The 60,948-nt window shown below is 33.7% G+C and overlaps 4 protein-coding genes across 7 annotated transcripts in view; 2 read left to right on the top strand and 2 right to left on the bottom strand.

Moving 5' to 3' along the window:
• Positions 1-14,563: 14,563 nt before the first annotated feature.
• Positions 14,564-17,613, bottom strand: LOC11412566 (cold-regulated protein 27). The gene is made up of 5 exons (XM_003589132.4): positions 17,453-17,613; positions 16,309-16,461; positions 15,275-15,548; positions 15,075-15,185; positions 14,564-14,886 (listed from the first exon to the last, which is right to left on the bottom strand). Exons 1-4 carry the CDS (start codon positions 17,456-17,458, stop codon positions 15,094-15,096), a joined length of 525 nt encoding a protein of 174 aa, XP_003589180.1. The 5' UTR covers positions 17,459-17,613; the 3' UTR covers positions 14,564-14,886; positions 15,075-15,093.
• Positions 17,614-20,600: 2,987 nt separating this feature from the next.
• On the bottom strand, positions 20,601-27,922 carry LOC11414236 (serine/threonine-protein kinase tricornered). 2 transcript variants are annotated; one of them, XM_003589130.4, is made up of 12 exons: positions 27,566-27,921; positions 26,841-27,015; positions 26,609-26,692; positions 25,671-25,912; positions 24,949-25,171; positions 24,474-24,638; positions 24,252-24,383; positions 23,749-23,862; positions 22,585-22,629; positions 21,948-22,026; positions 21,307-21,363; positions 20,601-21,104 (listed from the first exon to the last, which is right to left on the bottom strand). In XM_003589130.4, exons 1-12 carry the CDS (start codon positions 27,751-27,753, stop codon positions 21,046-21,048), a joined length of 1,563 nt encoding a protein of 520 aa, XP_003589178.1. In that variant the 5' UTR covers positions 27,754-27,921; the 3' UTR covers positions 20,601-21,045. The 2 variants fall into 2 exon arrangements, with proteins under 2 accessions (XP_003589178.1, XP_024631120.1); XM_024775352.2 differs by lacking the exons at positions 20,601-21,104; positions 21,307-21,363; positions 21,948-22,026; positions 22,585-22,629 and adding an exon at positions 23,165-23,639 and having other exon boundaries at positions 27,566-27,922.
• A 13,444-nt stretch (positions 27,923-41,366) lies between these two features.
• Positions 41,367-49,974, top strand: LOC11428036 (trimethylguanosine synthase). 3 transcript variants are annotated; one of them, XM_024775349.2, is made up of 11 exons: positions 41,367-41,543; positions 41,635-41,708; positions 41,801-41,901; positions 42,876-43,903; positions 44,407-44,440; positions 44,522-44,576; positions 44,917-45,148; positions 46,050-46,185; positions 47,513-47,607; positions 48,278-48,401; positions 49,238-49,974. In XM_024775349.2, the coding sequence occupies exons 1-11, from the start codon at positions 41,461-41,463 to the stop codon at positions 49,298-49,300; spliced, it is 2,025 nt and encodes a 674-aa protein (XP_024631117.2). In that variant the 5' UTR covers positions 41,367-41,460; the 3' UTR covers positions 49,301-49,974. The 3 variants fall into 3 exon arrangements, with proteins under 3 accessions (XP_024631117.2, XP_003589174.2, XP_024631119.2); XM_003589126.3 differs by having other exon boundaries at positions 41,368-41,543; positions 44,407-44,576; XM_024775351.2 differs by lacking the exons at positions 41,367-41,543; positions 41,635-41,708 and having other exon boundaries at positions 41,851-41,901; positions 42,876-42,965; positions 43,078-43,903; positions 44,407-44,576.
• An 8,170-nt stretch (positions 49,975-58,144) lies between these two features.
• The window catches only part of LOC11428035 (uncharacterized), a 4,733-nt gene continuing 1,929 nt past the window's right edge, over positions 58,145-60,948 (top strand). Inside the window, exons 1-5 of the mRNA XM_003589125.4 lie at positions 58,145-58,627; positions 58,742-58,913; positions 59,023-59,115; positions 59,214-59,921; positions 60,417-60,780. Of these exons, the coding sequence (XP_003589173.1) occupies positions 58,391-58,627; positions 58,742-58,913; positions 59,023-59,115; positions 59,214-59,921; positions 60,417-60,780 (1,574 nt within the window). The 5' untranslated portion in view covers positions 58,145-58,390. The remainder of the gene's footprint in view (positions 58,628-58,741; positions 58,914-59,022; positions 59,116-59,213; positions 59,922-60,416; positions 60,781-60,948) is intronic.

Here is a 60,948-nt window from a genome sequence, read left to right as displayed (position 1 = left end):
TAAGGACATTATATCAACCTCCAGACCCTTAGAATTACTCCATATTGATCTTTTTGGTCCAGTTAACACTGCATCTTTATATGGAAGTAAATACGGATTAGTCATTGTTGATGATTACAGCAGATGGACTTGGGTAAAATTCATTAAAAGTAAAGACTATGCATGTGAAGTGTTTAGCAGCTTCTGCACTCAAATACAATCTGAAAAAGAATTGAAAATTTTGAAAGTCAGAAGTGATCATGGTGGAGAATTTGAAAATGAGCCATTTGAACTTTTTTGTGAAAAACATGGGATTCTCCATGAGTTTTCTTCTCCTAGAACTCCACAACAAAATGGGGTTGTAGAAAGAAAGAACAGAACCTTACAAGAAATGGCCAGAACCATGATCCATGAAAACAATTTAGCTAAACATTTTTGGGCAGAAGCAGTCAATACTTCATGTTATATTCAAAATAGGATCTATATCAGACCTATGTTGGAGAAAACAGCATATGAACTCTTTAAAGGAAGAAGACCCAATATCTCTTACTTTCATCAGTTTGGATGTACTTGTTACATCTTAAACACTAAAGACTATCTGAAGAAATTTGATGCCAAGGCTCAAAGAGGAATCTTTTTAGGTTACTCTGAAAGGTCAAAGGCATACAGAGTGTATAATTCAGAAACACAATGTGTTGAAGAATCTATGCATGTAAAATTTGATGATAGAGAGCCTGGAAGTAAAACTTCAGAGCAAAGTGAAAGTAATGCAGGTACAACTGATTCTGAAGATGCATCAGAATCTGATCAACCTTCTGATTCTGAAAAGTATACAGAAGTTGAATCTAGTCCAGAAGCTGAAATCACTCCAGAAGCTGAGTCTAATTCAGAAGCAGAACCTAGCCCAATAGCACAGAATGAAATTGCTTCTGAGGACTTTCAAGATAACACTCAGCAGGTTATTCAACCTAAATTCAAGCACAAATCTTCACATCCTGAGGAGTTAATCATTGGAAGCAAAGATAGTCCTAGAAGAACAAGATCACATTTTAGACAAGAAGAGTCTTTAATAGGACTGCTTTCAATAATTGAGCCTAAAACCGTTGAAGAAGCTCTCTCAGATGATGGATGGATATTAGCTATGCAAGAAGAGCTAAATCAATTCCAAAGGAATGATGTGTGGGATCTGGTACCCAAACCTTCTCAGAAGAACATTATTGGAACAAAATGGGTATTCAGAAACAAGCTGAATGAACAAGGAGAAGTAACCAGAAACAAAGCCAGACTTGTTGCTCAAGGCTACAGTCAACAAGAAGGCATTGATTACACTGAAACATTTGCTCCAGTTGCAAGATTGGAAGCAATCAGGTTACTTCTATCCTACGCAATTAATCATGGCATAATATTATATCAAATGGATGTCAAAAGTGCCTTTCTTAATGGAGTCATTGAAGAAGAAGTGTATGTTAAACAACCTCCTGGGTTTGAGGATCTTAAACATCCTGACCATGTTTATAAACTTAAGAAATCACTATATGGCTTGAAACAAGCTCCCAGAGCTTGGTATGATAGACTAAGTAATTTCTTAATTAAAAATGATTTTGAAAGAGGGCAAGTTGACACAACACTCTTCAGAAAGACTCTTAAGAAAGATATTTTGATTGTGCAAATATATGTTGATGATATAATATTTGGTTCTACTAATGCATCTCTTTGCAAAGAATTTTCTAAGTTAATGCAGGATGAATTTGAAATGAGTATGATGGGAGAATTGAAATTCTTTCTGGGAATTCAAATCAACCAAAGTAAAGAAGGAGTATATGTTCATCAAACAAAATATACAAAGGAGCTTCTGAAGAAGTTCAAGCTAGAAGATTGTAAAGTGATGAACACTCCAATGCATCCAACCTGCACCTTAAGCAAAGAAGATACTGGAACAGTAGTAGACCAGAAGCTTTACAGAGGTATGATTGGTTCTCTGTTATACCTCACTGCATCTAGACCTGATATTTTATTCAGTGTATGCTTGTGTGCAAGATTTCAATCAGATCCTAGAGAATCTCATTTAACTGCAGTTAAGAGAATCTTCAGGTATCTGAAAGGAACAACTAATCTTGGACTCCTTTATAGGAAATCCCTAGATTATAAGTTGATTGGATTCTGTGATGCTGATTATGCTGGTGATAGGATTGAAAGAAAATCAACCAGTGGAAATTGCCAATTCCTGGGAGAGAATCTGATATCCTGGGCAAGCAAAAGACAAGCAACTATTGCTATGTCTACAGCAGAAGCAGAGTACATTTCAGCTGCAAGTTGTTGCACACAACTGCTTTGGATGAAACATCAGTTGGAAGACTATCAGATCAATGCTAACAGTATTCCCATTTATTGTGATAATACTGCTGCTATTTGTTTGTCAAAGAATCCAATTCTACATTCAAGAGCCAAGCATATTGAAATCAAACACCATTTTATCAGAGACTATGTTCAAAAAGGAATTTTAGATATACAATTCATTGATACTGAACATCAATGGGCTGATATATTTACAAAACCTTTGTCTGTTGAAAGATTTGATTTTATTAAGAAAAATTTGAACATGCATTTTGTGTCTGATTGAAAAATTGCTTGCCTCTAAATAAGAAGTTTGGTTCTGAAGTTTATTCAGGAGCATTTTGGTTCATCAGAAGCTCTTAACTGAGGTTCTGAGGAAAATGTGCTTCTGAAGATGACGTCAGCACTAAAACTTCAGAAGTGTTATTCTTTGCTTCTGAATAGCTTGGTTAGTGGGAACGGTGGAAGTTACTTTATGTAACAGCTGTCTCATTACCCAAAAGGTAGTTTTCTGAAGAGTCTCTGACGTGGTTTATTTGTATTGGAGTATAACAAAAAGGGCAATGATGTTTTTATTCGCTTTTTGACGTACTTACACGCGCCCCCAATTTGTCATTAATGCTGTGTTTGTTTGTCCCCTCTGAATTACAAACGTTTTAATAAAAACACTAAGTCATTTCACACACTTCTCACTTCACAACAAACACTTTCTATTTTTCTTCTCAACCCTCTGCGAACGTAAGCGCATTCTCTCATCCTCTCAAAAACTCTTTAGAACCCTAAAACCACTTCATATCAATGGCTTCTTCAAGTTCTGCAACTGGTTCATCATCAAACAAACAACAAGGAGAAGCTCCTGCATATGAGATAAAGGGAAGAACCATGTCAATCGAAGAATGGGAATTAATTATTCAAGCGGAAAATCCAGTGGATTTCGCTTCTCTAACTCACCATGGATGCGACTTGGTAAAATTTTACAAGAAGCAAAAATTGATGGGTTATTTCAGTCTTCTCAATGGTCCCATTTATGAAGTGCTGGTAAGACAATTCTGGGTTAGAGCTTCAGTGTATGACAAAGTTGCTGCAAAACAGGAAGAAGCTCAGATGATCCTGGTTAATCCTACCATGGAGGGAAAGACCAGAGAAGAGATGGGTCTACTTCCCTTCACAGGGACTGAGATTAGATCATCTGTCATGGGCATTCCAGTCACCATCAATGAGCACGTGATTGCTCAAGCCATGAGAAGGGATGCTTCTGGAACGTATGATGGAGAAGAAATTCCCAATCCAAGAACAAGCCCCTGGAAAGAAATTGTTAACAACACCATTTACGGATCAAAGGATGCTAAGTCTTACAGCACCTTAAGCATGGAAAAGAAAATGCTGCTGAAGATCCAGAATAAAAACATTTTTCCCAAAGGTGGAGGAAATGATCAACCCTCTCTTGGTCATAAGGTCTTTCTGCATCACACCATCACTCAAGAAACAACAATGAATGTTCCCAAGTACATGTTTAAGTACATGATCAAGGAACTCAAGAAGAGCCAGATGGAGAACAGAAAGTTCGTTCCTTATGGAAGGCTGCTCTCCATAATTTTCCAGGAAGGAGGAATCTTAAGTGTCCTAAAGGATGTGGGCATTTATGACAATCAGAAGCTGGGAGCAGTCACAGGAAAGATAATAAATGGGGCAACCTTGGTCAAAATGAAGCTGGTCTCAACTTGCCAGAAACTAGATTCAGATATGCATGAATCTGATGTCATATCTGATCTAGTCTCTAATGAGATACACATATGCAAGAAGGATCCTCTGGATGTTCAAAGGGCATACATTTTGGACTTCTACACAACCTACAACAAGAAAATCAGCTTAAAGGATGTCCCTGATGAAATGTATGGTGGTGCTCTGCCTGTGGCCAAAAGCAGAAAGTCCAAGAAGAAGCAGATCACCAAGGAAGAGTATCTAGCTGATGATGCTACTGAGAAGGGTGCTCAGAAGCATCAGAAAGCTATGAAAGAAAAAACTGCTATGTCCACCATTCAGGAAGAAGTGGAGGATTTGGATGATGTCCCTCTTATCAAGAAAAGGACAAGGAGCACTCAAGAAACAGCAGAACAGCCTGCTTCTGAACAAGCTGCTTCTGAAAAGCCTCCAAGTCCCAAAAGGAAAAGAGAAGCTGCTCTTCAGACCATCAAAAGGAAGAGGTCTAATTTAACAAGAAATCTGAAGACAGCTGAAGGAAGAAGGGAACAAATGATGGAAGAACTGGAAGAGAACTGGGATGAAGACTCAAGCCCTAAGAAAGCAAAAAGGACTGCAACTTCTGAGCCCATAGTCATGCCCAGCTTCGAAATGACTGAAGAAATGAAGCAGTATACTAGGGAGGTTGCTGCATCCAAGATAGCCGAGAAGAAAAGGATGAAGATGTTGTTTGAGAAAGAAAGGGATGAACGTCTCAAGGCTGCAGGGTATGTGCCTACTCCTGACATTGCTGCTTTATCATCAGAGTTAGAAACTGTTAAGTATGGAGCAACTCTGCTTTCTCAAGCCTTGAAGAATAAGCAAGCTTCAGGAGCAACTTCATCAGAACCAACTTCAGAAGCTCCAGAAGCAGTTCATCCAGAAGCTCAGTCTTCAGGTAATCCATCTAATGCTCCAACTAATACTCAGATTCCATCTCTACCCTCTTCACCCTCTTCATCATCAACAGAATCAGATGACAAACCCCTTAGCCAACACATAGACAAGCTTCTAAAAACCAAACCTACCAAACTAACAGATTTAGGAACACTTGACTGGGAGCAAACTCAAATAGAATTTTCTAAGAATAGAATTAAACTTTGTGAGAAATTCAATTTGCCTCCTACTCATCCTCTCTATCCAGATAATCCTGAACCTGTTAGTGTACAACAACCTCAACCAAACCCAGAACCTACAACAAACTCACCACATAACTCAACCACACAAAAAGCCTCTGAAGTAGCTTCAGATGCAACTACTTCAGAAACCCCCCAACACCAAGAATCCTCAACCCTTCACAACTTAGAAAAACATCTAGGTGGTGAAATGCAACCAACACCCACTAAAGCCTCTAAGACAGTTCCTGAAAAGACTGTTTTGGAAACCCAAACAGAAACCCAAACCATCCCTGAGCAAACTGTTCAGGAGCAAACTGCCTCTGAACAAGTTGCTTCTGACCAAACAGCTCCTGACCATCAAACAATACCCTCTGACCATCAAACAACAGACCAACAACAACCAAACTCACCCACAATAATAGACTTAACCTCTGACCAACCAACCACATCAAATACAACTCAAACTGAACCTTCACCCATCCCTGACCATATCCTAGAGTCTGAGTATATAGAGGAACAGCTGATCAGACTTAGTGATGAGATTCAGGCACTGATTCTTCGCAGAACAGTTCCTGCACCTCCTATTCACTATTATGATCAGTGGATGGATCTTCAGAAGAGCTTTGATGAGTTGCTGGATCAACTCAGAACCAAATGTGTGTCATCTCACTCTGCAATGCTGAAGAAGCTTTTGGATGATATGCATGAAGCAGCTAAGGACAAAGAGCTGAATTATGTACCTCTTCTGGACATCACTCCTTTCTATCCTGAAGAAGAGTATATCACAAGAGCTGCAAGGATTCATGCTGGGCATGTAAGAAGAATGAGGGAAAAGGATGAGCTACTTAAGAAGAAAGATGAACAGATCAAGTATCTCTTAGAACAGCTGTATAAGCAAGCCCAACCTTAGTTGCACACCCAACTCTAGCTTGTTTTTACTTTTGTTCTGTGTAGTCTTATCTTTGTACCTTAACCTTCATTTATAAATATTATGTTCTATTTTTTAACTCTAATGATATTTATTGATTTTAATGTCATATGCTCTGATACTTCTTGCTCTGATACTTATTATGTTTTTATTTTGTTTTGCTCTGATACTCTTTCTTTTGTTTCTATTCTTTTTGTTGATGACAAAAGGGGGAGTAAATGTATAGTATTTTTAAGGCACTGAGCCCTACTATAACAACTTCTACATTTCTTTTAAATACCTCTGATTTGATTTTTTATGAGTATTTTATTGAAATTTAATTAATAAGAATAGAACTTAGGGGGAGCTTACAAACCTCACCTTAAAGATCTATTAGACTCAGGGGGAGCTTACAAACCTCTGTCCCAGTAGTCAACTTATTAATTAGATCAACAACAATTGAACATTTTAAATACTATTGTTTGTCATCATCAAAAAGGGGGAGATTGTTGGAACAAAATGTGTTTCACAATGAACCTTATTAAGTTTTGATGATAACAAGGTATTAAAAATTGTCAATTGGTTATTACTAATAATTGTTCAAGTGTACAGGACCAAAGGCTACTCAAGTTATTTCAATAGGTCTTGGAAGAACAATGGAAAGAAAAAGAAATTCTGAGCATCTGAAGAAAACTGCTCCTGAAGCTAAACTGCTCCTGAAGCTAAACTGCTCCTGAAGAGATGACGTCATCAGAAGCAGAAAGTCATCAGAAGCAGAAAGTCATCAGAAGCAAAAGTTTTCATCAGAAGCAATATTTTCACCAGAAGCTACATTTGATCCTTTAATCAAACTGAAGATTCAAAGTTGCTGATTCTCAATTCAGTCTTATCAAAGAAGAACGAAGAACTGAAAGGGAGGTATCAACGGATATATGGAAAGCACTGAGCACTTGTCTCTCATTAATAGAGTTGACAAAGTACAAGTGTACAACCACTACCTCCACTACTCTGTTTTCTGTCTACGCTACAAGACAAAACAACAGCCATGCCTGCAGAATTTGTACAACTCAAGATGGGAATGAATTTGAAGTTTATCCTTCAAAGGACTACACCCAAATCAGGCAAAGGATCACTGGTGGATAATCAAAGGATTTCAAACGACTCTTTAGACGTGCTGATTATCTCAACGTCTCTTTCACGCCTCTATATAAAGGAGTGAAGACTTGAAGATAAGATAGAGATATACATAAGTTCAAAAGCGCCAAAACTCTGTCAATTTGATACTACAAAGCACACTGAATTTCTGCACTGATTTGATACATCTTAGAAATTCAAAGTCTAGAGTCTTTTCTGTATTGTATTGTGAACACCACTGATTGTATATCAAGTGTTCAATTCAAACTCAATTCTCTGTATTTTTGTTTGATTAGAAGTCTCTTGCCTGCGTGCTTGAGCATTAGAAGTCTCTTGCTTAGTGCTTGAGCATTGGAAGACTCTTGCGTGTGTGCTTGAGCATTGTTTTGTGAAGTCTCATACTTTGAAAGTATTGAGCAGTTGTAATCTTGTGATTATAGTGAAATCTCCTTGGAAGTGCAAGGGGGACTGGACTACTTCCGTGTTGTGGAAGGAACCAGGATAACTGCTTGTGTCTTTGTCTTTCTTTTCTCTGCTCTGTTCTTTTCCGCTGCAATCTGACTCTGATCACTTCATCAGGAGCAATCAAACTGCTTCTGAAGTTTTATCAGAAGAAGAATTTTTAGACAGAAAAAGAAAACACAATTCAACCCCCCCTTCTTGTGTTTTTCTAACCTTCACAAATGCCTACACATATGACTATATTTAAATCTCCGGAATAATCATGTCTCCAGATCTGCAACGTGGATGACGTCAAAGTCATTGATTAGATCTGCACTGGATCGAAGCTGGTCTGACAATCTGAACCGATCAAATACCTGAGAGAAACAAGAAAGACAAACAACGTCGCACAAATACGACGAACAAACCAACGTCGCAAGAAGACGACGAAATCACAAAATAAAAAAACGAAATAGATGTGAAAATCACTTATTTCAATAAAAGGGAAATAGAAAAACGAGTTAGAGGGGTGATTTAGGGTCAAAAATTGACCCTAAATCACCCCTCTTACAAAAAGAAGAAGAAGAAAGGAGTGACGGCTAGGGTTTAAGAAGGAGAGAAGAGAGTTTTGCTTAGGTCATCAGCGGTTGAATTAGGAAAATCTCAATCTCACATAGAATACAGATAAAAAAAGAAAAAAAATATTTAACCCTTAAATTCAATATATAAGTTTTTCAAAAATGCCTAAAAATATTCTTTATGTTTAACTTTTTCGTGGAAATTACTCTAACTTCGCTTGTGAATATAATAATATTGGAGTTTATCAATTTATGTACATATCAAATTTAATAGTATTTTTCGGACGAACTCTAATTAATAGGATTTTTATCTCCTAAGAACCGGTGGGTTAAAACAAAATTGCTCTATTAAAAATGAGAAAAACCCAAAACCTAATATGAAGGTGAGGTAATCAAGGGTGGTGTACTCAACTTAGAATGAGATCAATTGGGAAATTATGGTTGGCTTCTTCGATACATAATGAGCAATGACAGGGAGACACCTTTAACGTGTACACCCCTTTGTATCACTCTGAAAAATTTCAATTAACCAAATATATGGTCTGTGTGACCATATTTTTTTAGTTGCGTGACCACTAATTTTCCAGAATTTATTTGGTTAACTAAGTGGAAAAATTGTGGTAATACGCATTTTAGTTACGGGACCATATTTTTTAACTTCTAAATAGTGGTCATGCAACAAACAAAATATGATCACACATACCATATCTTTAGTTAACTAAAATTTTTCAGAATGTTACAAAAGGGTGTACTCATTAAAGTGTCTACCAATCTTTATTCATACATAATGGGCCAATGAAAATCAATTACCTATATCAATGAACCATGCATGCGTGAATAAGATAAGAAGTCTTAGGATGACATAAGAAGAGTGTATGTATTTTGGACAAGGAACACGATGAAGGAATAGACATGCGAATTTTTTAGACGGTCCCAATTTGAGTATACCAAGATATTTAAAATGAAAGAATGGAAAAGGGCGATGGCTCTAATATGAGGACGTGAATCTTTTAATTACGTCCACTCTCGTACACTATTTTTTCATCTTGAAGTTTTTTTGCGACGAAGAGAATGATAAAAGACATGCTAATATATATACCCTTAAAAAAGAAAGGACGTGCTATATATATATTTGCTTTCCAGCTTCATCCAAAAAAGACAGCAAAATTCCAAACCAGTGGCCAATCTGCCTAAGGATTCAGTTTTATTCGTCAAAGGTGTATTTTTCTATTAATTTGACATGTTGGACTCGAAGGTAAGGCTACTAAAACACTAGTTTTAGGTCCACCAACACATAATTATTTATTAAGTTTTTTTTTTTTTACAAAAATTATTTGTTAAGTTTTATAAATAAAAAGATCACATATATACACTAAAAAAGATTTCATATATGAACTTGTTTTAGGTTTCCCGTACTATTAAAAATTATTATATCGACCATGTCATTTGACACCAATCTCCACTTAAATTATTTTGAAAATAAAAAGGGTTAAGTTTGGTGTACACCATTTTTCCCACACCTCTTTTGTACCACCCTTAGGTGGCATTTAATTTCTTTTTTATTTATTTTATTAATACAACAAAAACCAATTAACACTCCTCTTTTCTCAAAAAAAAAAGAAAAGAAAAGAAAAAAAAAAACAAGAAGAAGAAGAAAACACAGCAACGTAACCCCTCTCTCTCACTCTCAACCACTTCCTCTTTTCCTCTCCACTTTCTCGGTCATGCCTCCGCCGGCCACCGACTGCTATTTTCGTCCCTCTCTCACCCCATCCACCACCAACCGACATCTTTCTCTCTATCTCACGGACACCGGTTCTCTTCCCCCTCCGTATTTTCTCTGCGCTCCTCCTTGTATTTTCCGTTTCAACCTCCAATGGCCACGACGATACTGTTTCATGTCGCCAAAACTCGCTGTTGTCGTCGCCGTTCTGTGTTTCGGTGGTGAGTCGGAGATGTGGTAGTGGTCAGATATGAGGATGAAACGGTGGTTGTGAGATCTAATGGTTGTGGTGGTAAGATCTGAGGCTAATATGGCTTACGAGGGTGGTGGTAGCGACAACCGGTGGTGGAAGACGGTGGTCAATAAGAGAAAGGAGGAGGAGGTGGTGTGGAAAGGGAGAGAAGAGAGAGGGAAAATGGTTGGAAGAAAGGAAAGAAAGAAACACGTGAGAGAGAGGGTGAAGGAAGAGAGTTGGAATAGACAGAATTACCCTTAATGAAATTAATAAAAAATGCCACATATGAGTGGTACAAGAATGGTTTGCCACCTATGGTGGTTCTTGTATCATTGCTCAAATAAAAAAGAGCACAAATATTTCTTGTTTGCTATTTTTCCCATTGACAAGCATGTAGGTACGTACTCTGAACATGTGATCCTCTGAGTCTCTTTATTTGAAGATTTATTTTGCATTATACCCAAAAAAAATACAATACTAAAAAGACTTCTAACCTTTGGCTTTTAACAATAATTTAGAAATTCCTCTAATAATACTTTAGAAATTGATCTTCACCTATTAGAATAGGAAAAATTTTGGGTTGCCTATTAAAAATTGATCCACATATTTTATCGTGATTAACTTGATCCATTTTTATGGATTAGACTTTTTTAAAAGTGAACAATTCACTTTAACATGTAAAGTATCATATATAAACTATTAATTAACAAATCAAAGTATACACTGTAGACACGTATAACAAATCATGAGTTTGTTAAAATAATGGTTAGATAATAAGTCATTGAGTTTAGGCTACTGGTACTAGCTGGTTTCTAAGTTAGTTGACTCCATTTAGGTTTTACTATATATTCTATTGAAACTTTAACCTTGTTGTGTTATGGTTTTAATATTATTGAAACCCTAACTGTCTCTTTTGTTATTCTCTATTCTCTTTAATTTTCTATATTGTTAACATGGTATCAAGAGCATCCTTCTTAAACTACTAAGTTTCCGCTATTGAGTTCCCAAAAATTTGAGAATATGTTTTAGTAGTTACGGCCTCTTGGAATTGAATTTTGAATGTAAGAGCGTGTTGGATTTTTAAAAGATTAGTGTATTTAAGTTTCATGAATGGTATGTTTTTGCGGGGATGGATTTTGCAACTTTGTTGGATCTTGTTGGTGGCGTTTGTGTAAGAATCATATGAAGGGTTTTGCTTCAGGGTGTTCTTCCACGAATTTCATGAGTTTGCTTATGGGTTGTAAATTTAGAAGATTTGTGAAGAACTCTATTAAGGTGTATTTTTTGGATAATTTGGTGAGTCAAGTTATTGTTGATAATGTGTTTGTGAAAAGTCTTTATTGATGATGTATTTGAATTTTTTTGTTGCTCCTCTTTATTAGTTCCTCTCTCTATTAGACAGTTGGTTCTTCTCTTTGGTTATTGTGTCTTCTTTTATTGTTCTTCTCTCTATCGGGGAAACCGCATAATAAAATTTCTACAAAGTGGAAGCGTAACCACTAGTGAAGCAAAAAAAAAAACTCACAAGATTGTGGTTCGGCACTTCATACCTACATCCACAATCTCTTAACAAAAATATTTTATTACTCAAATTGCAACTTTTTACAGGAGAAAATTGCAAACTCTCTCATATAACTTCTCTAGTAAAACTGCAAAGCCTTACAACTCTCAGAAAATTACAAAGGACAAAATTGCAAACTCTCTCATGACATACAATTACCCGAGTCGCAAGTCCATCCAAGATACTAGAGATGTTATGGTGAAGAAAACTCAATATAACTCTATATTTTTAATAACCATCTACTTATTTTGTCTTCTTACTACCCGATGTGGGATTTGGATAAATAACCACTTTGACACTGCAATTTCTATGGTTGATTGTTTGATTTGGTTTGATTTCTCTCTTTGGTTGCTTCTTCTTGTGTTTGATTTATTATTGATTCTCACTCTGTTGATTTGTCTGTTTGGTTGATTATCTCTTTATTGATTCTTTTGTTTGTTTGATTGCTCCTCTCTTTATTGGTTTTTCTTTTGATTGTTTCTTTCTCTCTTGATTCTTCAGCATGATTGCTTCTCTCTTTATATTGGTTCTTATGTTTGATTGATCTTATCCTTATTGATTTCTTCTATTTAACTCACTCTCTCTCTCTCTCTCTCCCTCCCTCCCTCCCTCCCTCCCTCTCTCTCTCTCTAGTTTGATATTAGATGTTTTTAATTTATTTTATTGCATTTTGTTTGACAAACTCTCGATACATCGTAGTGATGCGTCATGAGTTTCAGGGGAAATATGAAGATAATAAGTTATTGGGCCTATATTTCTAATATTGTAGAGTATGTTTAGGTTTTGCTATATATTTTATTGCAACTCTAGTTTTCTTATGTTATGGTTTTGATATTATTTGAACCCTAGTAATCTCTTTTGTCATACACTGATACTATTTTAGATTTGTATATTAGGTTTAACTCATTTTTACAAAATTGATTTGTATGGTCATAAATATCATTGTTTATAAATTTCAAGAGCATCCACAATGGAGACTCTCACATTTGAGGTTTTAAACGGGTCTCACATGGACACATCACTTTTTTATTATTTTTTAGTAATGGTACTTAATAGGTACTGAACCACTCCAATGGAGATCCCCTATCAAAAGGTCTAAATGGATCTTACCAATAACTATTTATTAATGAAAAGCAATAAAAGCAACTCAAATAATGATTATTTTATTGAAAAGTGGTTCGGGGTCCACTTAAGATTTGGGGTCTTAAGTGAGACCCTGAGTCTTAAGAGACCCCCAATTTTTTTCCACAATAGGGATACCTATTAAATACCGGATCTTAAATGGTGAAAACCCTAATAACGTGGATGCTCTAATAAAACCTTATTGTGGAACTTCAATTTTTTTCAATTATTTTGGAAGGTCGGTGAGAGGCCCAATGAACTAAGGCTCCTGAGGAATCACTAATTAGAGCTCATTGACAAGTCTCAGGACTAGGAGACTACAACAGCATTGGATCAAGAAGTAAACAACTTATTTTCTCTCAAACTAAATTTGAAAATGAGAAGGAAACGATTTTGTGGAACAACATGGGGCATATTAGATTTTGATGAAACGTCTATTTTTGTTGGTGATGGCATTTCTTCATTGTTTTGCCTAAATATTGATCTCTTTATATTCTATTGAGGTGTTAGTTGATGTGTTGGAAAACTAAAAATGTGTTTAGATGACATAAATCTATGAGGTAATGTAACTCTAAAGTGTAATTCAAATTGTTCGGCATAAATTGCATTTTTGGGATGACAATGTTAGAAAATTTTAAATTTTTATTTTATTTTATGAAGTATTGGAATTTTGCATATTACAAATACCACATAAAAACTAAGAATTTGAGATTTCTAACAAGAGATTTAGGATAAGTGATTCAAGCTTCAAGCAATGGGTCAAACACATATTCAGAGTAGAGATTGAAGACTCGTTTGAGTTCATAGTACATAAATAATTTGATTAAAAAGAGTTTGAAATGAATATCAGTGGTTCTCATATATTGAGCAACTAGAGCATTACCTGACTGACCTCATAATAACAAACTCTAACTACCTACAACCACCTCTAACAACTAATTAACTAAGACTAACAGAATTTAACTATCCTAACAACTTCCTCACTTTATAAAGTGTGAATCTCAAATCGATCCTTATAATTTACAACTTAAACGAATAGCTTTTTATGTTTCAAAGTTTACATGTTATGTTAGCCTCTGTTTATTTTCAATTTTCTTAAATTAGTCCTTATATATATTAAAAAAAAATATTCCTACAAAATTTTGAAATTTGCATTTTGGTCCATAACTTCTAAAATTAGTTGGTTCAATTCCCTTATATTTCTAAGTTTGTGAATTGGTCTCCGAACTTTTATGAAAATTTTAATTTACCCAAAACTTTGAAAATTCTCATTCAACCACTTTTCATCATATCTTTATACCTTGACGTTAAAACTCTTAAAATTTATAAAAGTCGCCCAAAAGATTTGTAGTATAGAGAATTTTAATTACTCTAATTTATCTATAATTTCCAATTACCGCATTGCTCCACACTCCAGGAGAATAAACCAAAAGTCATATTTCAATGTTTAAGACCTAATTTGACTTCTATTATGATAATATAACTATTGAATACGAAATTTTGGACAAGATTATCTGGTATTTTGAGCTTTCTTTTGTATATTTCTTAAACTACTTACATCGAGTCTTAGGTTCGTTCGTCCAACTGTCAATTTTAGTTAGCTAGTTCGACTTCTTAAAAAATATATATTAGTTTTTGGGTATGTTTTTGGTTAGTTAATTTAACCTTCCTCAAATGTGTTATTCGATCAATTTAAGCCATAAAATTATTAACATAAGAGATACTAAGCATGTGTTTGTAACTTCGTTACAAGATATTATATACTGATAACGCCTCATACATTTAAGAACCAAAATAACGGTTTACTCTTACACATACAAAGAGTTTAATCTTAAGTTTCCAATAATAAGTTAATTCCAATTTCCAACCATTAGCTTGTGTAATTTTTGTCAACTCCTCTGCTTGTTGCTGCCTAAGAACGTTTCATTTTGATAAACCCTCATATTCTATGCAGCAGAAATAATACATTCCTGGTAACATCTCCAATGGAAGAAGATTTGCTCATAGAAACCATCTGAAACAGAATTTGGAATTTAATGGTCATCACCTAGTAAGAACATTGATTAATTTTTTTTATTTTGATAAAATTATTTTTCCTTTTCTTGTGATACTAATATTGTTTATCATAATGCAAGTATTTTCTTTCTGTAATAAATAACTAAGACCGTTGATAGGAAAAATAATATATGAAATAAAGAATACCATATCATTTCCATTTGCATCAAAAATCCAAAGATTTTCGTCGTTTCGCGTTGCTTGTGTTTTTCTTTTCACATTTCACTTCTTCGTCAACAAAGTTTTGATCCGACACTTCTGCACGAGCCAAGAAAGACATTAGCATGAGAATTAAGAAAGACAAAAAAAAATTAAGTATAGTTAACTATTTGATTAATTGGACTAACCTGTGTCACTACAAATCATATTTTCATGATAAACTTGTGATTCATACATATGAAGATGTCCTGCTTTTGAGGAAATTTTCTTCCTTTGGCTTGAAGTAACAACTTGTTGAGATGTAGGGGATGGAGCTACTGCACTTTCTTGTTTGATTGAAGATCGATAGTGTTGAATCCATGGACTTGCAATAAAATCATTGTGTGGATTAACTTTACTCATTTGTGGATTTTCTCTCTCAAAATTGAGCTTTTGCCAACAACCACCTCGAAGAACCTTGAACTGTTGGTAAATGGAAAAAAAAAAAAAAATAATTAAAAAACATGGTTTTAAAATCACATACTTATAATACAAATTTAATGGCACATTAAATTTACCAATTTCTTTCATTTGTGTGATTTTTTGTCAAGAGCTTTTTATATAGGGATAGAGCCATGGAGGAGAATTTCAAGAAGTTAGTTTAGTTTAAATTTAGAGCCATATACACAACTACCACAACATATTCTTATCTTTAGGTTCTTGACCGCATTAAGCTTCATACATGGTCGTGGCCAAAGGCGTATAAACTTGAATTTTTATTTGATTTGCATACATGGTGGATTAACTCATCTCTTTGTCTCGGATATGATACTTCATGATGGTGGTTTTGTTACGCTGGACCGTGTGTTTGTATACGGTCACTTTGTTTTGATTCCTGTTAGGCACGTCTTGTGTGTTTGACGGGGGCTCGTTTGATATATATATATATATATATATATATATATATATATATATATATATATATATTTTATTTTGGCTTCTTAAAAAACATATTTTGATCTCTCCTTTTTTTCATAGGCTTGCATAGAGTTACATTTTATGTGTAATTCTCACTTATCTCCTAATTTTAATACTTAATAATTTATAGGTTTATTTTATTTTATTTTTTAAAATGAAAAGTTTTACCGTGTTTGTTTATCATATATGAAAATCATTTTATTTTTTTTAAAAAAAAAAACAGTTGTCACAAAATTTTCACATTTTAGGGATATGGAAATGAAACCTGGCCAGTAGTAGATTCGTTGGGCCTTCCTTTGCTGGAAAAAGAAGCTCCTGGTTGCTTAGAATCGTATAAATCATTAACAAAAGATGCTTCTATAGACTTTATATACATGCTGTGTTTCTCATCAGTCCACTCCTCATTTTCTCTAATGCCCTGATAATTTTCAAAAAAAAATAAAAAATTAACTATTAGCTGGCTAGATCCCAATAAGATCATTTTTGCATTTATTTATCAGTTTAATCCGTATGAATCAATTGAAATTTGTATCCCAAAATTTACATACTATTCATACATATGGTATCCCAACTACTTGCAAAGATAAGATTAAAATGTATTTGCTAAATTCCTATGCTAGATATTTATTTGTACATAATATCTTAAATTCATTAATTATAAAAATCATCATATATTTAAATAAATCAAAATTTTAGTTATTTTCTGTTATAAAAAATTGAGTTTTTTTTTTTTTTTGAAAAAATCATACTAAATGTAATGTTTTTTTGAGAGGATACTAAATGTAATGTTAATTATCATTAATAAACAGTTAAACATAAGCCAGGTTTGAATGTTAGCAAATAAAAGCCAAATGGAATATTCTTCATTTCTTCTAAGAAAAGATATTTTTTTGTTAAGATCAAACTAAACTCACCAAAGCATGAATAAATGCATGTACTTTAAATCTACTAAAAAAAATAATGCATGCACTTTGATAGAAAAACAAGAAAAGAAAGGAAAAAAAGCATGCACTTTGATATATAATAATAAAAATAAATATCTTCTCTTCACTTCAGATCAAAATGATGATAACAATATACATCTTTATTGCTCCCAAAATATCTACCTTTATTCTATTTTATTACAAAAGGACAAACTTAACTAAGCCCTTCACTAGCAATAATAGCAATTAGGATAAACATTAAATAAATGAGAGCTAACTAATTTTATGGTCACCTCCCTCTACCTCTAATGCATGATCAACCCCCTAAATCTTTATCCTTATCCTTAATATTAAGCATGTATAAACTTTTTTTCTCTCTTCAAGAAAATTGCAAAAAAAAAAAAAAAAACAATTCATGTGGTGTAAAAACACAAAGGAGTTGACTAACAAAATATCTAAGAAACATTTAAGAAGGAAGAAAAGTACCTCCATATGAATCGGGTTGACTTGTTTTTTCTTCTTCTTCTTCTTGTTCTTTGTTTTTGATAAGAAATTTGTGTTGTGTTTTTTCTTAGAAGTTGAAGAATGATGAATGAATAAAATGAAATGTGAAATAAAAAGAGAAATAGAGAGAGAAAGTTGAGACGGTGTTGTGTTGTTGGAACAAAAAGAGAATGCAGTTGTCTGCGCTTTTACACGTGTCGTGGGACCATCTTATTGCCACGTCACTTTTAGCCTTTCATTACGAACATGGTTATCCTCCTATGGTAGATATTTTCATTGAAGCATCCAAAATATCTCCTCTCTTTTTTTTTGTTTGATCAAAAAAATATCTGTTATCCTTTCTCCCTCACATTTCTTAATCTTATGATAATCATTAATATTTAATATTTTATGTGGCGTGGACATTACTGAACTTCAAAAATATTTATTCTTTCTCACTCACTATATTTTTATTCTTTTTTCAAACATTGTATTATTTTTTTTATTATTGTAATACATTTATACGAGATATGAAAATAACGTACTTCTTCTTTTTGGGGCTGGTCTAGATATTTTATCTATGCATCTGTACTTTTGTCTGCCGAAACTTCTTTTGGAAGTGATCGAGTGAAATAGGTTGAAAACGACAAATAGATATTTTGAAGTTTACTTGCATCACATATAAATCAAGTTACATAAAAAGAAATAGTTTTAAGTGAAGTAATTTATTGTTGGGGAGTTTGAGGAGTTGCAATGGGATAAACGTTTAGGACTTTGAAGAGACTTAAACATCACATTTTCATCTAAAATCTTAAGGCATAAGGTGTATGTGTTTCATCTCCTATATATCAAATATTTCCTTCATTCGTAGTCGATTCGAGACATTCTCACACTTGAAACACAACAATCTCCACCTTAAGTGTGAGTCGTCCACATCACCAATCTGATCTACACAAGGATCCCACTCCCGCCCCCCACCAAGCCTAACCAAGGCTCTGATAGTGTGAGTCACCCACATCACTAGCCTGATCCAAATAAGGATCCCGCTCCCGCCCCCCACTGAGTTTAATCAGGGCTCTGATACCAGTTGTTGGAGAGTCCGGGGAGCGTCGGAAGCAGCAATGGGTTAGACATTCATGACCACTAAGAGACTTGGACAACATCTCCACCCAAAACCTTAAGGCAATGTGTATGAGTCTTCTCTCTTATATATCCAATGTTTCCTCCATTCTCGATCGATGTGAGACATAATCACTCACACTTGAAACCCAACATTTATCTCTAAATCAAATAAGCATAAATATATTTATTTTTTTACTTAAATGGGGCTACCGTTAAAGGAGAAATGCTTACTTAATCACAAACACAAGTAAAAAAGATTTAGACATACATTCATAAATAAATAAAAATTAATAGAAAAAAATAATTGTACCACTTACTCTTGTGGCTAAGTTCAACAAATATAAATAAAATAATCTTCTTTTTATTTCCTTTTCACAAAGTATTCATAATTCATTTTTACTCCATTTAATGCATTCTTTTGATTTATCATGTACAAGACCAAGTTGCTGGGTTGGTCAACTTGGATACATTTTGGATTTAGTTGATTTAATTGAATTTATCTATGTACAGATATAATTGTAAGACAATTTGAAAGAGTTTACAAAAATAATTTATGATACGATAATAAACTATTTTTAAGTTTTTTACATATGTTCTTTGAAATAATTTATAAAAATATTTTATAGTTCATATAAAATTATTTGATTCTATTTAATATTTTGTTTAAAAAAAATTATTTGATTTTATTTAATATAAATAAACGTTAATATCCCCTAAAAAAACATTTATATGATAAGTAATATCATTAATAATTACATAATTGGTTATCCAAATATGAGATGAATCTGATTTAGTTAGGAATGACAAATTAGGTTGGTCTGTCTCGTTTTGGTCCGCTCTGTTTTTAACTTGTCAATAACAATTTAGTTGATGGAGTTTAAATTTTTATCTTAATTCCGCTCTTTGATGGATAAACGGGTAGTCGGAATGATACACCAAACATTTTTTTAAAACTTTTTATTTATATTAATCATAAAAATTCATAATTTTGTTGTTGTTGATACTAAAAATTAAAAAATATGAAGAGTTTTATTTGAGGAGAAGAAATATAGTGTTATTAACTTGATTTGGCTTTTTTTTAAGAGCTTAACTTGATTTGTTGATGTAACCAAAAAATCTCCAACAGCATAATGAATAGCAAGCAAATGAACTAATGATATAGTGTTATAATTCACGTGATCTCTCATTAATAACTTTAAAAAATTGGTAGCTTTTATTAAGCTAGTATTCTTTGGACAGCCCCGTTCCGCGTTTTTAAAGAATTAAACTAGATATAACAACTTAAAAGATCGAGTTCAAAATATCAAATTCAATGTCATCTAAAATGACGGGTTAAACAACAAGCTCAATCCGTTTTGCCACCACCCTAGCTTAGGTTTTGGGATTCGATTGGAGTCGGCTGGGGGTGGCATTTGACAAGGGTTAGAGAAGAAAAGAAGAAGAAAAATGCTTGGTGGTATAAACAACAGGACGAATTGTGATTCTGTGAATCCACAAATCACGACAAATTCCAAATCCGTTGTTGGGCTGGATAGAAAACAACGACCGAGAAAAGACGCAAGACAAATCATATTTAGTTGCAAGCATAAAAAAAATGAAACCAGCGAAGCTCAAAGGACCATTATATTTATTATGCTTATTACTTTTCCATCCTATGAGTTTCTTGTTGGCTTATTCGAATTCTAAAATCCAAAATGTTTCAACATGTTTTCAAAGGTTTTTATGTTGTGTTCATGCCGTTCGAATTCATAATATTTATATATTGACAATAATTGGGTCAATTTAAAATGTGAAGCATCGTGCTAAGCATCATTATCATCCACTACCTCCCCAGATCCTGATTATTTTCCTTTTTGTTTAGCCTTTCAGAAACTTTGTACTGCTGTTGACATTCATTTTTTTTGTTTATTTATTGATTTTAAGAAAATGGAGTACATTCTCAATAAGAAAAGTGATACAAGTATAGTTTACGACGATGTTTGATGCAGCTATGCTTAGAAACAGCTACACCAAACACACTGACAATTGGTTTATATTTCTTTGAATATTCAACCAGAATCATATATTACTAGGGTGTGACCACCATTATTATTCTTAAGACAAAAAAACAAAAATTGTTTAGTTCAATCAAAATATCTGTATACCAACAAAAATAAGAGCCAAAATTTTTTCTATACTTAACAGAATAATTGACTGGATTTGACAAGACGGAAGTGGAACTGTATATGAACAGAATAGGCTTTGACTTCAAGCCAAAGGACAATCATAGTTTGAGAGCTTGGAAAGCAGAGGAAATGAGCCCCCCCTCCCCCCTGGCATTAACTCCCCCATGATTCATGACCTTACTCCAGTCCTGCCTGCATTGAATTTTTAATATGCTTGCTTCTAGCATATAGTTGTCTACAATCTTCACATGCCAAGCTTAAATTAATAGAATACATGATCCAGTAAAATGCAAAACAAGCAGTTTTGATTCAAGTTTCTGGCTTCGGTTCACTTTCTGGAATGGCAGTATCTTGCAAATCAATTCTCCCTGCGTGAATACTGCGTGTTAAAACATGTGCCTTACAATAATGGTATTTAACTAATATTAATATTGGACTATTGGTCACTGGAAGATACAAACTACTAAAACTAAGTGTTGTTGCATTGCATCAGAAGAAATTAGAACGTGCGAACTTGCAATGCCTCAAGTTACCAGTGTACATATGTGCGTTCAGTATGGATAATCATACCTAACAGGGAAATCAAGGAAGGAGATTTTGATGACCCGTTTACTCTGATATCTTCATCTGCAAAATACAATGTCAAAATCTGAGGATGAATACTAAAATATTAAAGCAGCAAGTGGCAGTTGTTTTAGTCAACAAGTATTTGTCGTATTCTTGGTCATCCTAAGGTGCGGTTATGTTATTTGTCCGAGTATCTTTCTAGGCCATATTTACAACAGTCGAAGGATAAGCATTTCATTTAATGGCACGAAAACACATTTCTTTGCCAGAGATTTTGTTCTCAAATGCATCTCCAAGATTTTATTCGTAAGAACTATTAGATTTAGATGCCATCTTTTTTTCTCATTTTATGTTGCTCTATCATATGGTCTAATACAGGTTCCACAACAAATGTCATATACCAAGAAATCTTGCAACTTTCCTTTCCTGCATCATCCCGTCTTTATTGAGCTGAATCTTAGTTCATTCATTCACTTATCTCAGTCAGTCAGTCAGTCATCTCCCCAGTTTAGTTAGTAAAATAAATTATCTTAGTTTCCCAGCTTTCTTAATATAAACGTAAATCCGGGAAATCACCAAACACGAATAAAATTCCAAAATTACGTTTTCTCCTGACAAAGTATGAAGCACCCAAAGTTGCATACCTGTACTTTCAATCGATTTAAGGATGTCTGATTTCTTAAATGTATATCCTATGAAATTAGTGTCTTTGGATGTCAACATCTGCATGTGTTGAAAACAAATATTACAACTTTGCAACTTTAAATAAACAGTAAATTATCAAGGAAGCAGGAAGCTGTTCAAAAACAACATCAGAAGTGTTTCAGCTTAAAAAAAAAACTACTAAAGCAATGATTCTAGAACAAATTTGACAATAACACAGAAATAGAGGACAGCAGATTTTGCTAGACTTCTCTCCTCCAGCAGAATGTACTGAACTGTTCATCAAATTAACATTCTAAACCAACAAAATGTAGTCAACTAAACTATGAATATATGTAAATGTAACAAGAGGCAGACATAATTATTTTTAAAAAAAAATAAAGGGTACCCAAAAATAAATTGGCTAAGTTATTATTAGTTAAAGAAATAGTGCGACCAAAAGGAAGTGTTCTTTTTTTGTATATCTGCACTATGCCCATATGCACCGGCGTGCACACACATATATATATATATGGCATGGAAAAGTTCAATGACACCAGCAGATGTGCAACAATTAAAAGTCCAAAGCATGGATGCTCTTGCTAATGATCTCGATAAATCAAAAGGTTAAAAAAATACCTTTCTCCATGGTCCCACAGTTTCTGTTACGGATGGTGGGCCTACCTGTCAATTATGGAAATTACAAGTTTAGGTGCGCTTAGGAAGTATGAAAATAGAAGACATAAATCAACTAAACTGTTCAATACTACCCAAAAGCTACAGTTTTGGAAAATATTCTGTTACCGACTCATTGTCTGCACATGATAACAAAATTGAAAGGAAAGGTCCAAATAACTCACACGTGGATCCCATCCAGTGACATGAGAGGAGAGTGGGGTCTGAACCCTTGAATCAAAATGGGTGAGGGATTTTTTATATGAAAAATGGGAGAAGAAAAGTTTCAAGGGTGAGATTTAAAACACGTGAGAGAAAAAAAAAATTGAGAGAATCCAGTGTAAAAAATACTACATTGGAAAAGATTAAGAAACAATTTCAAACGAAAAAAAAAGTTTAAGCTTATGTTTAGTCTGCATTTTCTTTATCACTTCGAAAACTAACCGATTCTTATAGAACCAACAACAGCTACAAAACCATTTTCCCGCTTGCTGGGATCAATTAGATGCATCCAACAAATATCGGCCCTAATATGAATCACATCTGACTATAAACCATTTACGGCATGGATCGCCAATTCTTATAGAATCGTTAAGATAAGACTGTTGTTGCCATAAATCTATGTTAATATTACATTAATATATAGATACAAAGAGACGGTAATGCATTTTTGCTTTTTAGAATTAAAACTGTAACCATTTACTGTAATCTACCCAACAACTTAAACTTTTAGGAACATTGATCATTAACAATGTACTAGAGGTTTTATAATCCAGCATTTAGTAGTTGGATCCTTGTTACCCCCCTTCTAAATACAATCATGAAATTCTGTTTGAGCAGAAGGCAAAGTGGGGTTTATGTGTCTTCCATGCAAGAGACCTGAGGCTGGCCATAATTAAACAGTAGCAGGAACAATAATTTGCACTGTGTTGAAGATGGGGACAGAAATTTAGAGAATGCATATAACTAAACCATTTAGGATATTATCTTGCACATGCATAATGACACATTTTCTTTACCTGTTCCATATTTGGCAATCAAATGATTTTAGAGTTTAACACAAATTATAGCATGTGAATAAATTTCACTTATTTCGAATGCACAAACTTCCCTGTAATATGTACTTACATCAGGAAACTTTTCAAAGTTCTGTGTGTCCAAGTCTCCAATGACTGTAGGTTTATATGCAGCTTCCAATTCATAAAGCATGTCCCATTGAACACCCCTGAACCATGGATGAGCCTGAAAAACAAGTGTACTGTGTTTAAAATTGACTTATGCAGGTTAGTAGTATTTGGAATCTTCTAACAGCATAACACTAACTGCCTGACATGAGGAATCATCAATTTCCTAACTAGAATAAATAGGTTGAGAGAAGGAAAAACAAACAAGGAATATGGTTAGTATTTTAATGAATTGTCATTACAAACAGGCTGTGTGTGTTCGGTTTTGCAGTAGAGTATTATAATTGATTTTGCTTCCTGTCAAACATGATTTTAATGAAAATAGGAAATTGGAAGCAAACAAGAAAACAATTCAAAAACAAATCAATTATACAAAAACAATTCCATTCAAAATCGCATTTTTCGAGCAATCACCCAAACACACATCATTCTCATGAGAGATGTTACCTTTATTTCGTCTACTCCTCTTGTTCCTAGTCTTGTGTCAACATCACATAGTAAACGACAGATGAGATCCTTAGCTTCAGCTGATATCTTGGGTTCTTCAGGGAATTTCAGGCATGTTTTCCAGTTCACAATCTGACACAAACAACACAGGAACACCAACTTGTTAGGAATAATTAATTTAGAAGAAATAGAGAGGATAGAAAATTCAATCAACAGCAATACCTTACGGCAGGTCATCCTTGGATCATCAGAACAAAATGGAGGATATCCAACAAGCATCTCATACAAGATTGCCCCAAGAGACCACCAATCACACTCTATTCCATACCCCTTCTTGAGCAAAACTTCAGGGGCCATGTAATCAAGAGTTCCAACAGTTGAATATGCCTGAAGTGTAAAGTTGATAAAGTTAACAAACTTCGTAGTTTAAATATCAAACAAAATTGCCCCTTAATATTAAATAGTAGTGCCTTGATAAATTTTCAATAAAAGTTAAAACATTTTTGGATGTGATTGTTCTCTTTTTTGGAAATAAAAAGAGTTCCCTGGAAGATTTTGATTATAAACAGTTTCCAATACCAAATAAATTAATTCAAACAAACACTTAAAGACTAATCCGTACGCTTCAACTATTTGTCTGTTACACTAATGGGTACACGTGACATACTGAGGAACTTGACATAGGGGAGACTCTTACCAATGCACGGCGATTACGCTTCCATGCCTGTAATTGTTCCTTTGGCATCAACCAAGGGGAGACAAAATTATATTCAGTTTCACTAGTTGATTCTTGACCGTTGAAATCATCATTTTCCAATAAAATTGTTGAATACTTGTCATCAAGAGTCTTGCATAAGCCGAAGTCTGAAAGCTTCAAATGACCATTTTTATCCAGTATAAGGTTATCAGGTTTTATATCCCTACAAGCAAAATACCGTCAACTCAGCATAACACTACATACTCACAATAAATTTCGAAATATTCCCTCAGATACATGTTAGTCTGTTACATATAATCTTATTATGTAAGTGGTAAATGTGGCTTTGATCACCTGAAGACAAAACGTTATTGGAAGACCAGTTGACTGTACAATAATTTAATATAATCATTTCACAACAGCATAAAAGGGGACAATAATTGGAGTGTCCCTAACTATAGCCCTTTAAAATCTGATGACAAGCTAAATATAAGTCACATAAGCTCTACCCAACATCTGCATTCCTTGTTAGTATGGTAAGCTGCTTACAAGTAGTAAGATACTTCTTTTTGCAGAGCAGTGTTTTATTTATTAGACCAAGCCGTAATCTTAGTTTTACCTCCCAAGTGTTCTCTGCCTACAACTCATAGTCTGTTATGCTACATAAACTGGATATTGCCAACCAATAGAACAAAAATTGCACAATTCAAAAATAGTCATACCTATGTACATAGTTGTGCTGATGTATTGAGTGGATAGCAAGAATACTTTCGGCAATGTAGAAGCGAGCAACATGTTCAGAAAGAATATCTTCTCTCATTAACAATGTCATAATGTCACCACCAGGTAAATATTCCATGATGAGATATAGGAAATCTGAATCTTGGAACGAATAATGGAGTTTTACTATGCATCTGCTATCAACCTCTGCCAGCAAGTTCCTTTCAGATCGTACATGTTCGACCTAAATTAGAAGAACGACATCACGATGTAAATATAAATACACTAATTGATTCTGAACTCCATAGGAGAGACTAACTTCATAGATGGTTTTTATATTTTGGCATTGAAATTCTTAACCTGTATATAATTATTAAACCCGAAGCTTAGAAGTTACAGTGATTATTTTACTCGATTTTTATCCATTATCAAAGTACATATGGAATCAGCTTCATGATCATGACTGATAAATAAAATTGCAAGACAACATAACTGCTAGAAACAGCATGAAGGTATAAAGAAGAATCAAGTTTGGTGATTGCACAGTGCCTTCTAGTAAAATAAACAGAATTACAAAAATAAGATACTACTCGCTGATCAACAAATAAGAAAAACTATACAAAATAAATGCATCCATATAACACCAGTTTACTAACAAATCACAATTATATGCTGATAAATGAAAACTAGCAAGGCATCCCAGCTGGATGCATTAATGATTTGAGAGTTAAACTTAAATTTTACCATATATACAAAACAAAAGTCAAACCATCACAATGTCAATTAGTTTAATTAGGGAAGCATTAATGAAATCCATTACATGGAGGAAATTTGGTAAAACGCTGATAAATTGTGGGTTATGCTTCTTTTCTGTGGTAACTGGTGTATTTTTTAAGATTAATGCATTAAATTAGTATGTGCAAAATTTGACAACCGGTACCTGTCCACGGCTAAGCATCTCTGACTTCTTCAATTTCTTCATGGCAAAAATCTCTCCAGTACTTTTAGCACGACATAACCTCACCTACATTTTTCAAAAAAAAGCAAACAACTTACACTCATGCACAAACATACTTTAAGATCATAATAACAAGCAAAGACTACATCAAAGAAACTACAAGTTTACTAATTAAAATTTACATCAATCAATTTGCTTAGATGTGTTTCCATACCTCGCCGAAAGCACCTTTTCCAATTACTGTTAATTGCTCGAAATCATCAATTCCAATTTTACGTCTCTGAAGCCTCATGTACTCGGTTTCTTTACGCTCCAAATTTCTCATCATCACCTCCTGCTCTTCCGCTGGTAATTGAGATTCCTGCACTTTCCTTTGTAGCGCTCTGCGCCTGGAAAACAGAGCAATAACAAATTTCAAATAATAACACTTCATAATATTAAACAAAGTCAGCATAACGCTATCATAATCGCAGATAAACAGCATGTTTAAATGCAAATAATATTATAATTCACATATAATCTATTACTATCGATACATAATCTATAATCTAAAAATCTATTACAATTAAATTATAAATTAAAAATCTAAAAATCACATACTTCATGAAACAGAGCAATAAAATAACAAATTACAAATAATAATAACACTTGATATTACTTACATAAATTCAACATTACATTATTATAATCATCGCATGTGCCAAATCACAGATAAACTAAATTTTTAAATTCAAATAATCTAATAATTAACACATAATCTAAAAATCTATTACTGTATGCTAAATTAATAAACTCTTGCTGCAGGATAATTGATTAATCTACACACAATTTAAACTAAACTTAAACAAACTATTAAATACCGAAGATCATCAGAAAGTGAAAGTAATAAATACGAAAACGAAAACAGTGAAATGCGAGTTAGGTAGTTATGTTATGTACCTATCTTTGCGATCCTGCAATCCTTGAAGATAATTCTTATAATGATTCTCGATGAATTGTTTAGCAGCAGCGGCTTTCTGTTTCGTTACCGGAGAAGAAACCGATACATCGGTGCCGGAGTCAAAGTCACCGCGATCATACTTCATGTTAAGAGCTCCGAGACGAACGGTTCCATCGTAACCGTCCATTCCGATCGGCGATCACGAGATCTAAGGTTGCGATTGCGATGATGATGAAGGAGGTGTTGTGTAGAGTGAGGGAGGTGCAAGTAGTAGTAATGTTGTTGGTGGTGTGAGTGGGAACGAAGGAAAGAGAGAAAGAGGGAAGTATTTGTTGGAAAAGAAATAAAAAGTGCTTCAAAGCTGTAATGAAGCTGTCTTATCTGTGAATATGAGTTGTCTTTTCTTAATTTTTTATTTTTAATATTTAAAAAATGGCTCGGTAAAATATAGAGGGAGAATTGAGAGACCCTGTTTTGTCTTTTGCATTAGCTGCATTGCTCCATAGTCAATGTAATACTCTTGATTAAATATGGTAGCTTTTTCTTCTTTCTTGCTTATTATTTATGATTTTTCCTTTTTTTCTCTATTCTTTTTTATAAAGTTTCCTTATTTTTCTAGTATACTTATTTGAAAAATATAAATCTATACTATATATAAAGAAAATAGGGTATTTTGGATTAACTTTTTTGTTATTTTAAATATACTCTTAAATAATTTTTTCTATAATAACGTTTATATTGTTGGTCTTATTAAAAACGATAAAAAAAATATATATTTTGTTTATATTATTGTTGTAATTGAAAAGGATAAATATGAGTTATTGAATTTGTTACATTTAAAAGTCACAAACATATCTATACTTATAAGTTTAATCTGTATAAAAAAATATATAAAATATCGTTTATAATTTACACGTAAAATTTCTATAAAATATTATTGATAATTTACATGCATTAACGAAATAAAAAGAATGAAAAGACGGGCACGTGAATGCTCGTGTTTCCGCTGATATTTGATAAAGAAAAAATCCCTTTTAATAGAATGAATAATAATTTTTTAATTAAGTATCCCTAAAAAAAATATTTTAATTAAATAGTCTAGTGACTATAATTAAGTATCCCATTGAATGAGAATTTTTTATAAGGATTGAACGATACTTTATTTTTATTTTTATTACATATATGGATTGAATGATAATTTTTTAATAGAAAAATTAGATTGGAGATGATATGGATTCACATACAAAATCGGAGAGTATTGCTCACATATTTTTATTTTTTATTTTTACAAAACACATATTTAGTTTATGATAAAATATATGTCTTTTTTTTTAGGGAAATAGATCAATTCATTTCAATACATAAAATGTGTTAAATACATGATGTTATATCATCATAAATACATGAGCTAGACTTGGATAGGGCTGCCTTAGCTAATTAATGAGCTACCCCATTTGTTTGTCTCCTATTAAACTCGACATGAGAGGTATATAATGGGTTGTTACTGATTACCATCATTTTAGTGTGTTTATTGATGACAATGGATTGATTGATTTGCCGTTATGTGGGCGTCGTTTTACGTGGTTTAAAGGGGATGACACTGCTATGAGTAGGATTGATAGATTTTTGCTCTCTGAAGAATGGTGCTTGCAGTGGCCCAATAGCTTTCAGGTAGCCCTTCTCTGGGGCCTCTCTGATCATTGTCCGCTTCAGTTATCTGTGGATGAGAAAAATTGGGGACCCCGTCCGTCTAGAATGTTAAAATGTTGGCAAGATTTGCCTGGCTATAAGCAGTTTGTGAAAGATAAATTGAATACTTTTCAGATAGAGGGGGTGGGGCGGTTTTGTGCTCCGTGAGAAATTGAAATTCATTAAAAATGCTCTGAAGGAGTGGCATGCAGATCATGCTAAAAATATTCCTGGAAAGATTGATTACTTAAAAATGTGGCAGTCAGAATTTGATGACAAAGGCGAAGATGGTGAGTTGTGTGCGAATGAAATTTAGGAGCTGAGGGGAATTACAAATGATCTTCATTCCATGTCTCGCTTGAATACAAGTATTATGTGGCAACAGTCTCGGTTACTTTGGTTGAAGGATGGAGAAGCTAACTCAAAATACTTTCATTCAGTTCTTTCTAGCCATCGGTGTCGCAACTCCATTATTTCACTTCTGGTGGACGGTAATATTGGGGAAGGGGTTCAACCTATTAGGAATGCAGTGTTCTCCCACTTCAGATAGCATTTTGCGTCTCAACATACTTCAAGGCCGGGGATCGGTAATTTACCTTTCAAGAGTTTATCTTATGCAGAAGGAAGTGGTTTAACAAAGCCGTTTTTAGCATTTGAAGTTAAAACAGCAGTTTAGGAATGTGACAGCTTCAAGAGTCCCCGACCTGATGGGGTCAATTTCGGTTTCATCAAGGAATTTGGGATGAGTTAAAGGATGATATTATGCGTTTTATCTCAGATTTCCACAAAAATGGTAAACTGACAAGAGGGATCAACAATACTTTCATCGCTCTTATTCCAAAAATTGATAGCCCCCAACGTATTAATGATTTTAGGCCTATTTCTCTGGTCGACTCTATTTACAAAATTTTGTCTAAGTTGTTGACTAATAGGTTGAAACATGTGATGGGAAGAATTATATCTAATTCTCAGACAACTTTCGTGAAAGACAGACAGATCTTAGACGGGATTTTGATTGCTAATGAAGTGGTAGATGAGGCTCGAAAGAATAAAAAGGAATTAATGTTGTTTAAAGTTGATTTTGAAAAAGCTTTTGACTCGGTGAATTGGGGATATCTTGATACGGTTATGCAAAAAATGGCGTTTCTGGTTTTATGCAGAAAATGGGTAAAAGAATGTGTTACGACTACAACTTCCTAAATTCTTGTTAATGGCAGTCCTACAAATGAGTTTCCTTTGCAAAGGGGCTTGCGTCAAGGGGATCCCCTATCTCCTTTCTTGTTTTTGATTGCTGTCGAGGGTCTAAATGCCATGATGACTTCGGCGGTGGGAAATAATATTTACAACGGGTACACGGTTGGTAACTCAAACTTGGCAGTGGTGTCCCATCTCCAATTCGCAGATGATACTTTATTACTTGGTACTAAGAGCTGGGCCAATCTGCGTGCCTTGCGTGCAGTCTTGACTTTGTTCGCAGAGATGTCAGGTTTGAAAGTAAATTTCAATAAAAGCATGTTGGTTGGTATAAATATCGCGGATTCATGGTTCTATGAGGCGGCATCCATTTTAAATTGTAAGGTGGGTAAGGTTCCGTTTATGTATCTGGGCTTATCGATTGGCGGTGACCTGCGGAGGTTAGCATTCTGGGAACCTGTGTTAAAGGCCATTAAAACTAGATTGTCAGGGTGGCAAAGTTGTTTTTTCTCTTATGGGGGTCAGTTGGTCCTTCTTAAGTCTGTCCTGACCGCGTTACCTGTCTATGCTCTTTCCTTCTTCAAAGCTCCGTCAGGTATAATCTTTGTCATTAAATCTATTTTTAATAAAAAAAATTGGGGAGGGAATGAGGATAATAGGAAAATTTCCTGGTTTTCTTGGAGCTTTGTTTGTTTACGTAAGGAGTATAGACGGTTGGGGGTGAGGAAGTTGCAGGAATTTAATAGCGCTTTGTTAGGTACATGGTGTTGGCGGATGTTGGTGGACAAAGGTGGGCTCTGGTATAGGGTTCTTGTAGCGCGGTATGGTGTGAAGGTTGGGAGGTTGGAGGTTGGGGGCCGGAGTGTTTCATCTTAGTGGCAGGAAGTAGTGAAGATTAGGGATGGGGTAGGTGATGCAGATGGAGGTTGGTTCGCAGAGAGGGTGTCGAAAAAGGTGGGGGGTGGCATTAGTACATTCTTTTGGTATGACAGGTGGCTTGGTGATGTTCCTTTTTGTACTAGGTATCGTCGTTTATTGGACTTAACGTCTAATAAACTGTGTACGATAGCTAATATGTTTGATCCTGGTGGGGAAGTTGGTGGAGAAGCGTGGGGTTGGAGGAGAAGGTTGGGGGTGTGCGAGGAGGAGATGTTAAAGGAGTGTAGGCAATTGCTTAATGGTGTTGTTTTGCCGCTAAAGGTTTCTATCTTTGCTTGGCGGTTGTTGCGAGACAGGTTGCCGACTAAGAATAATCTTCTGAGGCGCGGCGTGATCGATGTTGAAGTAGCGTTATGTGTTGCAGGTTGCGGCATGAAAGAGTCTACGACACACTTATTTCTTCATTGCGCTGGATCGGAATACCATGTGTTGACTCCCCTAATATTAGCGACCATTTCATTCAGTTTACTCACTCGACATGTCACTCAAAGGCTCGTCAATCCTTCCTTCAACTTATTTGGTTACTTTGTGTCTGGTTGGTTTGGAACGAACGTAACAACAAATTTCATAACAATATCCAAACCACCATCGAACAGCTAGCAGAAAAAGTAAAGTTTCACTCTTTTTAGTGGCTTAAAGCTAATAAGGTCACTTTTGTGCACGGTACACAGAGGTCGAACCCTTTATTATGTTTGGGTATCGATTGTCCTTTGCTTCTGTTTCCTTCATTGTATGACTGACTGTTTTAGGGGTGACACTTTTAGTACATCTTGTACTTAGGTGACTCACTGCCGTTGTTAATATATTCCATTTTTATGTCTTCAAAAAAAAAAAAAACTCGACATGAGAGTTTTGAAAAATATCTTGAAACAACTATCTACTAGCATTAATAATACAACCAAACTCACTATGATCATCTATGGCTGCATGAAAAGAATCTGCAACACATTTTGATTCTAATACAAAATCAACATTATCAAATTATAGATCAAATATTCATTGAAATGTCGTATGTAATCCAATTAATCTTGAAAAAAAGACATAATTTGAATGTGTTCTTTTTACATTTTGTCAAAAAAAAAAAAAAGTGTTCTTTTTACATAGTTATATATATTTTTATGCTACTTTATTATCATTATCAAAAAGTTACTACTTCACTGTAGTTCATTGGTATAAAGGCTACTTCACAATATATAAAAATAAAAAATAAAAAAAATTACTACTTTATCAATCCCTTAAAAAAAATTACTACATTATCAATATAAATATTAAATAATTCTAAAAAAGTAAAATAATGAATCATAAAATTATTTTAAAAATTTACTATCTTTATCTTTATATTATTAATTTATAAACTATCTCTATCTTTTTTTGTCAAGTAGTCTATTGACTAGAGCTCACATAATTTAATTATGGAGAAATGGAGTTTCCGGGATTCGAACTCGACCCCTGCATATAAAATGTAATATTCCTACAAACTGAGCTAGCTCATGGGGATAATTATCTTTATCTTCACCACAATGTTATGATGGATTTTATGTGTAAAATATTAGCAATTGTTAGCATCTTTGAAATATTGTTTAATCAATCAAAAAGAGTAATTTTTATATAAAAAAAATATGTAATTATAACTTTTACATGTGTTTGATTTACAAAACATTTTTTTTTACTTTAAAAAAACAATTTTTTTAGTAAATTCCTCAAATAATGTTGTACCTAGAGTATTTGTTAGTATGAATATGATCCATTTTATATTAAGCCCCTGTGTCGATAGTTTAGGAAATTCATTTAATCTAATTTAATTAAATTCTATATTAAATTTGTTGGTGAGAGATTGGGATTGTGCATCGTTTTCCTCACATGAAAATGGTGGAATCTTTGGAAGCATTTTTCACTTCCATCATGATAGCTGATTCTGACTTGTGGAGAGATACATAGAATCAAACAACGCTATTGTCGGCGGAGATCCATATAGCAAATAGAAAATGTTTCATAACCACGTTCTAATAATTATGCGTGCAGATCACGCATTTGATGCACCAGGTCTCGCTGTGTGGCGACGCACACAGTAGGGGTCCATATTACGGATCTCAACGAGGCACCGCGAGGGTGCGGAGCATTCTCCGATCCCTCGTTTCCCATCCACTATTGCTGAAGAATTTTATGAGTAGATCGACCGTGAGTTCAAACGTATGATGATAGAGATTTTAAATAAAATTCAAGATAAAAAGTCAACACTTTTATGAAATATTTGATCATCCGTAGTAAAAGATGAATGTCAACAACTATACAAGTTCGAGAAATACAAACCAACAACAATAAAGGTTAAGGGTATATTTGGAAGATCAAAGAAAGTGAAAGGAAAGATAGTAAGAGGAAAGATTGTTAAAGGAAAGAAAGTGAATGGAAAGTGAGATGATTCTTTAGGGTGTGTTTGTTTCAAGTTTACCAAATTTATTCCTAGGAATAACATTCCTTGGAATATAAAGATGGGAATTTTATTCCAAGGAATTTAGGAAAAATATGTTTGGTTAGCTTTATAATATTCCTAGGAACCATAAAAATAGGGATTATAATAGGTAAACTATTTATGAATTTATTTCCATCTCCATGGGAACTTTATTCCTTGGAAAATTTTTTCTATTCCCAGGAACATTTTATACCAAGGAATAAATTTTAGTAAACTTGTAACAAAGGCATATACATTTCTATCATTTTATTCCCGGGAATCAACAATTATAACTTGAAACAAACACACCCTTAGTTGTTTGGTATGAGTGAAAGTGGAAGGAAAGAAAGATTTATATTTAATAAAATGACTAAAATATCCCTATAAGAAGATGATATATATATATATATATATATATATATATATAAATGATTTTAAATTGTAATTTTATTAATAATAGAAAACTACATAGTCGTACATTTATTTTATTTTGATAGAACACAAGTGTAAGAAATTACTTCATCATATAGTGTATTTTAATTTTAATTTAATATACTTTAATATAGGTTTAAATGCTCTTTTGGTCTCTTAAGTATTTATTTGGTATCGTTTTGGTCCCTTAACTAAAAAAAAAGATTTTTTCAGTACTTTATCTTTATCTCTGTTATCTGTTTTGGTCTCTTCTGTTAAATAAATTCAAAAAAACGTTAAGTGTGGTACACATGTCGTTTTGACATTAGTTGAAAACTTATTTATTTCCTTCATCTTCTCCATATAATCCTTCATCTCCTTTCTGGAAAATATGAAGAACAGAACATAAACATTCAAAGAAAATAATAAAGAACGCAACATGAACAACTCAAAAACAAAAAAAAAAACTAGAAAATCATCAAGCTTCATTAAAAATCCATAAAAAATCTAGAAATTCAACAACAACATCATCAACACCACCATCATAAACAACAATAAACAACAAAAATCACCAAAATTTCAGATCTGAAATTTCGAATATGCAACAATAAACATATCCACCAAAATTTCATAAACAACAATTCACATACTCCCTCCTTCATTCGGATCTGCAATTTCGAGCAACCCATATCTATTAAACAGATCCATACATATAATAGAGAAACAAATGCAGAAAGTATATCCCTTAATCTTTTGATATTGCTGAGAAAGAAGAAAACTGACGGAGGAGAGAGAATTGGCAAGCTCAAAAATGGAGGAGAGAAGAAACAACAACAACAATCTTTTGATCTTGCTGAGAAAGAAGAAAATTGATGGAGGAGAGAGGATTAACAAGCTAGAAAATGGGATTTATGTGGTAGGACAGTATGAATATGTAAAAATGATGATGATTATGATTTTGTGGGTTTGGAGATTTTGGTTGTTGGGATTTGAAAATTTGTGTTGTTAGATAAATGAAAGTGATGTTTTTTAAGTGAAAATAATTGTTATTATGATTATGATTTTTTTGGTTGTTTTTAATTTATTTTTTAGATTTTTCTGGTTTTTTTTTATAGTTTTGTTATGAATGTATGCATGTGATGATGAATATGAAGAAGAGAATGAGGGAAGGAGATGAAGAAAGCTAAAAAACAAATTAAGTGTTGGTGGTATATAGTTAGATCCCGTAGACATGTATGATCTAATGGTTGTTTTTCAATAAAAAATATCAAACGGTTGAGATTAAAAGTATTACTAAGGTCTTTGGTGGACCACCTATAATGTGAGCTCACGTGAGACATTTGGGGTTAACCCCTTAACAGTTTTTTCACAACCCTAACGGAAGGGACCAAAAAATGTAACAAAAATTAAATTAAAGTACTGAAACAATCTTTTTTTTAGTTAAGGGACCAAAGCGATACCAAATAAATACTTAAGGGACCAAAAGAGCATTTAAGCCTTTAATATAACATTGAAAATCATTTGCATTTATAGGTCTTTTATGTCATTTTGCTCTAAACATTATCTTCTCTGCACTTTCCGTCCAACATAGAGCTCAAACTTTTTTTTTGTGTGTGGGACCCAGTCAGCAGAATCTTTCCTTCCCATTTTAAGGAACTTCCAAACTATGGAAAGATTGTCCCTCCTTCCATTTTCTATCCTTTCCTCCATCTTTCCTTCAATTATCACCGAAAACAAACAAACCCTAAGTGTGTGTTGGACCTAGTTCAATAATTGTCACGAATATGGTATGTCACTTAAATGACTAGTACTTATTTTATTTTTTAAGGTGAAATGTGCTGTTGGCATAAAGAATAATATGTTGATCAATAGTGTTTTGATTCGTGAGAGTAGTGTAGTTAACCAAAAGAGATGGTCTAAGGTTGATGTTTTATTAAGAACTAATAGGGCTTTTCTCTTAGGAGTGGGATGTCTCATCACATTTTTTAGCTGTAAAGGAGTTCCTTCCCTTACATTAATCTCCGAAGTATAAAGGTGGTACATAGGATCTGATATAATTTTGTTAAATTGCGTCTTTATGTAGGAATTATAGGATTTTTATTGTTCTTTTGTTGTCGTAATCACATTCCGACTTATTTCGAATTTGCCGTGTTTGTTCCAAACATGTTGTAACGACGATGTTAAGGTGTTTGTGGCTTCGACCAACACCAAGGTCTGCTTGTTTTATCTTTCTTTTTGTGTTATCCCTATCTTCATTTATGCACACTTTTATGAGTTAGGATTCTCTCAATTTATAATTCTCTCCATTTTCTCTATTTAGTGAGATAAAGACACAAAATATCTTTAAAAAAATATAAAATAATTAATGAAGGTGAGACCCATTTAATTGAAACATTTAGTATCTCTTTTTTGTATTTATCTCTCTCCAAATTGTACATTCCATTTATTTTGATGAATAGAGAGGATCTTTACTCCACTTTTATGTTTATTTTCTTCTTAGAATGTGCGTTGTTATTACGAGTCTGTAGGATTCGTATTAATTCTTGATGTGTATTATTCTTCCGAAGTGAAGACTTGGTCTAAGGTGCACCTTCCACTTTGTGGGCGTTCTCGTCTTTTGAAAAACAAGTCCTCGGCCAAGTGATATGTTTCCCTTCCATATCCCCAAGTGAAAATTTAGTTAAAGTTGGTTGATTCGAAATTCTCTTGGGTAATTCTTCTTCATATAAAGCCAATGGATATTCCCCGAGTTTCCCTTGACCATACAGGTTGGTTGAGGGTCTTCTTCGGCTACAACCAATTTGTGGAGTTTCCTCTTTATTAACCCCATTCCAATTTGCCGAGATAGTGTTTGTCCTCCATTAATTAACGTTGTTGTGGTGAAAAACTCTCACACATTATAACAATTTCGAATAAATTGACTTCTCGAAAGAGTTTGTTCGTCTTTGATTGAGGATGATGATGTCGCAGGTTAACTTAGACTCCTTTGGTGGCTACTACCATTGTCAATTATTTCCCTTTGTTCATGTTTTTCTTTTAGACGGTGTATAGAAAACCCTTCGTGTTTGTGCTCTTTTTTTTTTTAAACAACATATATATTAATTGCCAAGCACGAGAAGTGCAGAAAGGCTAAGGAATACAATAAGGCCTAAAGGCACAAAACCAAACACCAAAAACAGGCGCGGGAGCCAAAACAGAAGCATCCCCAACACAACAACTGCTACTGCTAAAAGACATGAAACAAAAACAGACAGCTAAATGAAAAAACCAACTGACAGCCGAGCACTGCCTCCAAACAGCATGAATCAGACTGCGCCAAACAACACCAGACAGACTTATCTTTATACTTCATAATTTTGTTTGTGTATCCGATGTTACCGCCTTGGATAGGGCCTCAATGTCGTATTTGAGTTGAGTACAATTCTCCGTGTTGTATCAATTACTCCTATGGAATTTGCAATGCTTTCTATTTTTAACGTCGATCTATCATTCAAATACCTCAAGGAACAATATTCTCCCCTGATTGAACTATGCATTCACGCAATCGTGTATAATGTGTTTCTTTGACATGTTCAACAAGGTATACTTATAGTATTTTCCTAGTAATCCTCGACCTTCTCATCGTCCTTCATCTAAATGATCTTTATCCCAACACTTATTGTGTGATGCTAAAATTTTCTATATACTGTATGTAATTTCTCACCATAGACAAGAGATTCATTGAAGAAAAGGTTGCCTTTGTGATTCAATTTTCAAGTATTATATCCTCTTAGTAGGTCTTGTTCTAACAAAAACACTTTAGTTATGTCGTCAACTCCTCTAACTATGACTATTTCCTTTCTAAGCATGTATAAGTAGTGCCTAAGTGGTTCTCCTTTCACATGCAAAGAGACACTAGTGAGACATCAAATTTCAGATGTTTTTATGATTTTATGAATTGTGTTGTAAATTGCATATGCAATTTTAATGAGTTATTAATGGAATGAGAGGGTAAGACCCCTGAACCATGCCATATCTTTCTTCTTTATAGTGTGGATGAACAATTAACCCTTAAGACAATGTTAAGTTATTCCTATGCTAATCGGAATTTGTCAAACCTTTGTAGGAATCCATACTTCATAATTTCTACAAGGACCGAGGCAATGGATACTCGCTAATCCTTTTAGTAATTATCCATACTTGAAGAGGCCGTCTTCGAAATAAGAGGATTCTAAAGATATAGGTATGTGTGTTGATGTGTCCTTTTGAGCAAGGAACGACAATGATGACAAACATTGGACCCCCACAAGGAGAATAACTACCCCATCCGCCACCTTCATTGCCTAAACGAAGTGGGGGATGATTATTTCTTCCTCTGTTACCACCTTCATATTGACAGTGGGATGGTTGTTCGCGTCTTAGTGGAATCTTTGATCCTTCAGATTTTGGAGTCTTTGTATCTTTAAGCTTATGCTTCTTATGGTGATTGTTTTGTTGATGAAGATTGTGGTCCTTACGACACTCAAGATTGTCGTTACCCTGAACATATTTTCTTGTTTCCTCAAGAACTAAAGGTTTTTGAACATCGTCTTGTGACATCCAGGTAAGATGCAATGATGATCTGGATTTTGATTTGTCAGTCCATCACCCTAGCCAACAAATGGTTATATTTTCCAACCATTTTTTTATTGTTGTTCAATAAATCAGTACAAGTCTTTCGAGGCGATTGATTATGTCAACGACATGGAGCTTTAAGGGAATCCCCTTGTTAATGGAATGTTGAACCGAACGATCTTCCATCTTTAATGTGGAGGTGGTAGTTGTATTGCTGCATCCACATGACCACAAGCATTGGATATTGTTGAACCGTGAAACTCGTTAGTGTTCGGGATCTTGCTATTGCAATCATTTTTGCATCTTTTTCCATCCATCATGTGATCAAAAGAAGACAACCCTTAAACAACTTTTTTGAGTCAAAAAATTGTTACAAATTTCTTATGTTATTTTTTCGAAAAACGATAAAGCATAATAATAATAATCATAAGAAAATATTAGTGTAATGAGCCACAAGTTTGTTTTTTCTTTTTCTTTGTTGATATGGTATAACGAGTCTCCATCTTTTTTTTTTGGTTTCATTTAACAGTGTGGAAAGTTTAAGTCGTCAACTCACAAATACAAACCTTTTTTACTTCGAGGAAGTCAAACTTGTCCACCAAAATTGACATCGAGAAAGATCATACCTGAGACCTTATGATGAACACATTCTAAGGTTTCAAGTCAACACTCAAACCAAGTTAATTGATATGTGGACCGTCTCATTCTCTCCTTCCCCTCATTCTACAAGTTGCATCTTCATCTCTCTAAATTTTAAAGATACGATCAAAAGAGAGAAAACATACAAAAAATCAAGAGAGGGACAAAAAGAATTGTGGAAAGATGGCGAAGAAGAGAATGAGGGGAAAAAGTTGATCCACTTTCAATCCAAGTGGGTTCCCCATAAATAAAAGTTTACTTTCATTAGAAGTGAAAATAACTTTAATGTTTTGAATCTTTGCATCAATAATTCATGCTCAATAACTACTACTCCCTCAGTTCCTTTTTATTAGAAACAAAAGTGGGAATTTTTTTGGTCCTTTTTATAAGAAGATTGACCAAGTTTCAAGTATGTTTGAAGATAAATTTCATTTGTGTCCTTATTTATTATGAGAGAGAAAATTAAAAGTAAATAAGTTAGTGGAATAAAGAGAAATTAATTTAGGGGTATTCATGAATTTTTTTTAATATAGAAGTGTATTAAATGAAGATGACTATTTTCAATGTATTTCCTTGGTCTTGATGTTTTATGTCTTTTGTTTCTTGTATAAAGGACCGGAGGGAGTATTATTTTATGGGAGTTTCTACGGTACACTCTTCAATTAAGGTGTATCAGTACACCTATTTCATAAATCTATAAGTTAACGATAATTTTAATGTGATAAAGAGATATTTATCGACTTTTATATCTTAGAAAATATTATCTCATAAGAAAAACATCATTTCATTTTTTATAAGAATTATACTAAAATTTTTTAACATTTTATTGAAAAAAATAATCAATATTCACTATTATGAGTAATAAAAATTAAAGAAAATTGAATTTTGCTTTGCCGACACTTTTGAAAAATAAAATATAATTATTATAATTATAAATGATAAAAAATATTTTTTTCTAAAGAAAATAAATCATTAAACTATTCATTTAAATACACGGGTGTACCGATACACTCAAAATTATCGAGTGTACCATAGAAATTGCCTTATTTTATGACAAATGCTAACTTGTGCCCTCAAGGACATATGTTAAGGAAGTTATTATAAAAATATACATATCAAAAGTTGTGCATTCAACTTCTTAAAGGTTGACATATTACGTTTTTCAATGCAAAACTGCTCTTTTTAGGTTGTTTAACATGTGCCATAAGGGCACAAGTTAGCATGACCATTATTTTATGGGTCTTGCTAACGAGTACCCTCAAGACATTTTTTAAGTATTCATAATTAGGAAATTATTTTCTAAAAAGTCAAACACTTCAATTTCTAATGCATTCAATTCAAAAGTTTCAAAGTTACAAGATCATTAACTTAATATTTTAGACCTTTAAAGAGTGCATTTATGATACTCGTTGGCATTTCCCTTGTTTTATACCTCTTCAAAAGCTTGATAGATTATTATAAAATTTGTTCATGAGCAAGGGCCGACTTAAATAATTATTATATATAATATAAGTCGTTTAGATATCAGAGTTTCATTCTTGACCTAGCGGTATGTGTCTTGTGCATGATTTGCATGTCCTGTGTTCAACTCCAATGTCTAGGTCCGTCCCTGTTCACGAGCATATCATATTGCTCGTTTTATGACAAACTTGATTTATTTTACGTTTTTTGATAAACTAATCCAAATAGCTGATAGCATAAAAGTAATAGTTTATAATAATTTATCTCAATTTTACCATTGTAATATTAATCGTAAAAAAATAAATATTCATTAAATACATCAAGTTTATGTCTTCTTTTTTTACAAGATAGTTCATCAGTGAATTTTATCAAACAATATAAATTCAACAAGCTAACTTATTACTGTAACTATCTATCTTATCGGTTATCACTATAAATATTTGAATTTGTAGGGAGATTTACAAAAGAAAGCGGCGCGCTCCGGTTTGAGAGAGGTGGTAGCCAGAGACCGTAGTCAATATGGTGATCACCGACTCCGACTATGAAGGCGCCGCTATTCAATCCCTCGGTTCTCTCTTCAACGTTACCCAAGTCTTTCTCTGGTAACTAACTCACTCTTCATTCACTTTCTCTTCTCTCTCTCTCTGCAACAATTACGTTTCATTTACCTTTTTACCCTTCTTCTTTTTACAGGGACGATGGCTTCCAAGTTCAACCATCGTTTGAAGCTGATCAGAATAACAATCACGATTCAAATCCCATTCCTGGCTAGTGCTTCTCATTCTTTACTTATTTATTTTTCACTGATTAATTAATCAATGAAAATGAAAGGTTTTTGCATTTTGTTTTTGTTTTTTAGATTGGAGTCAGAGTGAGATTATTATTCTTCCCGAGGATTTGGAATTGAGTAAACAAATGAATGAATTGGGTCTCCCTCTTTCCTTTCAGGCAAAGAATGAGGTACTTATAGTTATACTTATACAAATTAAACTGTTTTCCTGATATTATGATTTAGTGTATGTTTGGATTGCCGCGCTGAGTTTCACAGAATTACGATGTGGCAATGTGGTTTTAGCAAACACTACATTTTGAAACTTCAACAAAATCATGATGTCATCGTGATTTCGTCTAATTCACAGTGATTCCAAACATGCACTACATATACTGGCTCCAATTGGGCTACTCTGAGCTCACTAGCTGTCAGCTTGGTAACGAGCTCAATTAGTCTTTGCTGCCCAAAAACTTAGGTAGTGAGCCAGGCTTGGATTAGTGTCTCAATATTTTTTACATATTTAATTAAAGAAACCAGTTTATTTGTTACAAAAATAAAACCAAATGCATATTTTATTCAAGTGATTCATTCAGTAGACAAGTGAACCAAGCTATTACTAGCTCACAAATGAGCTTAGCTATTCGCCTGCCCTAGTTTTGATTAAGAAAATATTCGAAGTCCACAATCTGATAATAAAAAATACTAAGGTTTGATTGTTGATAATTTAGCTTTGCAATAAATTCAATAATATTTATAGGTCTTGTTTATACAGTGATTGTCTAAATTATTACTATAAAGGGGGTGTTTGGGCAAACAACTTAATTAAGCACTTGTGTATAGGTTGTTTCTATAAGCAATTTTAGGGAGATTATGAGCATAACCTGAAAACAATTTATAGGCTTATTATACCTCAGGTTATTTTTATAAGCTTTTCCAAGCACATACACAAATGAATACGTCATATAAGATAAGCTCATATAAGTTATTCAAAACACATCGAAAAGCCATAGTTTTAGTTTTATAATAGCAAATATTGTCTTTTCTCTTGTTGAATGAGCATCAACACCCTTTCTCTTCTATCATTCATGCCCTGCTCTTTGTATATATAAGATTATTACTTTAAGACGTGCTATCAATCATATGTTGGTCTATCTTGTCATAGAAATGTGGACCAGTAAAAGGCAAAAAGAAGGGTGCACGTTCCAAGCAGCCACGTACTTGTAGCAACCCGGTTGATGAAACTCTAAAAGAAGTGAGTGCAGAGGAGGTTATATCTCTTGCTAAATTTCATGATAAAACTAACAGTTCAGTATCCTGTATATCAATGCTGGGCCAAAGTGAATCATCCTACTGTGATGGTGCAGCGGAAGTTGACATGGCCCAATCTGTCTCCGGTGAAGGAGATAATTCAACATGCAGCACCGGGTTCACTAATGGTGTTTCCGAGGAGAAAATTAATAGTATAAATAATGCAGAAACCAATGATGCCCAGAATAGTGACTTCGATTTGAAAATTGCATATGCCTCAAATACTGGAATCTCTGCTGGAAGCCATTTAACAGGTGCCGGTGTCAGTTTTTGTGGGATAGAACTGGGTGAAGTTGACAATGAATGTTTAGAACTTTCACCAATTGTTTGCAAAAATACAGACTGCGAGACTATTTGCAATGACGATGGTGCTGCCACTTGGCAGCCACCAGCTAATGAATCAGAATCGCTTCCCATGAGTTTGGAAGGGGTTGCATGTGACAGAGTTGATGGATCAAATGATTGTGGTGTATTTGGAGATTGGATGGTGTTATGGGATACTTTCTATGGGAGAAGATACTTCTACAACGTCAAAACAGACACTTCTACATGGGACCCACCCCCAGGGATGGAGCATCTTGCATTTGGTGGGTGTACTGAATTAGATGATAGTGAAACTCTAAAGTCATCAGAGGAGTGTGAAACACAAAGCAGCATCAAACAACCTGAAGAAACCTTGGTAGACGAGAACTTATCAGGAAATCAACATGAAGAGTATTCAGCTGAGATTGGAGTCGCTGCTGGAAATTTGGTCTCTGATATTGCTACAAATAGCGAAGACCAATTTCTTCATCATCCCTCAGATGAGAATCTTGAGAGAACTAGTTGCAACGGTGGAGTTTCACGCTGTTCTGTATCAAATACCCTGGATCATGTCGTTAGGTATTTTATGTTCTAAACTTTTAGATTTACTTCAAGTATAAATGAAACATCCATTACTATTTTACACTGCAGCAGATTTTTCTTGACTAGTTATCAAGCTTGCAAATAGCAATGTAAGTGATGGACCAAAGTTTTCCTAGACAGCTCATATACATTGCTCGATAAAGCCTTTCAATGTTAAAAGCAAATTAAAGAGTTAGAAAATGTCAAGACTTTGAATTTTTAGGTGAAAGCTGTGAGTTGTTAAGCTTGAACAAAGCATCACAGGTCCAGTAATTGTAGCTTAAGTTTTTTCTTTTTTGGAAGATCATTGGGAAGAATAAAAACCAGAAGGCTTTGGTGTGATGCTGCATACCAAATCCCCCAAAAGCTTTAAGCTTGTAGGGGGAGGCCAATGATTGGTTACGATTCTACCAAGAAAAATAAAATGAAAATGGATGTCTAAACCAGCTTTCTGATTATGTATGTTTATCTGCTCCCCTAACAAACTACATGTTTTGCAGCTCTAACAATAAATGCAGTCAAGCAACATCAGAGGTTGATCATACACCAACGGAATACATGGTAATTGATACGCTTGAATTGGATAGTAAATCTGATCCTTTCATGTCAAAACAGGAAAAGAAAGTGAAAAGAAAACACAGGCGGAAGAAATTATATTATGAAACTGAAGGTATGAGATCAATGTTTTTTTATTGGAAACTGCTTCTACCGCATGTCTGCCTTCTGCACAATGTTGCTATTCTAATGAATCTCTAAGTTAACTGGTTCCAAGTTTATGACAATATTTTCTAAGGACTAACATATATAGCGCTTGACAGATGCTTATATGAGTACTTTGCTGTTGTAGTAGTTAAATAGCTAGAATACTGGATAGATGCAGATTGATAATATCTAACATGCCAATGTAACGCTAGATATTAATGCCTGCATATAGGTTTTGTGCAGTTGCTGCCATATGTTGTTCAAAGTTGATGGCAATATCATTGCAATAAACATTTTTCATTTTGCAGATCTCGAATTTCAAAAAATGCCTGAAGCTTATTCTGCAACAATTGAAAAATATTGGTGTCAGAGGTATATTTTATTCTCTAGATTTGACGATGGTGTAAAAATGGACGAGGAAGGATGGTTTTCTGTCACTCCAGAGATTATTGCACATCATCAAGCATCACGTTGTGCAGGCGGCACATTAATTGACTGTTTCACCGGCGCTGGTGGGAATGCCATCCAATTTGCACAACGGTGAGTAGTGGGTATTAACTAGTCATGTGTTATAGCTGATAAATTCATCTTGTTTTTGGTTATTGTGATGAATAATGTTAATGAGTTGTATTGTATTCACCAAACTCGGAAATAATTGATGTTTTTCAAGGAAGAACAAAAAAATTATTTGGTTAGTTAAGATTAATCTGTGCTTATGGCAATTTGAATAAGAAGATACCATAGCAAGGGAGAAACAGTAAATATATTCTTGGGTTCGTTGGTATACTCACATTTATACACAATGTGTTCCAACTTGCTTTGGGTTCAGTATAACGATATCAACCTATATGAGGGCCTTCATGTTCTCAATGGATTTGCCTTCATAATCTCAATGGATTGTTTATCGCTGCAACACCACTCTTCACTCTTTTACTGGATTTAATATTGATGTATACAATGTTTTTGTTTTCACTCAATGGTGTTTGTTCTGATTGGATTGTTCACCTGGTAATTTCCAAATTTAATTATTATTAATTGCACCATTCTTTGAGCAGTATTTGTTTATGTATAAATTGTGTGATTGTACACTTGCATCAGACATTATTAGCATATATCCATCATTCATGCTGTCCTCCTCCTTGTCTTTAGTTTATATGTATTATATTCCACTTTAGTTTAGTCTAGTAATTACCAATATTCGTTCACATAAATCTTAATTATAAACGGATAAAATGATAACAAAATCTCTTGTTTTATGTAGACAAGTGATTCATGTTGGGTCATTTCTGTAGTTTCACGATAAAACAATATTCAAGATGACTAATCTAATTTGTAGGTATAACATTGTTATATTGGTCAAATACTTGAGTCTTTCTCGGAGAAGGTTCTTTGAAAATGATTATTAATTCTATTCAGGGCAATGAATTATTTGATGTTACAGGTGCAGACATGTGGTTGCAATTGATATTGATCCATTGAAGATTGACTATGCTAGGCATAATGCTGCTATTTATCGAGTGGATGATCAAATTGACTTCATTGCTGGTGACTTCTTCGTCTTGGCACCAAAGTTAAAGGTGCTAAAGTTTCCTTTTTACATGTTTTGCCCACAGGAGTTGATGACATAATTGACATGCTTTAGCCATGTCTCATATATTTTGGATATTTTAAAATAGGGGTAGCATTAGAAAAGCAAGCGGAAAACTTCAGGTTTTTGTACTGTCTTTATCTGTCTAATTGTGATCTTTTGCCTCTGCCTAACTTTAACAAACCTAGGTAATATTTGTGCTATTCGCTGTTGCTTATTGGACATAATCTATCCTCATCTGTATCCTCTTGATGATCATGATCTCCCTGTTTATCATCTCTCTTAAAATTCCTTGAAAATCAAATGATTCTATTAACTGGGATGTCAGGTATATACATTATATCAAACAATATTTTATTGGGGGTGGGGGAGCACATGAGTGGCTCATTTGTTACCATTACCGTACCGTTTATTTCTAGATGAGCAGTACTGATGTTGTCAAGCAATCGATTTCAGATATGTTATGTTTGGATGAAGGATATAAGGGAGTTATAGTAATTATGAACTTATGATTATTCAGGGCAGTTGGTTAGTTAGAGGGGATACCATATATAAATAGGATAGTTATGGACCTTTGATTGTTGTGATGAAAGGAGAGATCCTCTGTGAAGAATTATATTCTCTATTTTCTTTCAGTTTTTCAATCATACGCTTGACTCTTTCTATCTTTCTTTCATTTCAATTTCTCTGGTTCCTAACGCGCTCCATCAATTCTTCTTTCTATGACTTAGTTGTTGCATTTAGGCTAAATGCACTGTTTAAAATTTCCACTGCTTCTGGTCAAAGATTTTTTCTGGGCTATATTCTCTATTAAAAATGTCTATCATAATAATCAGTATTTCTAACTAAACTTTGGTGTGTATCTTCCTATCCCAAGAGTTCCATGTGACGTGTTTCTACTTTCTAGTCATGGCTGATTCTGTTTATTATGCTCTTTCCTTCAAATCAAGTTAGGAGGCAATAACTATTTAGCTATTTATAATCTGATCTACAATTCTAAAACTTCAGTTAAAATGTGTTAATTATGATAACAGACACCATTATTTCCCATTCCTCATTATAGCTTATGCTTTTAGTATGGTTGGTTTTTTGTGTAATTTGTACGCTTCTTTGACAATCAAGGTCTCCAGGATCAAATCCTTACTGTCCCCACTCTTCTAATTAAATTTAAAATGCATGCCTGAGGTTAGGGTGGGCCCATATGTGATTTCTACTTCCAAAGCGCGTTTCCAAAATATTGATGAAAGTCATTTTGGGCTTTATACTAACAACATATACTTTTGGGATAGTTGATTACTAACTGTATTTTCTTTCAGGCTGACACTGTCTTCCTATCTCCACCTTGGGGTGGACCGGATTATTCCAAGGTTGTGACTTATGATATGAAGACAATGCTTAGACCGCATGATGGGTAGGTAGATGCTTGTTTTTTACTTCATCAGCTCTCGTATATAAGCAACAACAAAAGCTACCTCACGCCCTTTAAGAAAAATAGTTGATCTCATTTTTATTTTCTCAAATTAATAAAAAAAAGTAATATTCTTCAAAAAAATAAAAAAAGTAATAGTATTTTCCAAATTGTCCTTTATGGGAATTTGTTCCCTCAGAATAAAATGGTTATTGAAAATTAAGACCTTAATTAACTGAAGGGTATTATAGGAATACTTTAATTCAATATAGTGGAATTAATTAAATTTACTTGTACTTTGGGTAATCAAACATGGATTTTGATGTTGCTTATATTCAAGACCGGATTGAGTAGTTTTCCTTTTGATTTTATCTTCCAGTTATATATATTAATGTTGTTAAATAGCAACTATGTAGCGCTATTGCACAGCGGAATTTGAAGAAATCGCTATTGTTAAATTGTTATTTAGCACATAATATTGTGAAATAGCTGCTATAGCGGTGCTATAGCACTACTGCATTGTGGAATTTGAACGAACTGCTATTTTCTACAATCCACAATTAACATATAGCACAAGTATTTGCTGCATAGATTTTATACAAAAAAAGTATTGTCTGCATATATAGTTAGATACAAAAATTTCCCATTTTGACTAAATGCTGCATTTGTGTAGACATACTCTGTTCAATGTTGCCAAGGAGATTGCTTCCAGAGTTGCCATGTTCCTTCCAAGAAATGTCAACTTCAACCAATTGGCAGAGTTATCGCTATCTGCCTCTCCACCATGGTCGCTAGAAGTAATTTCAACCTTCTGTCTATTTGATATGCTTCATTTTGGAAATTCAATCAATAAAAACCCTCTTAACATTTTAGAACAAAAATGAGGGATGGGGAGACGGACAAAGTCCTGCTTTGAATATGAATAATTTATCGTCTATAGTGTGAAGGGTGTTGTGGACTAGTATATACTACTGAGATAAAGGTTCAACATGATCAAATCACTAATCATTAATTTTACCATGACCTTGTTTTTATTTTGTTTCTTGATTTCAAAGTTTTGTACGTGAAACCGTAAAAGCAATAGTTTTCACAGTTTCTTGCACAAAACTTTGCAAACAAGAAACATTTTACTGTTTCTTGGACAAAATATTTGAAAATCAGAAGTAAAGTGAAAATAAGGTAATTTTTTTTATAATTAAAAATGTAAAGAAAAAATGTATTTGGAAACTATGCATGCCACTAGTCTTAATATCATTTTGTTTCATCAATACTGGCGAAACAGCTTTGTAAGTTTGTTTGAACTTCAACTGCTTGGGCCTGCTAAGTGTTTTATTGTATAAAATTGATTAAAACTAAATTATGATTATAACATCCAACCTTAAAGGTGTTACAATTAAAATGTGACATAGATGTAAAATAGGAGGACAGAACACTCGTGTATACATAAGGAAGAAAGAAAAAAGAAAAAAGCAAGGCGTGCTATGGTTTTCAGTACTACGCTACCTTTTGTGATTTTATGTGAAGTATATTGACAGATAGGGAACTTATTATATGTTTTATATGGCAGCATAACTTCATCATTTTGGTTGGTAGCTTTTCCCGTTGTAAATTAACTTTTCTATCATGGTTCCAGGTGGAGAAAGTTCATTTAAATGGAAAATTGAAAGCAGTCACAGCTTATTTCAGTCGTACATGAGATGGAGGGTGCTGAGTTAAACAGATTCACTTTTGCTACAAGTGAATCAAGCAAGGATGGTCATTTCCTTCCAGAACAAAGACTAGCTGAAGATATTTTTAAGTTATGCTTCTGGTATTTTATACATGTTTTCCTGCGCAACTCTAACTCACGTCATGTTTGGATAGATGAGTTTGGAGGGGAGAGTCCATTTTTATTTTGTAAATTAAGGAAGCTATAAAATTTCTTTAAAAGTAAATTAAGCGTGATTTAAATATTATATGACCATCTGTCATATATTATTTTTTTGAATCTCAAATATATATACCAAAATGTAGACATAGTTAACTCTTCAAAATACTCCCTTTCAAAACTCTCCATCCAAGCATACTTTTAATTTCATGAATGTGGCAGTAGCAATTATTCATCCTATTCAAAATGTAATGCAGTCAGTGTAAAACTTTTAGGTGTGCAGACAGAGAGAATGGTCTGTTGATTGTATGTACAGTATTTATCAGGCAAGGGAACAGAATAGTAATGGCTGGCTCATAGAGATTAACTAAATAGATTGCCGGCTACAAAACTTATTTTGGTAATATTGTGGGTAGAATAAAATAAAATAATTGTTTTATTGCTAGAGGCTAAAAAACAAAGATATTTAGATGAAATTGAATGAAATACATTTTTAGGCTTCATTCTGTCCGTTATAATTTAAACAATTCAAACAATAAAATTTGTAATATTTATTTTGCTGATTTCATTTCATTTTATATTATATTATCCTTTCATATTACTTTGACAACATTTGGATGGCAAATGGAGTTGGACGTGTTTATGATTAAATCTTCATCCCTGAGTGTTGAGGAGGTCTAAGTGTAAGTACTAGCACACATATTTTGGCTCATTGTGAATGAGGATCAGTTTCTGTCTTGTGAATCATTGCAATTTTTTTTTTTTTGGGTAGATAGACGAAATGGCAAAGCCATTATAAACTTACATACACAAGTATACACAAGTGGAGGTATCGGGATTCGAACCCCGGTCATGACATCCGGCCTAACAATTTCGGCATTTTGCCAGTTAAGCTAGGACTTCTTGATTGAATCATTGCAATTTTATACTTATGCTTTCAGAGGGGCAATTTTATAGTGCGCAGAAGTGAGATAAGTCTTGTATTATATACAATTTTGTTTTTTTTAATCATTTGATCAATTAGTCTTACAATTGAATAAAATAAGATATGATGAGATTTATTGATCTAATAGCGATTTTTTTTTTTGTATATGGTCAAGACTGACTTGTTTGTGCATATTAAACAAAAAAACTATTGATGGGTATCCAATATTATTGGCTTATTTTTGTCTTAATAGTTGCCAGCTGGTAGCTTTTCCTATTGTGTAAGAAGTTTAACTGCATCCTCCTTATAGAGTATAGTAAATGAAAAAACAGTTTAGATACTTTAAGTAAATTTATTCAAGATAGCATATTTTACTAAATTGATTCAATCTATTGAGAACATGAAAAGGGTAAGATATTTTATTTGAAAGAGAATTAGACCTGTTTTGTGCAACATAGATGAGATATAAATTCTTAGTACATGTTTCGATGGACAATGTGATTAAGCATTAAAACGAGTCATCATAATTTTAACAAAAGTTCCACTTACAGTTTCACATAATCACGATGCCACAATGATTTTACGACTGCGTATCCAAATAAAGACTTGGTGATTATTAGTGAGTACTAAGGTCAAGATAATTTTTGTTTTTTGAGAGCAAGGTCAAGTAACACTACTTTTAATAGAGTAACACTACTTTCAATAATTTCATTCCATAATCTGCGCTGAAATCATTTTCTTGATATATCATCAACACCCTTTTTACTTATTTAATCACAATAATATCCTCCATTATTTTGACACAAACAAGATTAAAGGAAGTTTGTGAATGAAGATTTGCCAGAATAGCATGAGTAGATCTAGCCCATGTCCCTTTCCATGAAATTAGAATGGGATATGAGTTCACACTTCACATATTTCGGTGTATGGTTGATTGAACTCAATTTACTTATTAAGGAAATAATTATTAATTAAACTATTGGTTAAGCTGATTAAGATTTTCTATCTATGCCCTTCAACTTCAAAGATCACGTAATGGATGCCTTAATTGCATCTTGCTACATTTTCTCCAAATGAAACTATTGTTATGACTAGACTAGATGCATTAAATTTTGCCAAATAAAATGTCAGAATCAGACATCACATGCACGATCCTTCCTGCATATAAATAGGAAACATTAATTAAAAAATCAATAAAACTAAGGAGAAATGATGGATCCAAAGAACTGATATTTTGTCGGGACAGAAATATATGGCTGGAAATTGTTCACTGTTATTTTCATCAGATATAGCAACTCAAAAATAAACTTTTTTTTATCTCTTTTTTCTTTTCCTTTTCTCTGCCTTTCATACATAGTATAGATTGCAAAAATTAAATTTTTGGGAACAAGAAAATTGTGCTCCATACCCAACTTATACTAAAACTACCGACATTATGATTTTTTAGGATCACATTTTGTCATTTTCGGCTATGATTGCCTTTGGCCTGTTCTTTTTTAAACGAGTATACTTTTTTTAATTGAGTTTTGAAATATTGAGAGTCCTAAGTATCATGGATGAAAAAACATTCCAAACTTTAGAAAGGACAATGAATGTAAAGATGTTTAAGAAGAGATAAAGTTGATGGACAAAGTTGAATCTTTAATTAAAGGACCTTGAAAGTGAAGGGGTGTGAAATACAAGGCTAATGAACATTGTTGAGTCTTTAGTGAAAGAAGTGAAAATATTAAAGTATTTGTTAGCAAACGAAAATGATGAATTTGTGAATAAATTTATAACATAAAAGTTAATAGAATAAATGACAAAATGCTTAATAATAATGTAAAAAAATTTAAGTGATCGTGATACTCATGCGTCTAGATCTACAACGTAGATATTTATATTTTTTTTTAAGAAGTTAAACTAATCCACTCAAATTGAAGACCTTAAAGATGAGCACATTCGCAGGTTCCAAGTTAATTCCATCAGAACATCCAAAAGTGGGTTTAGAAGATATCTATGGAAGAAATTAGTTATTGAAAATTTACAATTAGTCAAATTATTATGTGTAATTTCACATTCATAGACAAAATTAGTCTACATGCAATTATTTTTGGGCAAGTCCCTGTCACGGACTAGTGTGGCGTCCACATGGAAGTGACACACATGTATTTAAACTCCATCACATATCTTCTAACAGAATAAAACACGTGGAAGGATTAAAATGACTCATGTGTAACAAATTCAGGGGTGTATTTGTCTATTTTTTTTTATTATCTAGAGATCAATATAACCAACATTTATTAATTCTACCAATTTCACCATCTACTCTATTTACTCTTTAGTTTCCTCTTTCTATGCTTTGTTTCCTTAATACAAAGATGTTGAATTTCAAAAAAAAAAAAAGAATTAAAATATTACCCTTATTTTCTTTTTCCTTCTTCATTTTTGTTTGCATTACAATATTTAGCAATAAAATAAGAGTCTTGTTAACGAGTATTTCTGGGACACTCTTTAAGGATTCAAAAGAAGAAAATATTTTATAAAATAGTTAAATATTTCAATTTCCAATGCATTAATTACACATATTTTTTTGATAAGTTATATTTTAAAGACTTTAACTAGTGTTTCAGGGACACTGGTTAACATTTCCCGTAGAAGAAAACCAGGAATATTTTTATCATGAGGCACTTGATGGATTTGAGTTTGGCCCCTATTGTTATGTCCTTAACAAAGGACGTGTGAATTTGAATTCAAATCTACAAATGCAAATTTCATTGTATAAAAAGTTACGAAACACTTTTGACCAATGTGACAATCACCAAGGTTTGTTTACACCAATCAGTGTAAAAATCAGAAGAAAAAACCACTCTAGTTATGATGAGGCACGCAAGTAGTGTAATGATTTGGCCCCCCTTACCAATACTTGTATGCATTAAAAATTTCGTTAATATGAGAGCCAAAAAAGTAATCCTACGTACTTTAACATCAAAAGTTGGAAAGAATGGATGAGTAGTTATAGTGGCGATCAAGTAGGACCTCTGAATCCTTAACAGTAAACTGCATGCATCGCATAATCATCATAATTAGTACTATCATGGAATACTACATTTGCTTTTCAAATTAAATCAAAAGACAATAATACCCCATGTAATTCACCGTCCAAGTGCACACAATCAAGGCAAAAGGGTTATTTCATATGGAGTCAAATTCCACGGTCAATGGTAATTAGCATCATCATTCAACATAAAAATAAAACATGCCTAAAACACCGAAAGACCGTGCTTGAATACCAAATATGATCACAATTATGCTCTCATAACACAGACAAAGTCAACTTGACAATAAATATTTGTATGATAAATGCTAACAAATGTTCTATTCACATATGTGAAGAAACCAAGTTAAAAGAGATCTACAACCTAAAAAAGTTCAATTACATAATTTTGACTAATGGATAAATTGTAAATTTGATGTAATATTTGAGTGGTGATTAGTACCGTAATAAATTCAAATGACATAAATGTGTCTAAATACTCATGAGACTCACTAAATTAAAAGTCAAATATATTAATTAAAACAAGTTATTTTGATGCATCTTCTCAACTTTAAAGGGCTGTTTGGTGCGCAAGATAGGATAAAGACATGATAGGATTAGAAGCTGGATAAGGATAGAATAGGATAACAACATGATAAACACTTATCATATCTTACGTTTGGTATACACATGATAAGAAAGAGATAACATTTTTTTTTTTGGTACAAGAGATAACATTATTTTATACTATCATATGTTTCGTGCACATTTGTTATTCGTGATAGGAAATACAATATATTATATTTAAATGACAATCATTCTTGTGAAACAAATACATATATTTTTTAAAAATAAAAAATTTATCTGGAACATTCAAATAAATCATAGAATGAGCTTTATAGAAAATAAGCAAGAAAATAATTGAAGAGGAAGAAGACGAATCAATTGGAATTAATTGATTGGAATCAATTGAAATAAAGAAGAGGAATAAAACTAATTGAATCGATTGACATCAATTGGAAACAAAAATTAAGAAGCACAGGAAATACAAACGAATTGAAAGATTGGGATTTGGGAACAGGAAGAGGAAGAAATTGAAAACGCACAGCAAGAGAAAACCTGAAAAAGTAGAAGGTAAAAATAGGAGAGAGTGGGAGTCGATGAAGGTTCTTTGATGAATAGAAAACACACGTGTGTTAGATTAGTAATAGATTTATTTTATCCTTTCCTACTCATGCACCAGACAGCGGATTTGAATAGGATATGATAGTGTTATCATATCCTGCGCATCAAATGGGCCGTAAGCGTATAACTAAACCTTTTAGCTTTAAATAGAGACTAAATCACCATTTCAACCGTCAAAATGCTAAAGATTGAGTAGTTAAGTCTTTAAATCAAAATTGTAAAATAAAAATAAAAATAGTATCTCTTTCAACTTCACGAGTATGATTAAAAGTAAGGTTGAAATGCAATGAATTCAAGAACTAAAAACCACTTTCAATTGGTTTTGATTTCTCCATCAACGATAGTTCAAACCCTCTACGTTGATCGAGGAATTTCAATTTACACTTACATAAATTTGATGTAGCACATAGCTCCATCCTATTTGTTGTACACCAATAATTTAGTACTTACTACACATTATGTGAAAAGACATTGTAAAACAATAGTACATGACAAAGTCTAACTCTAGCAAATAGACCATATTCCGTTCCAACCAGCTACACCATCCCTATGCCCTCCAACTCCATCACGTTCACTCATCTACAAATAGAATCTATTCCGTTCCAATCAGTCATTGTTTGTCCTTCAAAAATGCCTGCATTGCATACCTTAGCTTAACTTATCTTACCTCATCATATACTTTAGAATCACATATCATTTTAGTCAAACGACAATGACGCGTTAAATTAAATACAACTCAAAAGTATTAGTTTTATGGGCATGCAGATTGAAAGTGTATACTAGTTTTACACCGTCATGTAACAAGTTTTATACAAAATAATGAGATCTACATCAATTTCATCAAATAATAAAATAAATGTAAAAAGAAAGGTTTTTTAACGAGTGAATCATCAACTTCGTCCCTGAATTTTCACGGGTCGGTCAACTTCGTCCCTCAATTATGCGAAATATCAATTTAATCCCTGAATTTGTTAAATGTCAATCAAGTTAGTCCTTCAGTTCAAACGGAGCGTTAACGGGGCTGACGTGACCGTTAAACTCTCACATGTCAGACGCAACGTAGGCAGGGACTAATTTGGCCGATAATGACCTAAATTTTCAAGGACTAAGTTGATTGAATTTCAGGAAATAGCTCTTCTTCCCCAACGGCTCTCTTCCTTCTCCAACGGCTATTTCTTCCCCAAATATATAAAATTGGAACCCTAATTTTACAATGTGTAATCTACACTCCAAAATCTCCAAATTTTCTTCCAATAATTAAGGGTCACGTTCTTCCCCAAATCAAAAAATTGCAAACCCTAATTTTTTTTAATTGAATCTGAAAATCAAAATCTGCAAAATTCATTCAAGCAAAACTGTTGAAATTGAATCTAAAATGATGAGGGGTGGTCATATGGACAAAAAGAGCTATCAAAGTCAAGCTTCATCTTCATCCTCCATGTTTAATGGTGATGTGAGAGTGCTTGAATGTTGTGTGGGTTGATGAAGCTGAAGAACTAGGTTACTTTAAAAACAATGGAATTTGTGCTGCTAATGGAAGAAAGACAAGAATGATGGAGAAGGTTCAGTCCATGCTTAAGTGCTAAGGAAAGTGGCAATGAAGAGGTTTGGAGGGCAAGGTTGATGGAAAGTGAGCTTAGGGTGATTAAGTTTATGATAGTTATAATCTGATTGTTTGAGTTTTGCAACATGCTAATGTATATTTCTAAGGTTGTGTAGAGTTGTAATAATTTTACCATGAAAAGAGGTTGAAGATGAATGAAATGTTGCATATCTGTTATAATTTTACCATCAGATTAGTCCCTGAATTATTTGTATTACTATCAAATCGATCCCTAAATTATTTTAAAAACCATAAAAAAAAGTCCCTAAATTATATTAACAGAAATCAAGTTGATCCTTGAGGCATAAATTTGCAGAACATAAACAAGGCAGTAGATACCAATCAAAATAGTAATAAGTCATAACTAAATGATAAAAACATGAAAACGAAAATCATAAAAACGGAAAAAATATGTGCGAAAACGAACAGAGAAGAAGATGAACGAAGTTACCTTCAAAGCAGACGAAATCTTCCTTCAAAAATGCAATCTTGATCGCCGGAGAGGATGATGATCTTGGAGAAGTGAAAATGGAGGGAAGAAGAACAAACAGGGACTTAGTTGATGTGTTCTGTATGAAATATGAGGATGTATGGTAATGGCAAACATAGGGGTAAAAAAGTAATTGCAGAAAAATGAAGTTAAAAAAGTGAAAATTGAAATTTTCGTATTTTCCATCAATTTAGTCCCTGTACACGTGGCTTTCTTTTTCCCACGTGTACAAGCCAACACAACACACTAACGGACCTTTTGGACGGAGGGACGAAATTGATGGACGTCAAACAAATTCAGGGACTATTTTGATATTTCGTTAAATTGGGAGATGAATTTGGCCGACCCCTAAAAATTCAGGGACGAAATTGATGGTTCACTCGTTTTTTAACCGTTCTCATCTATCATGTCATAGAACTAATTTTAAAATATCATAAAAACTTGATGGAATACAGGGATGTTAGTGTAAAATTATTTTACATTATTGATGCATTTTTTATTTTCTTTTTAGAGTAAATGATCACTTCAGTTCCGTGGCTTTGCACCTCGCTGTCACATAGATCCTCGACTCAGAATTAAATACAAAGAAGTCCATGACTCTGCACTTCCGTTATCACTTTAGTCACTAGCGTTAAATAATTCTGTTAAGTGTGTCACATGGACGAAGTGAAAGTAAAAAATGGTCAATTTAATCCCTATACTAAAAAAATCAATATCCCCAACTTAAATCTCAAATCCCTAAATCCCTTAAATTTAAAATCTCAAATCCCTAATTTATTATCTTATTTGATAATATTAATATAACATTTTTTTTTTGTTTTTGGTCAAAATATAGCGTTCTTTTATTTCAAAAAATAGAGATTAATAATATCAACATTTTTTTATTACACAATTGGTTGTTTAATATTGAGGGCAAAGTTTTACCATTAAGCATAAAAAAGATACATAAAACTTTCAATACAATTTTAAGAACATACAATATTCAATATATCTGAAGAAAAAAAAAAGTCTACAATGTTTAGAAAAAAGTTACATTTTTGTTTTGACAAGAGAAAAAAGCCACATATTAGTGTATATTTTTTTTAGGGATTTGTGATTTAAGGATTTAGGAATTTGAGATTGAAATTGGGGATATTGATTTTTGGTTTAGGGATTAAAGTGACAATTTTTTAGTTTCACTTTAGTCCATGTGACACACTTAATAAAATTATTTAACGTCAGAGACTAAAGTGATAAGGGAAGTGCATAATCAGAGACTTCTTTGTATTTAATCATGAGTCAGAGACCTATGTGACAGCGAGGTGCAGAGTCAGGGACTAAAATGACAATTTGCTCTTCTTTTTATTTAATAAACTTGATAAAGGTGCACTGACAGTGTGAAATAGTTTCACTCTGTCGTTCATCGCCTTGCTGTGTAAGCATAGATTATAACCCGCTTTGTAAAAATAGCTATTATCCAAATGACCAAATCTCAATTGAATGTTGATATAAAACTAGTTTACACTTGCAGTGTATCTTCCATTTTCTCTTATTTAAGTATTTAATTATTACATACAGTACACTTTACACTATATTTACGCTAAATCGCAATACCCGCCATATTTACTTTCTCTTCACTGTCTTGGACTATGCTTCTCTAACCCTTTCTTCATCTGGTAAATGCAAAACCAAATGCAAATGCGAATCGATGTTTGTTAACAATGCGTGATTTAGGGTTTCACGAACAACGACGCTCGTGGAGGCGTAACACCGGTTCAAGAACACGCAACACCACCGCCAACACCGTCACCGGCGGCGGCGATACAAGTCCTGACTCCGTCATCTTCACTCTCGAATCTAACTTAAGTCTCTTCTCCTCCGCTTCCGCCAGCGTCGATCGCTGCTCCTTCGCTTCCGATGCTCACGACCGCGACTCCTTAAACTCCGAAATCTCACTGGTACTTAACATTGCATTGCACTGAATCTCTCATTTTCGTAACAATAATAACGAAATTCGTGTAATGAAGTTCAAATTCGAGTTTCGAAGTTCTAACAAGAAGATGAACTTGCAGCATTTGGCAGGTCACGGTGGTGATTTTGCTCCCAGTGAAAGCTGGAGTGGTCCAGATCCGGATCCGGATCCGAATCAAAATCATAACAGAAAACAACATGCAGATTCAGATTCAGTTCAGAAAAAGAAACTTGGCGAAACTCTTTTCTCTGGAAAAGCAGAAAAAACAAAAGGTTCGTTACATTCACATTCACATGTATTTTCCACTTTCTTTTTTCACTTTTTAATTATTTATTTTGTTTTTCATTATATAAACCTTGCATTGAACTATCAACATCACAGTTCAAAAGGAAGATAGTGACATTGATTCTAAAGACGGAAATCAACTTTCGGAATTTGATTCTGCGAGAAACTCTTTCTCTCTAGCTCTCAAAGGTAGTTTAGTAATTTTTATCACTTCAATTACGAATTTAGTTTAATTAATTTATTTGATTGAGTATTTTTTTTTTTTTTTTTTTGTATTTGGATTGAAGAATGTCAAGATCGGAGATCGAGATGTGAATCTTTATTTAAAAAGCAAGATCGGCGAAGACCTGCTTCGTTAGATCTGAACAATGCTAATGCAACTGGAACTGGTTCTTCGCCTCGATTAGTTGGAGCTGTGAAGAAGAGTATGGTTCAGTCTAGGAAATCGGGAACGGGTACAGCGACGGGGACTGGTACATTTCCGAGTCCTGGGACTCCGAATTATCGTCATTGTCAAGGCGGTGTTGCAATGCAAAAAGGTTGGAGTTCTGAGAGAGTTGCAAGTGGGGGCCGCAAGCAAGTTGGTAATGGTGTGACTGCTTTGTGTTTAAGTAATGGGAGAACGTTGCCGTCGAAGTGGGAAGATGCTGAGAGGTGGATTTTGAGTCCTGTTTCAGGGGGTGATGGAACTGGAAGGGTTTCAGTTCCACAGCCATTAAGGAGGCCGAAGTCGAAGAGTGGTCCGCTTGGTCCACCTGGTGTTGCGTATTATTCGTTGTATTCGCCTGCAGGTCACTTTTTTGATGGAGGGAATTTTATGACGGCTGCTTCACCTTTTTCTGCTGCTGTTAATGCTTCAGCTGATGGGTTTACAAATAGTTCTGGTGGCAATGGTGGTGGAGGGCTTCCCACACGAACGGATCCTTGCATGGCTCGCTCAGTTAGTGTACATGGATGCTCTCAGATGCAGGGTCAATCGTCGATTCCTTCCCGAGGTTGTTATGCTAATCTTAATATAATATTCGTTGATGAAATTTTACCTTATCTAGTTTTGAGTTGTGATTTTGATATAATTTGTATGTTAAGTTATGCTTGAGTTCTGAACACTTCATACTTTTTCATTCTGTTTTAACTATTGTGATGTGGATTGAACTCTTGGTTTCGTAAGACATTACAAATGATGATACTTGATTGTTTACAATTTTAATATGCTTTGGTCAAGAAATTGACACTGTTACTGCATTCAGTAAATCAGAGTCTTGGGATGAGAATTGGACAGCTCACATACTTAGCTTCTGTTTTGAATCTGATTTGTTGATTGTGTTATTTCTTGACTGCAGCAAATCCACGTCATGAAAAATATTATGCTTAATGATGTAATAATTTAAGTTTAGATGCCATATCATGCAAGTATTATGTGATTTTTATACCATACTTCTGTGTACATGATATAACTTTCTTTTCCTTTTCACGTTGGCTCCAATTTACAGAGGAGAAGTTTGATGCTTTCAAGGATGCGGGCACCAATGTATCTCCTGCTGTTTCAAGAAGGGACATGGCAACCCAGATGAGCCCAGAGGGTAGCTCGTGCTCCTCTCCCAATATGATGACTTCTTTCTCTGCTTCCATTCCACCTACCCTGCCCGTAACCGATTTGCAGAGTATCTCTTTCTCTAAAATGGATATCAGGGATGTGCAGGTGGATGAACGTGTAACCATGACAAGGTGGTCCAAGAAGCACAAGGCCCTATTCACTGGTAGAGGTTCAGAAAATGTTGACAGCTGGAAAAAGAAAGAAACCAGCACTCGATCTTCATCTTGGGAAATTTCTGAACGCTCAAAGACTGTTTCGAAGTACGTCTACTTTTGCATTGCATCAATTTTGTTCAATTTTTTCATCTGTTAAATAAAGGAAAATTATTTTGAAGTACATTAAACTGAAATCAGTGTCATATAAAGAATCTGCCACTAAGAAGTGAAGTTTTCCCTTTGAAGTCGACTCCCCCCTTCTCGCGCTACTCT

This window comes from Medicago truncatula, chromosome 1 (genome assembly GCF_003473485.1).
Source record: "Medicago truncatula cultivar Jemalong A17 chromosome 1, MtrunA17r5.0-ANR, whole genome shotgun sequence".
NCBI classification, from domain to species: domain Eukaryota; kingdom Viridiplantae; phylum Streptophyta; class Magnoliopsida; order Fabales; family Fabaceae; genus Medicago; species Medicago truncatula.
The sequence above is the reverse complement of the archived record's forward strand: the minus strand, read 5'-3'. Positions and strand labels throughout refer to the sequence as shown.

What these genes read in the sequence shown, in the direction of transcription:
- LOC11428036 (XM_003589126.3), top strand. Translation starts at nt 41,461, where the DNA reads ATGGTGATCACCGACTCCGACTATGAAGGCGCCGCTATTCAATCCCTC. An exon ending in CGATTCAAATCCCATTCCTG is followed by an intron (nt 41,709 to 41,800) that starts GCTAGTGCTTCT and finishes TTTGTTTTTTAG; the next exon opens with ATTGGAGTCAGAGTGAGATT. An exon ending in ATTATATTATGAAACTGAAG is followed by an intron (nt 44,577 to 44,916) that starts GTATGAGATCAA and finishes TTCATTTTGCAG; the next exon opens with ATCTCGAATTTCAAAAAATG.
- LOC11412566 (XM_003589132.4), bottom strand. An exon ending in ACGAATCTACTACTGGCCAG is followed by an intron (nt 15,549 to 16,308) that starts GTTTCATTTCCA and finishes ATTTACCAACAG; the next exon opens with TTCAAGGTTCTTCGAGGTGG. An exon ending in TATGATTTGTAGTGACACAG is followed by an intron (nt 15,186 to 15,274) that starts GTTAGTCCAATT and finishes TGGCTCGTGCAG; the next exon opens with AAGTGTCGGATCAAAACTTT.
- LOC11414236 (XM_003589130.4), bottom strand. Translation starts at nt 27,753, where the DNA reads ATGGACGGTTACGATGGAACCGTTCGTCTCGGAGCTCTTAACATGAAG. An exon ending in TTGCAGGATCGCAAAGATAG is followed by an intron (nt 27,016 to 27,565) that starts GTACATAACATA and finishes TCTGTTTTCCAG; the next exon opens with GCGCAGAGCGCTACAAAGGA. An exon ending in CAGCACAACTATGTACATAG is followed by an intron (nt 25,172 to 25,670) that starts GTATGACTATTT and finishes TTTTGCTTGTAG; the next exon opens with GGATATAAAACCTGATAACC.